Source organism: Leptodactylus fuscus, chromosome 8, assembly GCF_031893055.1.
Source record: "Leptodactylus fuscus isolate aLepFus1 chromosome 8, aLepFus1.hap2, whole genome shotgun sequence".
NCBI classification, from domain to species: Eukaryota; Metazoa; Chordata; class Amphibia; order Anura; family Leptodactylidae; genus Leptodactylus; species Leptodactylus fuscus.
In genome coordinates, this window is record NC_134272.1 from 60051191 (window position 1) to 60123279 (window position 72089).

General features: G+C 42.5%; 3 protein-coding genes across 7 annotated transcripts; 1 reads left to right on the plus strand and 2 right to left on the minus strand.

Annotated features, from left to right (window-relative positions):
* Positions 1-6184: 6184 nt before the first annotated feature.
* LOC142217678 (hemoglobin subunit alpha-5-like) lies at positions 6185-9449 on the minus strand. The gene is made up of 3 exons (XM_075286017.1): positions 9292-9449; positions 8661-8865; positions 6185-6398 (listed from the first exon to the last, which is right to left on the minus strand). The coding sequence occupies exons 1-3, from the start codon at positions 9384-9386 to the stop codon at positions 6270-6272; spliced, it is 429 nt and encodes a 142-aa protein (XP_075142118.1). The 5' UTR covers positions 9387-9449; the 3' UTR covers positions 6185-6269.
* Positions 9450-17463: 8014 nt separating this feature from the next.
* Positions 17464-59659, plus strand: NPRL3 (NPR3 like, GATOR1 complex subunit). Of its 4 annotated transcripts, none has more exons than XM_075286020.1 (15): positions 17464-17609; positions 18676-18805; positions 20046-20123; positions 20518-20587; positions 26183-26312; positions 28907-28981; positions 32509-32662; positions 33962-34043; positions 37294-37431; positions 43023-43179; positions 43629-43735; positions 45346-45475; positions 46739-46928; positions 48801-48993; positions 59424-59659. In XM_075286020.1, the coding sequence occupies exons 2-15, from the start codon at positions 18685-18687 to the stop codon at positions 59587-59589; spliced, it is 1791 nt and encodes a 596-aa protein (XP_075142121.1). In that variant the 5' UTR covers positions 17464-17609; positions 18676-18684; the 3' UTR covers positions 59590-59659. The 4 variants fall into 4 exon arrangements, with proteins under 4 accessions (XP_075142121.1, XP_075142124.1, XP_075142125.1 ...); XM_075286023.1 differs by having other exon boundaries at positions 33965-34043; XM_075286022.1 differs by having other exon boundaries at positions 17472-17490.
* A 3525-nt stretch (positions 59660-63184) lies between these two features.
* On the minus strand, positions 63185-69863 carry MPG (N-methylpurine DNA glycosylase). 2 transcript variants are annotated; one of them, XM_075285045.1, is made up of 4 exons: positions 69736-69863; positions 67041-67230; positions 66284-66488; positions 63185-63729 (listed from the first exon to the last, which is right to left on the minus strand). In XM_075285045.1, exons 2-4 carry the CDS (start codon positions 67227-67229, stop codon positions 63362-63364), a joined length of 762 nt encoding a protein of 253 aa, XP_075141146.1. In that variant the 5' UTR covers position 67230; positions 69736-69863; the 3' UTR covers positions 63185-63361. The 2 variants fall into 2 exon arrangements, with proteins under 2 accessions (XP_075141146.1, XP_075141147.1); XM_075285046.1 differs by lacking the exon at positions 69736-69863 and adding an exon at positions 69636-69727.
* Positions 69864-72089: the final 2226 nt, after the last annotated feature.

Consider the following 72089-nt stretch of genomic DNA (forward strand, 5'->3'; position numbering starts at 1 on the left):
TTATATTTGGGAAAGATGGTGAGTCCTGCATCAGATATGCCACAGTCACCGTATATGAGGTAAACCAAGCGTAAGGAGACCTATTATGGGACTCCACGGGTCTCAGCTGAACTTGAAGCCATCGCTTGAACATGGTACAATGTCTGAGGGTAGGTGGTTGATATAGTAGAATTATGGTCCGATCTGGAGGGCAAGAACTTTTGTGTGATGGAGACCCTGCGGCTGCTCATAGGTTGGTATAGTCAGAAGTCATGGCACACACCAAGGCTGATACGAAAGAAAGTAGAGGTAGCATGTGGGCAGACACTGCCATTAGCCCAGCTGCAGAAGCCTAGGGGACATGTTTTACTGGTAAGACCCAAACCTTTTAGCTCTCTTTTCAGGTTTTATGACACTGATGCACCGAAGATGGTCCAGGAGGAAAGGAGACTTGGAAAGAGGATGTACAAGTCCTGGTGTCCGGTGGTAAGAGAGTATGTACTGAGAACATTGTTCCCACTGATGGCGTAAGCAGATTATTATTAAGTGCACTGTTTAGTAGTAGCCATGTGTGACCTGGTGAGCGGAGGATGGGCAGCTGCAGGATTTAGCATCACTATAGTCAGATATATATGTGAGCCTGCACGGCATGTGCTAGGCCAGTGAGCCAGGCCTGAAGCCCTTGTACCTGTTCCAGAGATTGCAGGTTGAGTATATACAGTGAGACGGTATGAGTACGTGCTTGGGTGTAATTGTCTCCCTTCAGGATGGCTTGGGGCATATCTGGTGAGGAAAAACCATCACAAACAGTCTGTGTACAAAGTCCACTAGTTCTGGGGCAGACGTGTCTACGCGTGTCATTATTGGTTACCTGAATCTATTGTCCATAAGTATGCGGTGTGTTTCACACTAGGTTGAAAAGAGGAAAATTGATATTTAGCCCTGTTTTTGGATTGTATTTTTTATAAACGTTCCAGATGTAATATGTTGTGCTGACTGACTATGTGACGAATCATCAAAGACATATGATTAATGTATATTCTCGAGTTTTTCCCTCCAGATTCTAAGTCAGTGGAAGGAACCTATAAACTAAAACCCAAAGATTGGATGGTGATAAGATGTATGAGATTCAATGGTCATTTCCGGTTCCTGTTGATCGCCAGTACAGCTGTGAGAGTATAAGGAAAACCTTAAACCTTTGCCCACTTGATGATGTTCTTGAAAACAAATGGGACAATAAACTCTTAGAGGATATGGACCTTGAGAAGAGAAAATTTGATGACTGTTGGATCCATCTGAACTTATATTCCTGTTATGTTTCTATAGTTATTATATTCATATTGCTTATAGGTCTGACAATAGTCAATGTATATGCTTTCTATAAGATCTGAAGGGTATTTCCTTACAGTCCAGTAGTGAGAGATAGGGACAGACATCCCACCCTGCATTCCCTTTGTCTGGAGCTGTTTCAAGGGGGGACTATTAAGGTCATGTGTATATACATGCTGGTAACTGTACCTGTTTTACTGCCAATGAAACATCTGGAGTCAAACTAGGCATATTTGGCTCTGACTTCTGCATGAAAAACTCTACCACACCCTCCTCCTCTCTCCAAAACCGACTAGCTATAGATATGATCACAGCAGAAAGAGGTGGAGTCTGCTCCATGATTGGTGAAGAATGTTGTACTCACATTCCAGATAACACTGTGTAGAAATTTCAGGGAAAGAAAAATATAATTTAGGGGGGAATGTGAAGGTAGACCATGTCCATTCTTATTTTTATACATGCGTTATACTGCTTAAGAAATTATATTTTTCTATGTGCAACGTTTATACATTAAGATGGCGCCTGTATCCAGTACCGCACCCAGATGCTGACGCACATGATCGTCATGTGGTTTACAAGAAAGACAGTATCATTTCCTGGGAACTCGAAAGCTAAAAGATGTTGAAATTTAATAGCCAATGACTGATCACCAGTGTATTCGGATACAAGACGTATATGCTTACAGCCTGCCTTTTTCTTATCTTTCTTGCATTCCTGTATAAAAACTGTAACTTCCTCAATAAACCTCAGTTCTTTGTGAATAGGCATCACGCTCATTGCATGGACTGAGATTGAAACTGCATCAATGTCAGTGTTTATCTTTGTCAGCGCGCACATGCATGATTGATTTGGAGCAGGTGACTGACCACTGTAAGTGACCCGTATTCTGGCGGGGGTTCTCCCTCAACACACTAAGAGCTTGTTTACATGGCAGAATCTGATGCTAATTTTGAGGTGGATTCCACCCCAAAATTGGGACAGGTTCCGCCCTCATTCTGCCTTCCATTGTACTCAATAGAAGGCAGAGATCACAGCAGGAAGCGTAAATAATAAGTATCCTTCTCAATCTTATCCCAGATTCTGTGGCTGATTCAGTTGTAGAGTCCACCGCTCCAGACTCCCCATTAATTAGATCCATTCATCCAGGCCTAATCATAGGGGGGAAGTCGCAACGTAATGCCGATGCTACAGCGAGCCAGGGGGCAGAAACTGAAGGGAAATCTGTCGCCTTTTTACATTGCATAGTATGAACATACCCTGAGGGCCCGTTCACACAAAGTAAATGCGCATTTATTTTGGCAAAATACATGTGTAAAAATAAGACTCCCATTGACTTCAATGACATTTTTTTACACGTGTAAAAAAAAAAAACACGTCAAAATACACGTGTAAAATGTCATTGAAGTCAATGGGAGTCTTATTTTTACACATGTATTTTGCCAAAATACACACGCGTTTACTCCATGTGAACGGGCCCTAAGGGTGCTATTACACATCTGCATTTTTACTCACATCAACGCATATGATGTCTATTTTTACACCATTGGAAATGAGTAATGCTGATCAAAACGCCTGTGTGGTCTCAAAAAATGCACGTTTTGTGCAAATAAAAACGCAAATGTGCAATCACACAAGGTTTTACATTTGTTGCACCAAAACTACCTGACTAAGTCTGAGGATCCTCATCTGGACACATGTGAGCAAGTTGGCTCTGTGTGTGGCCCCCTCCCCCCTTGCTGGGGGGGAAGGGCGGGGCAGCAGCGGCCATGTGCTGAGAGACAAAGGAAGCCATGCTGCTGTTGGACTTTGAAGGAGAGCCATATACTACTTTAATGCTAATGGACTTATGGAATTATGAGGACTATGATGTAACTCCTATCTGATCATGGATTTATGGACTTTTTAAATCGGTATGGAAAAACTCACTCTATTGCTATATGCTATGTGGGGGGGTGCTGCGGTGCCCCCACCAGAGACTTTAATGGACTGTATCTCCTGCCTTGTGGGTACCATGCGTTGGCTGCGGAATTGCCGGGTGCCTAAGGACTGTTTCTGTTTCTAATCTTTTAATCTCTGTAACCTGTTTTATCTCACTGCACTGTAACATACCTTCTCTGTAACCGTATAAGCTTGTGACCGCCAGGGTATATCTTTATATGTATTCCTGGTTGACCTAGTATCGACCATCTTTGGTTAATAAAATGTTAAAACTTTAGAAGGCTCTTCTCGTATTATCCTATAAGGCCCGGTCCTCTCTCTGGGTTTGTGGGAGAGGACGGTATAGTTAAAAAGACGATCGCGGGTTCCGCCTGCGGCGAAGGCCGGGTGGGCCAGCGGCTGCGGTCGGGTGGCTGAGGTGCGGGCCGTGTCCTCGCGCCTTGTGGGGCCAGAGGCCGGGGCGGAACGGGGCGATACGTCTGAGGATCCTCAAGAGGTGTATTCTGTTAGCTCCCCATCCCCTTGACCTGAAGGACCTAATATACAGAATACAGAATAGGAGTTTTTCTGCACATGGCAACAGTAGACACTGAAGGGCAACACATAAGGGACACAATGAGGTACTGATGATGGTCTGGGTTGTGAAGAAGAATTGATGATCATGTCCTCGCTCTATCTGAAACTAAATCTCTCTAAGACTGAATTACTACTGTTTCCACCATCTAACAGATCTGTCCCTGATATATCCATTGCAGTCTCAGGCCTTACTATAACTCCTAGGCAGCATGCCCGCTGCCTTGGGGTCATATTTGACACAGACCTTTCCTTCACCCCTCATATTGAATCACTCGCACGTTCATGTCACCTCCACCTCAAAACATCTCCAGAATACGCCCTTTCCTTACCAGAGATACACTAAAGACACTTACTGTCTCTCTGATTCATTCTCGCCTTGACTACTGTAATTCCTTACTAATCGGTCTTCCCCTCACTAAACTCTCCCCTCTACAATCTATTCTGAATGCAGCGGCCAGGCTCATCTATCAGGCTAGACGCTACAGCGATGCCTCCGGTCTGTGCCAGTCGCTACATTGGCTGCCTATTCAATATAGAATAAAATATAAAGTTATCACTCTCATCCACAAGGCTCTCCATAATGCCGCACCTCCCTACATTTCTTCCCTCATCTCTGTCTACCGCCCAACCCGTGCTCTCCGCTCACTCAATGACCTAACACTTCCATCCTCTATTATCAGAACCTCCCACGCTCATATACAAGACTTCTCCCGAGCTGCACCACTTCTCTGGAATGCTCTACCCCGGACAATAAGATTAACTCCCAACTTCTACATTTTCAAACGCAAACTAAAGACGCATCTGTTCAGACAAGCCTATCACAATTCCTAATGCACAAAATTGTCTGAACACTGTATAAGCAATGCCGCCCCTGCTACCTCTTGTGTCACCCCCTCTACCTCATAGATTGTAAGCTCTTTTGAGCAGGGCCCTCAGTCCCATTGTGTGAAATGACGTTCTTTGTTATGTATGTCTGTATCTGAACCCTATAAATTGTACAGCGCTGCGGAATATGTTGGCGCTATATAAATAAAATGTATTATTATTATTATTAATTGATAGGTTCCCTTTATATGAATACATTTTAAGCTATTAATCCTTTCTACACAACCGTATATCCTTCTGCTCAGCGCAGGCATCATCCTGCAGGAGGAGGAATTGCTAGTCAGCGAAGACCATTGCCTTGGTGCCCTTGCACTGATGTGATTGTGAAGGTTGCAGTACCAAGATCGTTGCACTGTAGTGTTTGTGAGTGGGGTCTAAACTTGTCCATAAAAATTATTGTTTGGTGCCAAATGAAAATGTGTTGACTGTGAGGCACATGACAAATGGAGAGCTGTGCTGAGTGAGAGTGCAGAAGTGCTGCTACGTGTCTGTAAGCAAACCCGCAAGTGGTCAGGCCAAATTCTTTGAGTAGGGTAGCCACCTAATGGTTCTGGAGACCCTCAGAGGTACCAGAGTAATTGTAAAAAAGAGGCTGGTGCAACACTGCACAGTAAACCTGAGCAGGCTGTGCTATGTGGAAGGTCTAAGAGAGATCTACTACGACATGACTCCAGCTACAGTCGGCAGCCATTTTATGGACAAACCTGACCTCCTGGATCACTAAGTGGGCCTAATGGGGGGCTACTTTTTCACTTATATTTTTTATTACTATGTACCCTATAATTAAAGTTAGCCTAGCATTAACAGTTACATGGGTAGACATTCCTGACAAGTGATAAACATCTCTGTACACATCTCTCATAAGGTTGTATATATAAAGAAAAAAAAAAAACCCGGTTGTATATAGAGAGAATGAGAAGGCAAAAAAAAAAAACAGTAAAAACTAATCTTCTAGGTGGCTGGATGTCTCTGACAGTCAGTCTCTTGATCCACAGCTGTATAACTTTTATCGTAGCCGTTATTATCAAGTGCCATAACTGCATGACACTCTACCATAATTAAAATATAGTATTGGTGGTCTTTGAGGAGTTAAAATGTGCTCTGTATCATATAGTCAAGGATGCCATGTTTAGCCCTAAAATTTCTTGGGCATTTTAACTTTCAATATTTTTTTTATTGCTGATTTCTCTTGTAATTGGGGATGATACATTGTCCCCAATTACAGGAGGAAAGCAGCCTCCTATGCTGTACTTCAGAGCTGATCTGGGTCCTCCAAGACTGTGGGACAGTGGTCAAGAAGGAAGGGACAGTAACACGCCATCCCTGCCTTCCCTACCAAAGTCATCAATATCACCCTGGATGCTGCCATAACTTTCCGCCTATGACATCCCTATTGGCAATATAAGGAAAGCAGTAATGTTAGACTGTTCGAATGTTAGAATGTTTTGATGTTGGAAAGAAAAGGGCAACAATACAGTTCATCTTTAATAGTAATTCACATTTTTATTGAAACATCAGCCTCATTTTGCATCGATTTATTGGACTGATCCTGATCTTCTTGTTCATCTGTACTTGGAGCACAATGAAGTAGAGACACAAGTCAGGAACTTGTCCCATGCGCAATGGGCAGCTGGAGTGAAGTCTTCTGGGAAATGAATGGCAAAGACAACCTCGATGTTCTGACGAAGATACTATATAAAAAGAAAGCACAGTATCATAATTTAACATTTGTCCAAAATCGGAAGCCTCGGTGTTTTTGCTTAAACAGAAATTAAACATAATGTATATACTTCTATCAGACTTGTTAGCTAACACATACTTTGGTTTCAGTAGAAGGCTATAGATGACAGCTGGTCCTGAGTTACAGTTACAGCATGTATAGATGGCCACAGATACCTGCCTGCATTATTTGTAGAGGTTGTCCTTGTAACATACTTGAGATCAGAATCAGATCTGTGGGGGTTCAACAGTTTATACACTATCCTGACTGCTTATTGACTATATACGTATGCGCAGTCGACTCTGAACCCTGCAAGGATGTACGTATACGTCCTTGCAGTGTTAAACAGCTGCACAATCCATGCAGCTGCAGAAGTGGAGAGCTGTCTGTTACTACAGCTGCAGCTCCTATATGGAAGGCAGAGACGGTTAGCCTCCCTGCTTTCCTTCCAAATCAACTTTACACCTGTAATTGGGGCTAATATATTAGCCCCAATTACAAGAAAAATAAAAAATGCAAAGTTAAAATGCCCCCAAAGGGTCTAGATATTGCCTTTACATATGTGCTGTGGTGTCCTTGGCATTCTTTTGATCCATAACATCCCCCTAAAGCGTCCAGTGATTCTTCTCACGAGCACTGAACATAATAGGTGAGCCTGTACAGAACTTTGTGCAAAAGAGGTGCAAAAAAAACTGTGAAAAACATCCATTTTTCACGGCCGCCTTGCACATGAGGGGCACCCATTTTCACAGATCCCCCATACATTTCAGTGTATGGAAGAATCCGTGAAAATGGCCCGAAACAGGACATGACCTATATTTTGACAGTCCGTGATGATGTATCATCAACATAACGGTCATGTGAATAGCTCCCATTCACAGACATTGAATTATGTTGCCGTGTGACGTCCATTAAAAAAACGCTTGTGACATGGCCAGTATTCACTGTCATATGATTGTAGCCTAAGGGGGCATTCACACGGGGTAACGCGGCGCTGATTCTTACAGGATAACTCACGTAAGAATCAGCACTGCAAAACAGAATCCCATTGACTTCAATGGATTCCGTTTAACGCGTGTAACACATTGAAATCAATGGGTTAAAAAGCCTCCCATTGATTTCAATGTTTTACGTGCGTTAAATGGAACCCCATTGAAGTCAATGGGATTCTGTTCTGCAGCGCTAATTCTTGCGCGAGTTATCCGTACGCCGCGTTACCCCATGTGAATGCCCCTTAACACTTGACACTTATATTAGTAAACACACATAAAGAGGCCAATACTGCATAGTGTGGTTACGGGACTTAACTCATATATACAAAGAAAACAACCATATCCACAAATAAATATAAAAGTATATTTTATTACTATCCAATTAAAAAGTTTTTCACATGGACATACAATAATACATTACATAAATAACATAAAGTAAACGGGCTAAACCGTAAGGTTTATAGGTGCCAGCAAGCCAAAGTGATGTGGGTGAGACAAAGACATAGGTATTTGAAGTCAGTATTTAGCCATGGGCAGGGCAACTAACGGGTTAATTGAATAGTATACATGCATACATATATACCATGATAGAAAAAAGGACAACTAGTCCATTAATATGTAAAGTTACACATGGCATAATAATCAAAGATCACAGAACTCAATTATATCCCAAAGTGCCCACATATGAATAAGAGATATGCCTTAGCTCACCTTAACATCATATAAACTGTCCGACGCGCGTTTCACCCCTGCTACAAGGCTTCGTCCAGGGACTGTAGCAGGGGTGAAACGCGCGTCGGACAGTTTATATGATGTTAAGGTGAGCTAAGGCATATCTCTTATTCATATGTGGGCACTTTGGGATATAATTGAGTTCTGTGATCTTTGATTATTATGCCATGTGTAACTTTACATATTAATGGACTAGTTGTCCTTTTTTCTATCATGGTATATATGTATGCATGTATACTATTCAATTAACCCGTTAGTTGCCCTGCCCATGGCTAAATACTGACTTCAAATACCTATGTCTTTGTCTCACCCACATCACTTTGGCTTGCTGGCACCTATAAACCTTACGGTTTAGCCCGTTTACTTTATGTTATTTATGTAATGTATTATTGTATGTCCATGTGAAAAACTTTTTAATTGGATAGTAATAAAATATACTTTTATATTTATTTGTGGATATGGTTGTTTTCTTTGTATATATGACTTATATTAGTAAGATAATGTCTCACTTTGAAGTTTCCTGGATCCACTCTCAGCTTGAAGGCGTGCAGGTCACTCAACTTGCTCAGACAATGATCTAAATCATCCATATGATGGGTAGCATCACCAATAGCGCTAAGAATCTTGTTTCCCTGTTTCTTCAGATCAGCAGATCCAGATTCCAGATTGAAGTTGTTGAAGTAGGTCTTAGTTGCAGGGCAAGTCTTGAAAAGCCTGTAAAATATGAAAGATAAAAAGTAGTTTTGCTAACATACTTGGCTGGTTAATCACACATATTGTACCATAGACTGACAATGAAATGAGGGCTAGTGAAGTTCAGGCTATATGGTGTCATCTGTAGCAAACCAAAGCATAAAACTACTAAAACATAATAAAAATCTACACCTGCTACATCTATTAAAGACAAATGCGGTGTAATATGACCTGACATAGCAAACAAAATCTAGAAAATAATGCAACTATGACCAGCAAAAATATTAAATGTACACTGATGTGTTGCAGAACCCTTAGTATGTTCAGAAAACTTTATAAATGACTATAATGTTACTATATGTAACTGATATTGTACTGAAGTAGATAGGTATGTATGTTGGCTGTGTATTTACATGGCATTTGTAAAACGACAAAGTCAAAACCCACCTGTCCAAGATCTCAGCTCCAAGGGCTTCAGACTGGCCACAAGCTTTGGCCCAGATATGGGTAATGTGTTCCCTTTCTTTAGCATTCAAAGTCATCTTTTCTGGAGCTCCTGGGTGCACCTAATACAATAAAACTGAATTACTGAATTACTGATATTCTAGTCTCGGGGGGTTTAAATAAGTATGGGCAGGTCCGCCTGTGCCATTATTGGCCACATAAGGTCTCCACCCAATTTATTAACATCTGCTTATCAAATGCTCTTAAAAAGTACGGGGTGTGCGAGCGATCCAGACCACATGACATGATGACATTTCATTTCCAGTTTCTAATGCTAACCTAATCCTATGTATAACTTATATCTTGTGCCATCACTGACTATAATACATGCTAAATGTTTTGTATGTGAAATGTCTATGAATAGTGCTTAAATATATTTAAAGGGTTGTCCAAGTAACTATTATTAATGATCTACTGTATCCTCAGGATAAATCATCAATAAGAGATTAGTGGGGTTCCAACATCAGGGTCCCCTGCCAATGACTTTTTATATGGCATTGCACTTACATCTGTTTTATTGCAACCGTGCAATGAAATTTCAGTCTAGTCCCATGGAAGTGAATGCAAAGAAATTACAATGATATCGCACTGCCGCTGCAATATAATCATTGAAGAGTATATGATGATGCTCGTATGATACAGTTGAGTGTTAAACTTCCATTGATCTTACTTGATGTCCTAAGCTGAGGATAGCTTATCAATAAAAAGTAGATGAACCCCGCCACACGTACATATACCTTAAGCATTGGGAATAGAGAAGGATATACATACTGTATATAAATTGGCCCTGGTAATTGATAATATACCCACACTGTACAGCACCATTGAATAATAAAAAAAAATTGATCCACACTGCAGATTTTTTTTTGAAATGTGTGGATGGGACTAGTCAGAATCTCATCCACTCTGCAGATAATGTAAAAAGCAACGATTATTGTCACAGCGTTTTCACTGTGGCCAAATCGCTATGTTTTCGCAATGTGGGACCCCTGCCTAAAAGCTTACTTGGCTTCCTGAGAAATTGATCTTTCTCTGCATGAGTGTTTGAGACAGACTGCGAGCTAAATATTTTGGCGCTCCTTAAGTGAGGTCTGGTTCACATCTGCGCATGGGTTTACATTTGGGGAGTCCGCTTGGGGACCCCTGAACGTAAATCTAATCCACATAAAAAAGTGGTTCTCTTAGGAAACCTGTGCACCCCATAGACTATAATGGCGTCTGTGCGGTTTCCACTTGGTTTCTGCATGATCCTTGCTGCTGCTCACAGTGCTTTTCTCTCCGCATTTTTCATGTGGAGAGGGAAACGGAATGGCCAGAACACAGAAGTGAATCGAGTCTAGCTGGAAATAAATCCCTATGCAGTTATTATTTTGACATGAGCCTTAGGCCAATTTCACACAGCAATAAAATGGTTATGTTATGGAACTATGTATACATATTATTCTATGAGGTCACACTTTGCCTTCATTTTCATCGAATTACACTTGGAGGGTTCTTGTCATATGTGAATGCAGTCAAATGCACTACACTCTGCAAATTAACATATTCACATGAAGCCTAATACTGAGAGTCCAGGATTTTGCTTTAGTAGATTATGTTGCAAAGACTCCTGGTGAATAATATGTACGCTCTTCTGTGCAGGGGAGAATGGTTTATACTCTTATTTTTTATCTGCCTGGAGGGTGTAATAAAAGTAAGCTAAAGTGCTGTGATTAGACAGTAGGGGGTGCAATTCACTACTGATGGGGCGGACAGTAATAAAAAAAAAAAGCTTGTGCAAACAACACTGACTTGTAGCAAAGTGGTCTCAGAAAAGAAACTTTCTAGGTATCTACATTGTAATGTTTATGACAATGTGTAATTGATACACCTTTATGCTACAATATACTTTTCCATAGTCCAGCACAGATATTGCATCCACATTACCACATTTGCAGGAACGTGTGGTATATCCAACTGTTACATTCTGAATATGCTGTGCTGTGTGATACTGAACTATAGTTATTAGGAGGGTCTTAGCACCCAGACCCCACCAATCAAAACCTTAGAAAACTTCTCCAACCTGCCCGTTCTCTTCTTTAAGGGGACTGATTTTTCCCTGTCTCGGGGCTATAGCAGTAGTGATGGGCAATAGCTCTTAGAACTCACCACACTTCTCCCTTCTGGGGCTCTCAGTGATAGTCTGCTCTGCAGTGAGGACTCAAAGGTCCCTCTGACCACTAGGATTTAACCCACTCTATACAAGAAGGCTAAATCCTAGTGGACTAAATGACCAGGTCGCTCTGCCCACTGGAGATTGCTGGTTTAAACACAAGGACCAGATCTGTCTGTCCACCAAGATATAGTCTATTTCATATCTAGTCTATATAGAATAAGAATGCAAAATCATAGTAGGCTAAAGGATAGGGGACCCTCTGCCAACTAGAAATGGCTAGTTTTGAGCAAAAGGACCTGGTCCCTCTGCCACAACGTATTTAGCTTACTCTACACTGTCTACCAATAAGTATTTGGACACCCATGCAAATGAAGATATCTGTGGTCGTGATGCACGTCACACCTTTCGCCATTGGCATTAGTCGCATGCAAGATGCTGCATACAGCAGAGTTGTCCGATTTTGAGGAAGGGGTAATTGTGGGGTACTACAGTAAAGGCTGATCCTTAAGGACATAGCAAGCGAACTAAATTACCCAAAATAGACAGTGGCCTATGTGATGACGAAGTGGAAAGTGAACGGTGATTGTTGAAATGTGTCCTGAGTTGGCAGAACCCCAAAATCGGTGAAAGAACTTACCTGTCTTCTCCAAGCTGAATGGAATAAAATACCACTAGCCATCATACAAGGACTTGTGGAAAGCATGCCCCGGAGGGTTGGGGCTGTAATGGCCGCTCGTGGAGGCTGTACCAATTATTGGATATGAATAAATGTTTTGTATTTTACCACAGGTGTCCAAATACTTATTGGTAGACAGTGTATATGAGAACGCTAAAATCTAGTGCATTAAAGGACTGGGTCCTTCTGCCCACAAAATATAGCTAGTTTTGAGAAAAAAGACCAGACCCCTCTGCCCGCTATGATTTAGCTTTACTATATAAGGATACTAATCCTAGTGGGCTAAAGACACCCCATATACTCCCATATCTTGTGCTGTTGATATTTATAACTGATTGCTTCCTTTGGGATATCTGAGTAAACTTTCATTAAATGTTGGGAGTACTTGACATAGTTGACAAACGCTGTTCTTGTGCACAAAGCTGTAGATTCTCCAGCAAAGAGAGGAGTGGGTCAGGATGTGCTACCCTTAGAGACTTGAGACCAATCACAGGGGAACACTTATTTCTTATTTATTTATCTTACTTATGTAGTGCAGTGCTTTACATAGGTTGTCTACATTGTCCCATATAGGGCTCACAATCTAATTCCTTATCACTACATCTATGTCGTGTGGGAGGAAACCCACACAAACACAAGGAGAACATACAAACTGCTTGCAGATCTTGTCCTTGGCTGGATTTGAACCCAGGACTCCAGTGCTGCAAGGCCCTAGTACTTTGAGTTCCAACCATTGCTTAGTCCCTTTGTGGAAGGGCCAATCTGTTAGCCAGAGGACTGCTGCAGTGTGATATAGTTTAAGGCCAGCGAGTGATGCGACCCCTGCAGCTACTTCTATTCCCCTACAGTAATGCTCATCACAGTTTACAGTAAATAAACGCAAGGTAAGCAGATAGGCTGTGCTTGAAAGATAGACAAAAAATGAGGGACATTCGTTTTTAATTAATTGATTTTACCTAACCAGGACAGGGATTCATTCCCATAGGTGCCCAGGTCCAAAACAGTCCCCTCCATGCGAGCCTGGTAGTTCAGGCGATATAATTGTAAGATCAGAAGGTATATGGACTCCTAAATACTTAATGGAAGAGGACTCCTACATTGTTAGATTGGAGGGACACATTTTATATAGGTTTACTCTACAGGTGGCCAAAGCAGGTACAGTCCTATGAAAAAGTTTGGGCACCCCTATTAATCTTAATCATTTTTTGTTCTAAATATTTTGGTGTTTGCAACAGGCATTTCAGTTTGATATATCTAATAACTGATGGACACAGTAATATTTCAGGATTGAAATGAGGTTTATTGTACTAACAGAAAATGTGCAATATGCATTAAACCAAAATTTGACCGGTGCAAAAGTATGGGCACCCTTATCATTTTATTGATTTGAATTCCCCTAACTACTTTTTACTGACTTACTGAAGCACAAAATTGGTTTTGTAACCTCAGTGAGCTTTGAACTTCATAGCCAGATGTATCCAATCATAAGAAAAGGTATTTAAGGTGGCCAATTGCAAGTTGATCTCCTATTTGAATCTCCTCTGAAGAGTGGCATCATGGGCTACTCAAAACAACTCTCAAATGATCTGAAAACAAAGATTGTTCAACATAGTTGTTCAGGGGAAGGATACAAAAAGTTGTCTCAGAGATTTAACCTGTCAGTTTCCACTGTGAGGAACATAGTAAGGAAATGGAAGACCACAGGGACAGTTCTTGTTAAGCCCAGAAGTGGCAGGCCAAGAAAAATATCAGAAAGGCAGAGAAGAAGAATGGTGAGAACAGTCAAGGACAATCCACAGACCACCTCCAAAGAGCTGCAGCATCATCTTGCTGCAGATGGTGTCACTGTGCATCGGTCAACTATACAGCGCACTTTGCACAAATAGAAGCTGTATGGGAGAGTGATGAGAAAGAAGCCGTTTCTGCACGTACGCCACAAATAGAGTTGCCTGAGGTATGAAAAAGCACATTTGGACAAGGCAGCTTCATTTTGGAAACAAAAATTGAGTTGTTTGGTTATAAAAAAAGGCGTTATGCATGGCGTCCAAAAAGAAACAGCATTCCAAGAAAAACACATGCTACCCACTGTAAAATTTGGTGGAGGTTCCATCATGCTTTGGGGCTGTGTGGCCAATGCCGGCATCAGGAATCTTGTTAAAGTTGAGGGTCGCATGGATTCCACTCAGTATCAGCAGATTCTTGAGAATAATGTTCAAGAATCAGTGACGAAGTTGAAGTTACGCCGAGGATGGATATTTCAGCAAGACAATGATCCAAAACACCGCTCCAAATCCTCAGGCATTCATGCAGAGGAACAATTACAATGTTCTGGAATGGCCATCCCAGTCCCCAGACCTGAATATCATTGAACATCTGTGGGATGATTGGAAGCGGGCTGTCCATGCTCGGCGACCATCTAACTTAACTGAACTTGAATTGTTTGTCCAAAATACCTTTATCCAGGATCCAGGAACTGATTAAAAGCTACAGGAAGCGACTAGAGGCTGTTATCTTTGCAAAAGGAGGATCTACTAAATATTAATGTCACTTTTCTGTTGAGGTGCCCATACTTTTGCACCGGTCAAATTTTGGTTTAATGCATATTGCACATTTTCTGTTAGTACAATAAACCTCATTTCAATCCTGAAATATTACTGTGTCCATCAGTTATTAGATATATCAAACTGAAATGGCTGTTATAAACACCAAAATATTTAGAACTAAAAATGATTAAGATTAATAGGGGTGCCCAAACTTTTTCATAGGACTGTAAATTCTTTAAGTATGGAGGGAATAAAATTCAGGGATGGGTAACATACATCAGTAAATCATCTGTGTGCAGAAGTTTTGTAATGTTCTAGTTGAAAAACAGTGCACACTTGGTTTTTTTTTACAATGAGCCACAGCGAGGTGCTCCATCATCAATACTTGTAGTCATCCCTGTTGGGTGCTATGTTATACAGGTCCTGATAATAGTTACAAAACACCTTCCCCTCACTGAGCAGCTCAACACGTTTTTTCCGCATCATTTTTCATTGAGTTTTTCCTGCGTTTATCTTTCCCTATTCAATATATAGGGAAAATGCTCCCAATTCCACAACTATGGGCTAGTTTACACGTGGGGCGCCCATGCGGGTTTTGACAGAGGCGACGAGCTGCGTCTCTCTCTGGTCAAAACCCGCCTGCCACGACCATCGAGGTCGTAGCTTTCCCCTCCTATGTCAGCTCAAATGAATGAGCCGACATAGGAGGGTGCTGCCGCTAGGCGGAAGCTGCGGTCCAGCGCGCCGCGCCTTCCGCCTGAAGAAAGGACATGTCGCTTCTTTTCTCCGCTAGCAGCAGCCCGCCGCTAGTGGAAAAAAGAAGCTCGGCGGTCTGCATAGACCACCATTGTAAAAGGGCGGATTTTGAAGCGAAATCCGCTGTCAAAATCCGCCCCTTTGTTCACGTGTGAACGAGCCCTAAAATTATCATGCTGTGATTTTCAAAAATGCAGCTTTTCCATAATGTGTGGATTCACTTTTCTGCTATTGTAAAATACAACATTTTATTTTATTACTTTTCTGAAGCGGTGAAAAACACTGGGTTTCCACAACATGGGGACTTTAAGCTTATTATCTATCCAAATGACCACTCCCCACTGCTCTGACACTTATCACTTAACAGGTATCCCACACTACTGTGACATTCACCTCTTTGGGACCACCAAATACAAGCAGAGTTCAACTTTTGGTTATGTCAGGCAGTTCTAAAGAGATGAATAGATTGGCAGTGCACAGTCTCATGATCCGTGGGGGTCCCAACAGCCCCCAGTGATGATCCCCTATGTAATTAATAAGGAAAACCCTTTTAAATGATCTGCTGCATCCAGAATCCACAGGACATATTCATAGGTTTAGTAAAGTTGATGCCTGGTGGGTATGAGCTGTTTTGGTGGCATAAGGACATACACAATATTAAGCCAGTACTTTTAATATATTTAATCAGTTTGTGTACACACAGTAGCACTTGATATTACTTCCAATACATTGAAATATCTGGAACCCTTAAAGTTTCTAAGAATAGGTTTTTATTGTGACACAGCCCTGCTCTTAGTCTAGGTTCACATCTGCACACAGGTCTCCGTCATTGGAGTCTGCAGGGTGACCTGAACCTACTGAGAGTCAGACAGATAAAAAAAAAGCGGTTACCCGTAGACCCCATAGACTGTAATGAGGTCCAACCCTAGTGGAAAAAAAAATAGCAGTACCCATTGAAATCAATGGGAGGCTTTTTTTTCAGCGTGGAAAATTCCACACCAAATTCCTCACCATTTTCCTCTGTGTGAATGGACCCTATTTCATCACTCTGCACTGTCTTTCTCATAGTCTGTAAACCCCCCTCTAGTTATGTCTGCATCCCCCCCCCTTTTGTTTAAACATAGTCTGCACCCCCGTTTCTTTCCCCTTGTCTACACACATCCTGGACCCCCTTTATTTCTAGTCTGCACCCCCATTTTCTACTCTTTTCCCACACATATCCTGCACCCCTTCCTGCTCACACACCATGCACTCCAAATTCCCCTTTTTGCTCATACACATCTATGCCCCTCCCTTGCTCCTTCACAGTTTGCACCCAATGTCCCTCTCCTGCTCTTACATATCTACACCCCCATGTCCCCCTCCTGCACCCCCATATCCCCCTCTGCACCCCCATGTCCCCCTCCTGCTCATACACATCCTGCACCCCCATATCCCCCTCTGCACCCCCATGTCCCCCTCCTGCTCATACACATCCTGCACCCCCATGTCCCCCTCCTGCTCATACACACCCTGCACCCCTATGACCCCCTCCTGCTCATACACATCCTGCACCCCCATGTCCCCCTCTGCACCCCCATGTCCCCCTCCGGCTTATACACATCCTGCACCCCCATGTCACCCTCCTGCTCATACACATCCTGCACCCCCCATGTCCCCCTCTGCACCCCTATGACCCCCTCCTGCTCATACACATCCTGCACCCCCATGTCCCCCTCCTGCTCATACACATCCTGCACCCCCATATCCCCCTCTGCACCCCCATGTCCCCCTCTGCACCCCCATGTCCCCCTCCTGCTCATACACATCCTGCACCCCCATGTCCCCCTCCTGTTCATACACATCCTGCACCCCCATGTCCCCTCTGCACCCCCATGTCCCCCTCCTCCAGTCTCCTCTCACAGCCGCTTCCTCTTCCTGTGTTGCCACTACTCAGTCCTGTGTAGCTCCGCCCGCTCTAGACTCTGGTCACATGACCATGACGTCATCAGAGGTCCTTTCGGAAGCTGCGGGTGACGGAGTCTGTGTTGTTGTGTAGATCTTCCGTGTGTCTCCGCAGCCCGTAGTTCACCGTGTTCAGCCGGTACAGAGAGTCCATGTAAGCGGGGCTGTATCGGCTGAAGGCTGGAAGGTATGAGAGGCTCCAGTATGGTGTCAGGACGCACTGGTACAATAAAGTGCCCTTTGCCCTACTTCACACTATGTATATGTAGCCTGTGTTTCTCTTCTAGTCCTTTATTAGTGGAGCAGCTGCTGTGCTTGTAATAAACCTGGTCTGTATGGACATTGCCTTGTAGGCAGTAGTAGTCAGGCAGCCAGTGTGGTCACTCACAAGCCCCCTGACCCTCTATAGCTGCATCTATGGGAAATAAAATTAAAAAACACATAAAAAGTTACATCTGGATCTGTAATTCACACTTGCAATGACAATTGTGGTTGCTATTGGAAACAGTCGACAAGCCTGCTGACAGACACTTGCTTTACAGTATAGTGTCTATGACAGGCAGTCAGATGGCCGCTGATGTGTTACAGCAGGCAGTAAAGTGATAAGCCGCCCCTCATGGTGAGGATGTGTGAGACACTTTGGAGGAGATTTACTGACAAGGAAACATCCCCAATATCTTTATTTAGGGGCCTTTTAAAATACAGAAGCCGTGTGATGTCTCCCATATGTCCCGGTACTGATTGTGATAAATCTGTGACCTCCAGGGTTGTGTAAGGAGAGCAACAATCCAAAAACTGTGTATAGCGAGATCCTCTAGAGAAAAACCCAGATAAAATCTCTATCACTGTGTTTGTATCTCTGCTGCCAAGTGTGAACACAGCTTTATCCTTCCTTCTCTTTGGCATACCTTCCCCAAGAGCCCATCACTATGAGCAGACCATCGTCTCCTCCACCATATATGATACAGACAGGCAACCCCCATTAAAGATCACATTTCAGTGCAATTTTGGGTGGTCATCTCTAGATGTTTTCCTTGTATATCTGTGGGTTGAGTTAATCCCTGTTATGACATCACTAAAAAATAAGAAGCGCTCACCCCCTGTTGTGATTGGTGGGAACATTTCTGGAAACATCGCCATGCTGTAGGGCCTTGGTAGTTGTCAGCTGGTGATATAGGTTGTCACAGTTATCTAACCAATTATAACACTGTGAACATTGATACAGTATACTGAATATTTATTTTATTTTTCAGGCTTCAGAGATGATGGGTGAGAACACCAGCCCTATAAGTGTTATCCTGGTGAGTTCTGGAAGCAGGGGGAATAAGCTGCTCTTCCGATACCCTTTCCAGAGAACTCCAGAGGCACAATCCTTACAGACAAGTAAGTAACAAGAGTCTTAAAGGGATGTTTCCATCTTATTGGGTCATGGTGTATTGCTATGATGTGACATCATTTTGTGATTGGTGGGGGTCTACTGCTTGGCCTCAACCAATCCTGAGAATGAAAGGGTATCTGCACTGGAGTAGTGCTGCAATGTCTTTCCTAGCCAACTGGCTATGCAGGGAACTGCATCTGGTCTCATTCAATCAAATACAGCCACCCTGCACTTCCTTGCACAGCCAGTAGCCAAGGCATTGAACTCCTGTCACACAATCAAAGATTGCTAAGTCACCTTGCGACTGTTTCACTTGTGTTAGTGAATGGAGTCGCATTGCGACCACAAGGATGCTGTGACATTGCTTTACTTTCTTGCGGCTGTGGTTACAATGCGACTCCATTCACTAACATGAGTGAAAGAGTTGCAGGGTGACCACGTCAAAATCTGCCTGCAAAAAACTCTGTGTGAACATACCCTTACAGTATAGGTGATCTTTCACCAACACATGCCCAGGGAAAACAATCCAGCTGCTCTCTGGCACTGTTAAACAGTACACATTGTATGTTAAATTTCCATCCTCCATGCTTTGTAGTGTGGCACAAACTAAAGTGCCTAAGTGCAGCTGTATAGTAGGGCAGAGCAATTATGAATTGAATCAAAATCACAATTAATCGGGCATTTTATCTCAATTATGATTAATGATTATTAATTAGGTCATGTCCCTCTTATACCACATCCCTTTAGAGTATGAGTAGGTATTGGACTAACCTTGCAAGACTGAACATGGCTGAACCGAAACTGCTGTTATACCTTGGCGTCTCTTCAGAACCCAGAGTATAATAAGTGGAGTCCAAGGGAAGGTGATAAAACATAAAAAAGTGTGTTACTCACCTCTCCTGGGCTCCAGCACATCTTCCTGCTCTATTTGGGTCTTATGACTGACTTCAGAGGCCATGGAGGCTTGTAATTGGGCCTCAGCAGTCTCATGTGTCAACACCACATATCTGACATTATGTTTGATCACCTCCCCTGGGCCTCGGCATTTGATAGAAGACCCCAGAGTATAATAATGGCAGTTCCTGATTTTGGCCATGTTGATAGTGTTACATATTTTCAGCTGGAGATTGGCTAAAATATCAGCATAACCTGGGGAAAGATTTGCTCTCATAAAACAGTATGTGTGATAACATTTAGTAGACACTGTCAGAAGTAATACGCTGTGTTCTCTTTTTTTATATGCAGAGTTGAGCAGGTCGTGCTTTGATAACATTTTATACTGGTATCCAGATGGATATCATCAACAAGCCCATGTCAACCCAAGTGAGTTTCTTGTAGGCATTCATTTTTTATTTTTTTGGTGTGATAGAGCCCAATATCGCCATTTCCAGCGTGAGATACTGCTGTGAGTAGTGCAGTACACGGTCTTTGAAAAGCTGCGATGCTCTCACCACCCTGGTACAGTTCGTATATAGTATAATGAGCCAGGTGCCACAGTTTTCTATAAAACGATATGTAGTCTGCTGACAGGGAATATGAATACTGCCAGCAGACTGCTCACAGTGATTCTGCTGAGCAAAATATATTACGCAGTTGCGTATTATGTTACTGCAAGTTTCATAAAGATTACTATGATGCACTTTTCAAGAGAAAATTTGTTTCAAACTGCTGTATTTCCCAAAGACTAATTTACTGTTAATTTATATTGTTATTCTAGGTAATCCAAGAAGCTGCTATGCTTTAAATAACACTGGAGACAATACAGAAGACCCTGACGGAGATTCCAAGTATGATAATAATGCTACATTTAGTATATAATGTATATCTAGTGTTGTCTGGGGACTTGAAATTAACTTACCTGGTCTGGGCGTTTGTTGCTTCTGGACCTTGGGGTTCAAGTCTGGTTCTGACCCTGGTCATGTGATCGAAACCAGCCCCTGTCCCCAGGGTCACTCCGCCCCCTCTCTTCTTTCCTGGAGCCTCCATAGTTACCTGTGCTATAGAGGCTGGCTTAGCTCCCATAGTACAGGTAATGAGATGAGGCTCATAAGGCTTGAAAGCAAGACCACAAGCAGTGGCCCTAAATCCATCTGTATCAGTCAGAGAACTCTCTGGTGATGCTGCTCTGTTGATAGTTCTATCAATCATCTCTGCTTAAAGCAACAAGTGTTCTAGAGAGTAGATTTGGTGCACATTTCCCAGCTAACATCTCCCAGATAGTGAACATTAGCTTATTATCACCATCTTGTGGATGCCCCCTTTGCAATGCTGCTTGTTTTAGCACTTAGCACTACACTTAAATGTCGCCAAACCATCGTGTAGCATGTCACTGTGCTTTTTCAGATGTTATCAATCAGTATTTGTAAGCTTGGACCCCTGGCCATAGTGAAATTGTAGGGACCACTGTGGTGAAACCATTGAAGTGGAAGAGCAAGAATTCAGATTACTCTGAGCATGCCCTGAAGACTTTGTGCAGTCTGAGGATCCCTACAACACCTTCAGTTTTGGAACAAGCTCGAGTGTTTGAGCTCATGGACCCCCACCATTCGATGTATTATAAGATGTAGGGTACATTTCTACTTTAATCATTATGCAGAACTGCAAATTGTGGTTTAGTCAGACGGTATTAGAGCATCCCAACAAGTATCAGACTCAGCATCCATTTTGGTTTCATCTCCTATGACATCGGTGGTATAATATACTGCTAGAAAGCTGACTCATAGTTACATAGTTACATATAGTTACATAGTAGATGAGGTTGGATAAAGACATCAGTCCATCAAGTCCAACCTATAACCCTACAATCCCCTATAGTGTTGATCCAGGGGAAGGCAAAAAAAAAAACCATGAGGCTCATGCCAATTGCCCTATTTCAGGGGAAAAAAAATTCCTTCCCGACTCCAAATCTGGCAGTCAGTATAAAAACCCTGGATCAACGCGTCCTTAAAATCTAAAGTCCATAACCTGTAATATTTTTCTCTTCAAAAAAGGCATCCAGGCCCTCTTTGAACTTGTTTATGCTGATGTCTGGGGAAGACTGTAGGAGAGACTAAGAAATATCCAACATTATGGTGGTGATGGTTTTTAGCAACACATGTAGTCAAATGCTTGATAGTAGAATCTGCTGCCTAAAATGCTGCCTGTTGTTGGCTTGATGATGGCAGTATATAATAGTGGTAGGTGCACACTACTGGCCTGTATTGTCATATTGACATGTTTATTTAAGATTCTGTGTATGAATAATAACTTATGGTGAGGCTGTGTCTAATAATGCATTTTTTTGTCTAAACCTGTGCAGATAAGGCGAAGGCTACCCACAGACTTTATAAATATGTAATCCTTAGATTTCGCGACTTCAGCTATGTTCACAACTGCATTAGAGATTCTGCCCAAAATCATGGACGCTGGACTTTATTGCCCTGCAAAATGATGGTTAACATAATGGACAGGCTCCATTATAGTCAATGAGATCTGTTTTTACCACAATATGACAGATCTGTCCATGTGGGGATGTCTGGTTTTCTGGTCTTGCAACCGAACAGAAGTCCCAGTGGATATGTGAACGCTGCCTTAGGCGACATACACATTACTGTGGGCTTTGTCATTGTGTGGGTTGTTTTTTTCATGTCTAGCACATTGAGCCATTCATCTCTATGTCTTTATTATCACAGATGTATATGCAGCATAAGTCCTATACCTCTATGTTTTGCAGCTCACTAAATGAAGTGAATGAGTCTGTTGAGACACAGGTGTCATCCATGTGCCATACATGTCGCTTTACCATGGACTGGGTACATGCAGACAATCATGTACATGTGGCCTTAGTTGTACAACAGTTTCTAGAACTTTATATCTTCTTAATTCCATTAAAAACTAATGTGTATTTTGTTTTGCAGCCGTTGCAAAACACATCTTCATGGGCAAAAATATCAAAGTTGGAAAAGCTTAATTTCCGGTGCTCCTGTATGTAGCATTGATAAAAGTCTGTGTGTAGTCTTAGTCCTCAGGTTACCATACCATGTGCTTCAGTTACATGTCATATAGTACGTATAGTAGTTGTGCAGCGTTTACTGTTATGTTGTGTCTCACGTTTTCCTTGTTGATGGCTCCCGTTCCTATTCCAGAGAGCCATGTCCTCTAACCGATGAGCAGTTGGTTGCGGGGTAAGACTAGATGTTCTAAACAATATGGACTTGTTTAGAATCTGCCTCTTCTATCGAGCCTTTAGCTCTTCCTATTTGTGTCGGTGTATGTATCACATTGTCAATAACTGAATCTGTAATATCCACATTTTTTAATGGTTTTTGTAATTGTCTACTAACACTTTCTTGCACAGATCCCTGCTTTACTGAATTCTGAGCAGTTCTTTATTTCATATTTGTCTGTAAACATGTAAACCAAGCCTGTAAGGGTTATTGATGGGGGTGTAACACTGCAAGGAAACTTGGAAAAAAAACCAAACATCTGGTTTGGAGCCTATAAGTCAGTGGCCACCTGTTTGTCGCCCCCACCTGGTGGCAACTGAGAATTCTATTGTGCATTAGCGTGGCCAGGTAGGTCATGGCATTACCACAACTTGGCACCAGGATCAAAACTATATCCTTGGCATATAATGCTGAAGTGCGTTGTGTTTTGAGTGGTGTACAAGATGATTGTATTGGTAGGCAAAAGCACCGACTCCGACTATTTTGCCACAGCCCAAATCTGACTCCTTCATAAAAGGTCAGGCAGAAGTAGTAGAAATCCCCTAATTCAAGAAAAAAAAAGCCAATGATTCAAATCCCATGAAAGTTAATATATAATAATCTATACATCTAATTATACAACAAGTCAGAGTTAGCAACTTCTTTCCGCATCCACTCAGAGCTGACCCTGACTCCAACCAGCTCCGACTTTACAGACCAGATATTAATTAAAAGGTTTATCCTGTTATGGACGAGAGACTGAAAACTCTAAAACCTACTTGTAAATGGACCTCCCGTGGGCTTATGTGATCTGCGTTCTATTGACTTCTATGGTGCTGTTGGGACTGTAATCTCTGGCAGCTCCTGCAAACTCCATAGAAGTTTATGGAGCGTCAGTCATGTACAATGGCGCTCCATTCAAAAGGAGGCTTTAGGGGGGACTTTAGTTCCCTGTTCTACGGATCACTGAGAAGGTCCTGAGGAGGCTGGACCCCCAGCGGCAGGGAATACATGTCCTTAAGTGTCCCCTTAAAGTACACCTATAGAATGGGGATCCCTTGATGCCTATCCCACCTGCTATTTGCAGATAGAAGCAGATTGGTAAAGGTGCCTGTGCATGTGCAGACCTCTCTCTAAATGGAGACTACCTTGTATCAATTTGGGGAATTGTCTGAAAGCTCCCTTATTGAGATTCAGAAGTGAATGTAAGTATATTGGGGAATTGACCGTATTACCCTATTAATACGTGTCTTTTATCAGGTAATAGGGGACAATGACCGAAGCAGTGACAATTGTTGTACCTTAGTCTGTGCCTTGTATGACAAAGGCCGAATCCAGACTGCCCTAAATGGCTGTTCTCGAAATCAGATCATTGACATTCATAAATTCAGCAATTTTGCCAATTGATTTCTATTGAGGACTTGTAGTATGTGCCATTTATTAATATATAAGTTTGTCCAGAGAGCAGTCCCAATACCATTTAGCAGGTATGCTATAAACTTATATCCTCAGGTTGCTGTTTAGTGTAGGTTTATATAATTGGGCTAATGCTGAGGGCAAGCAAACCGCTGTTCACGTCTTTGCAGTATAGGTAGTGAAATCCCTAAAATAGTAAGGAAAATATTATTGACTGATGTGGGCTATTGTACCATAAATGAAGCATTAGGTTGGGTTCACATCTTCATCTGAGTCTCCTGAGAGACCCAAACAACGGAGAGCCCAGTGCAAGTGGCTACTGAATTGATTTCAAAATGGCTTTGACCACTTCTATATGTAATATCTATAAATATATATCTATAGATATATGTATTATTACAGTTTTAATGAATACAGCAACATATGTGACTTTGTCTCCAGAGATAAGTGGTTAGTACAGGCTACACCCTCTCAGTCCCTCCTAGATATGCGCCTACATTTTTATCTCCCTGAAAGCAGATTCCCATTGCATCTCATGTACTATTGCTGACATCAGACTATACCTCCTTTCACATATACATGATATATAGCTATAAATCCTAGATTATATGGCAAGGTAGTCATTTGATGTCAAAATATTGTCTAATGCTGTATGTATGTGCTGCTGAAACTAGTTCTATTCTCAGTAATAGTCATACATGATGTTACTGAATTCTGTAGTTAATAATGTTGTATCTTTCAGATATACAATAAATCAGCCAGGTAGACATTCCGTATGCCCAATCCTTGGGATGACGGTCATAAAGGCTTCATTCACATTAATCATGATTCTGGAGTTTTACAAGGATTCAATTCCTTAATAAAAGACTGGCAATAAATGGAGATATCTGCACATTTCTAAGATATCACCAAACCATACTGCAGGCTTTACATCCAGGAAGCTGGCGGTTCTTTTCAGGGGTTCGGTGACAAACTTAGAAACATAATCCCCTTCAGTATTAGGCTATGGCAGAAGTTTAGAGGTGTAAAAGATCCTGCCAGATTCCCCTTGAGAATAGTTAGTATAACTTATATTATATAAAATGTTACACGTGTTATAGTGACATGTCAGAAGCTTTGATCCATGGCGGTTTGGTTGGCCAGATCCCTACTGGTTGCTAAAATGAAGGGGAAGAAGTACTGCACCCCTATGGCTTTCCCAGTAGGGGGCACTGGTCCCACAGGGAGGTCAGGACTTCTATCATGGTAGCTAACTACGATGCTGAGAATTTGGGTCCAGGGTCACAGTTCAGTCCAGGAAATATGGAGGAGATCTAGTCCATATCTCAGCCCAAGTGAAAGATGATTAACTCTGTATTCTTGTAACCTCAAGCTATGGCTGTGTCAGATTAACACAGGTCTATAAACAGCTTTTTTCCTTGAATATAGTAATGGCTAATTACGAGATGGCAGAACCTCATACGGACATTCATAGCTACACTTTAACCCTTCATTTATGGAATCCTTTCCGGCAGACGGGTATTTCTTGTGTATTGTGTAAAGTAATTGGCTGTGTGATTAACCAGCACTCTTTATCTTCGGTCTGTGTGAGTCCCGGCAGCGCATGGAAATAATTGGCATGACGTCACTATCTGTCATTTCTTCCACCGTTTGATCACACGTAATCGCTTCACATTCAATATAATGTTATTTCTTCCAATGAACTTTCTCACTTTTCTCACCTCCACACAGATAAGAGCTGTCTCTAACACTTTCCCTTGCTCTTTTATTATCCTTTTAAAGATTTTCAGATGTCATACTTGCGACCATATTGGCAACCAAATCTGATATGTGCGGTAAGAAGTTTGAGCTGAAGATTGACAACGTGCGCTTTGTTGGACACCCGACCCTGCTTCAGCATGCACTGTGTCAGGTAGCGTTCTCATTCACCATATACTTTGCTATACACAGCTGTACCCTGCACAGTCAGGCCTAGCATTTAGGGAAGATGGGCCTGTATATAGATAAATACACCCATGAAACAGGCATCAAGGAGCACAGAAGACATGAGGACATGCCCAAATCTTGTGCACTGTACACTTTTACCTATAGGAATTAGTGATCTATCCCTATGTCAAATACAGAGGAAACGTCCTTTATTGTAACACACTGTTTCCAGAAAACAAGCATGTTGCAGTGAAGGATGCAGTGGTGTGTCCGCTCACATGATCCTCCATCTGCAGCCATAATATGGATGGAAGGGGCATGTGATCAGAAGTTACCTCTGTCCTCATATGGCTTTTCAGCATACAGTTAGGATGTAGACATAGTTGGAAGTATATTAAACTCATATTTCTGTGCATTTATTAATATTTCCCTAAATCGCCTATTCCTTTTAAAGTATAACATGTTCCTCACCCCTTCCCTTCCCTGTCCTGTTATCCTCAAAACTGGGGCTTTTACACTTTATGACAGTCCTAGGTCTGTATAATGTTTCACGATATGTTCTGAAGCTACTTAATAAAAACCTATTGATCCTAAAAGTATAACATGATGCCGTCTTACCTTATCATTCATTATATGGATGTTTTCTCAGTCTCAGTGATGTTAGAATTTTCTGCTGCAGACAACCATTGTTCATTTGGCAAGCCGTTCATGCTGGATTCCTGCTGCAGGGACCCTACACTTCTGCTATTATTCTCAAAACACGTAGCACATAATAATGTTGTATACATATGAGGACCCCCCAATTGGGATGACCTCGCTCCTTGTGAACCGCTAGGTGAGAATAAGTCCCACTCTAGTAAGTTTGGCCGGACTATGTAATACATAGTAATACATAGTCATGTTTACCCTTGGTGCTGGAATTATGTATGGTCAGGCAAAAATCCCAGGCTTTGACGATACAATCTATTTAGGGCATATGAAGTGTTACATTGTACCCATTACATTCAGACGCAACAAATGCAATGCATTGCTTTATCTAATAGAAGGAAAAAGCGGAATATACTGTATATATCTATATATATACTAGCCTCTGCCCACGACTTCGTCTGCGGGTTGTTGGAATGGATGATCTGCCTATATTCAGCAAATTGCTGCCGTTGATGGTTTGAGTGTGTTGTTGGTGTTGAGCTAAGGCCACAAAATACAGCTTTTATGCATCATGTGGCCTCAGACTTTATATTACAGAAATATTTAGGAGTTATGATATCAGACAGCCTCAAAATGATTGCAGGGTGCAACCAAGCAGCGGGAAAGTAGGATACTGCGCTGTATAGCGAGAGGGATGACCAGTAGGTAGACAGAGACGGAGAGCTGTGTCCAGGTCTGCAAAAAGCCATATGGATGTAATAGAATGGGTGCAAAGGCGGTATACAAAAATGGTGGAGGTTATGAAGCATAACACCTAATACCAGGAGAGGCTTAAAGAACTTAGTCTGTATAGTCTTGAGGAAAGAAGGGAAAAGGGGGCAATAACTGGCAATGCTAAATATGTTAGAGGAATAAATAAGGTTCAGGGAAGGAAGATCAGAAACAATATTAAGAAATATTATTTCACTGAAAGAGTTGTTGGGGCTTTTGGGACAAGCTGATGTGGTTGGGAAATCTACAGTAAGTGAATTTAAGCACGCCTGGGATAAACACATGGCTATCCTAAGATAAACTGATAATAGATGGAATATGTGTATATGTATATATATGTAATATATGTATAATATATATATGTATATTTTTCTGCTGTCAGCCTTCTGTTTCTGTGTGGAAAATCTATTCCTACATAGCACTAGCTCTTAAACTCAGAAGACAGACTAGAAAGTGCTCCCCCTACTGTCTAAAGTAGTAAGAGCAGCTCCCAATACAGAACAGACTTGATCTGTGCAGTTTGATATTCAACTTTTCCAGCCTGTTAGTTAATAAGTATAATTATGTTTATGCCCACCTTTATATGTAATTGAACTAAAGCCGTAATTTCCCAACATACATGTACAGCATATCTACAGAAATGGGTTTACAAAAGTAGCTGAGCAGCTGTGGCACCATACAAGTGACTGGAGAGACTATATGGGATATATATTTGGGTCCCAGCAGTTGGATCTACATATGAGACATTTATAGCACCGTACAGTCTGTGGATTTGCCATAGATGACCATGTTGAGAATAGCGCTGTGGCAAATGATCTTACAAGTGAGAAGAAGAGAGACGTGGAAATCAAGATGGTCGACCTTAAATTGTAATAGTCAATGAAAATAATGTCCGAGATCCCTTGACTACACCCCCTGGTGGTAATGAGCTGATAAACAATGAAGGTGTCAGGAGTAGTGATAAGTACAATGTTAATATTAAGTCTTCTTAATTTATTAACTGTTGTTACCATTACACATTATAAAGAAATGTCCTAATACAGAACAAGTATATATAGCGCCTGCGATTATAGCTCTTTCTATACATTACTGCTGATGTACTTATGTAAGTATGGACTCAAATCACTTATTGTAACATTCACATTTCCACTTGTGTTACAGGTGTCAAAAACAGACCCTTCACCAAAAAGAGAAATGCCCACGATGATCCTCTTTAATGTTGTCTTTGCCCTGAGGGTAAGAAATTGAATTTATAGACATTATATATGTAGTAAAAAAGTATAACCAAAATTTATTTAAAGGACATTAATTTCCTTACTGCTTACTATATAGTCCAGGTTGGGGTGTGGATCTAAATTTTGGGGGTTAGTGAGTAGAAATTATTAGGTTTTACAGCGGTGTGGAGGGGACGGGGTTCCGCTACGTGGGGCTTTAGCCTAAGCCTATGTTCACATCAACGTTAGTCACTTTCATTATCCTGCAGAAGAATGACATTGAGGCATTGCTGGACCTTTTATATGGCACCTGGTGGTCTACATTGATTTATAATGGGGTCCTTCAGATTTCTATCGGTGTCATATTGACAGGTCCTTCACCGTTATGTGTACATAGCCTAAAGATGAATGTAGTTTCTATAATAAAGATTATATCACTGTGGCAGTCAGCCATTTACTGCATAAATAGTGATTATTGTATGATACTGTATACAGTACATATATGATATAGTAACTGCTGTATGTGTTTTGTGCAGTATACAGACGTATACCCTGGGTGCTTTGGGCTTCAGTGCAAAAAACTTACATGGGCTTGTACCCTAATCCACCTGATCTCATATGTACCTTACATGCACTTATAGATTGTGCGGGGTCTTTTTAAAGCTATGTCATTTTGTAATATACTTGTAACACTTCACAAGCTGTCTGCTTGCACTTCTTGAATAAGATCCTTCATTGTTCTGTGTTCACACGGCCCTTTTTTTTCCAATTAATACCTGCATTGTGCAGAATATTCGGGATCACTTCTGATGCTTGGATGTTATTTCTGTGGGTACATCTGTTTGGTAAGATATAATGAAGGCATTAAGGCGTGCCATCCTGCACTTGCAGATTCACTTTGCCTTTTTTAATCTATACTGTTCCTCTGGTAAACACTATTAGTCAGCAGTATCACCCTATGGTGATACCGCAGGATTAGGACTGTACATATCTTATCTCTATACCTCCTCCCTGCAGTCATCTCTCCCCGAATCAGCCCCTACAGAATCGTGACACATCAGAAATGCAGCCTTCAAGGAATGCCAAGTCATGTGCGAACACTTCTAATCCACATCATGAGAGATCCTTACTGTTTACCCCGGTCTATGGCCATTACAGTCACATCCCAATTAATAATAATAGTAATGGGATTATCAATGTCTTCTACAGAAGTCCCTGCCAGGCCAGTAATCCCATTATACTATGTGCGTGCTATTCTTATTATGTTTATATGTGTACTGCCAGAAGCAGACTGGGACTTAAGACGGCAAAGGCTAAAGCCACCAAACTCTTATGGTTAGGCCTATGGGACCTTCACCATTGTAGAGAACTGGGAATGGGGTCACAGTCAAATGACTGATTCTGCTGTTTCCATATCTCAACGGGGAAACCTTTGCAGTTGGCGACCTAACTCTCAGGCTTGTATGGCAGATCCAGTTAATATACCATAAAAGAAATGCCCTTTAAATTGCCGTTGGTAAGTACGGGAGCACTGAGAAGTACATGAGGTATCCTATAACTGCTTCTATAATGGCTCCTTCTGCCTAAGCAGAGTCCATAAGAATTAAGGGTCTATGTATTCAGTGCAATGCTGAGATGCTTGGGGCGTTTTTCACGCTTAGCACTTCAATAAATGTTACGTATGAACTAGAAAAGTAATTTTGCAGCCCATGTAAAAAAAAAAAGGTATAAAGTGCAACATATGTTTGTTGTTTTTAAATTTGTGCATCTATATGGAATAGCACAAACTTCTGCAGTATTAGGCTGGTCTTACAAGACCATAATATAAGTCTGCAAATGGTCCGCAATTGAGGGTTTTCAATTGCGGACACATTATACTCAATGCGGCCTCTTACACCACCGGATATTTTATCCGTGGTGTGGCCTGTCCGCAACCGTGGTCCGCAATTCATAGGACATGTCCGTAATGGCCGTGAATTGCGGCACTGCACGGACTCTCTCGTAGAACTCTATGGGCGAGTGCGGCAGGACACGGACATCTGTGGAGCCTAGAACTTGTGGACTGTACATTCAATACGGTCGTGTAAGACCAGCCTTATATGTGGCAAACAATGCAAATCTCACAGGATTTCACTCAAACTGAGAATGTTTTAGTCTTTGTCTTGTGAATCGAGATTTATGGATGCATTTATGGTATACATCGGAAGCTTCATCAGAGTGTATGGCATACTGCAATATTGTATATTGTACAGCGCTGTGGAATATGTTGGCGCTATATAAATAAAATTTATTATTAAATTTATTATTATTATATTATATTACTGCAAGAAATAATATGGTGAAACTCACTAAATGATGGTTTTACTGCGTTCATGAAGTATCGATCATACAGTGGCGTAAAAAGTTAGAATATTAAAGGGGCGGCTGTAGCTCTATTTGTGCTGTTATGGTGGGGGGTGTTTTATGGTCATTTTTTCGTTGATATGAGTCTAGTCTGCAATGACAAGTCACAGCCACAATAGTGGCAGCAATGGTGGGTTTTTTTATAAAACAGTACAAGGAAACGTTACCTAGCACTCTAATTCTGTTATGTGGTTTTTATGGCACTGTTAACACCTCATGCGCACTTACCTAAAAGTGAGCTTATAAAACCATTCTAGGTCACATTTGTGTATTTGGCCATTTCATGGGACACAGAATTACACCTGCAGGAACTTTTAATATTTCTCTTGAAACCTGTTTAGTCTTTGTTTTTTCTATTGTAAAATAATTTTTTTTTACTGTAGATTGTGAGCCCCATATAAAGATCACAATGTACATTTTTTTTCCTATCAGTAAGTCTTTGTAGTATGGGAGGAAATCCACGCAAACACAGGGAGAACATACAAACTCTTTGCACATGTTGTTCCTGGCAGGATTCGAACCCAGGACTCCAGCACTGCAAGGCTGCAGTGCTAACGACTGAGCCACCGTGTTGCCCCGTAAAATAGAAATTTTTTAAATAAAAATCAGATTTAAAAAAAGCCTTTGTACATATGATGGTATAATATATTAAAGAGTAATATAACATATCACATAGTTATCCCTTGGACTACTGACCTGGTATTAGTTTATGAGTGTTGTGAATATTTTTCTATAATGGGTATACATCACACACTAGACACACGTAATCCGCCAATACTAATACAGATGTGGACTGTACTGGCTTCATCTAAACTTGGAGAACCCTTTTACTCCACACTGAAAGTGACTGTACAAGCCAGTAAGACTTATCGTAGGTCTCTCAAGTCTTCTGCTATAAATTACTGTTCAGGTATGCACAAAGTAAAGCTGTGTGTGAACAAGCATCAGTAGATTATCCACCCCCTAAGTAGTGGGAGCCATCAGGAGAGACATGGTTGGGACAGGCCCACCACATTCTTACACTAGGATAAGCTGTATCATAATGGTTTGCTGTCCACGTCTCAGCCACGTTTGGTAGTGTCCTGTATACGGCCATTGTCACACATTACTACTGGTGATGGTTTCCTCTTCCCCTGTGTTTTCTAGGCAAATGCAGACCCTTCTGTGATAAACTGTTTGCACAATCTGTCCAGAAGAATCGCCATTGTACTACAGCACGAGGAGCGGCGTTGTCAGTATCTAACCAGAGAAGCCAAGCTCATCCTGGCAATACAGGACGAAGTGTCTGCAATGTCTGAAAGTGAGTAGAAGTAAGATTTTGTTACAAGAGGAAGACTTTTTGTATACCAAGTGTTTCTTATTCTCATCCTTCCCATACGTTTATGCCTCTTAGTGAGTCAGTGAATGGAAACGTTCATTGCTTAAATGTATGGCTGAACCTACAGTATATTCCCTCCAGACTTAGCGCTGCTCACGCCTTAAAGGCAATCGCTTGAAAGGGAGTGGAGTAGCAGTAATGTCACACAGTCACTATACAGTGTATGGCGTCCTCTGCTTCCAGCTCCCTACACCATATGAACATCTGATCAGTGTGGGAGCTGAGTGTCCTTAGGACAAGCCATAGTCTGAGGCCAAACACTGGAAAAGCTGTGGTTTTTGTTGCAGATTTTTAATTTTTATTTTTTTTAAATGTAAAGCCAATAGCGGCTTCAAACTAAATGGGATATATAAAGGAAATTCTTGTATGTCCCCCTTTTGCTAAATCCACTCCTGGATTTGGCTCGGAAAAAAAAACAACAACCAAAAGACACAGTTTTTCCACAATATGGGCAGAGTTGTATCTGGGCTTTCTGCCACCCAGGGCCCAAGTATATAAATGGATAAAAGTGAGTTGGTGCATAGCTACACCCCTGCATGGGGCCTCAGCCTCAATAACTCACATAGGTACTGCTTGGTGCACTAAGCAGATTCTAAATTTATACTACATCTATATCCTATAGAAATTGCTGCCAGACAGGGTAGTTTTTTTTTTTTTTTTTTTTTTTTTTTTTGGGGGGGGGGGGGGTTGAGTGCCACTGCAGTGTTTACATGTCGCAGTGCTAAGTTCAATGAGGCACCATAAGGAAAAGACAGAATCTTTATTTTTTTAACAACCAACCTATTGCAAAGTTATATGTAAGAGGTATAAATGAGAACAGGCTAGACCATGGAGAACTGCTGTAATATTTCTATCAGTGAAATTCTGTTTTATTGTTAACATCACCACCTAGTGGCCAAAATGTATAACTGCATATAAGGTAAATATTAATGGAATAATTGGGGGTGATAACTAATAGTAATTTTGCATCTGCTATTCAGAATAATAAAATGTAGGGGAGACCACAAGTAACCCCAGCACCTCTGTCATCCATTACATGAAGGAGCTGCCACTGGTGCTACTATATTGCTATTACACTACTATAGCGCCACCAAGTGCTTTTTTGGAATACTGTGGCTTCGTCAAAGCTTAAAATTTAGGGTCAATGTAGTAATGATTTTACTGTGATTATTGCAACTGTTTTTCTTATATATTTATATATATGCATTTGCGTTTTTACAGCAGATGAGGGTCCACAGTCACCATTCCACCATATTTTACCAAAGAGTAAACTAGCAAGAGACTTGAAGGAAGCGTATGACAGGTATATTATGTCCATGTATCATGTGTATTACTTCTGGAGCAAGCAGTGTGTTGTCAGTGATATACTTTACCAAATTGTTTTGTGAATAATGTTTTTGCTTCTTTTTTTTATTGGGGGCAATACCTCATCTTATTCTTGTTTCCTCTGACAAATAATGTTAAAATGGTATTTGTCAGTCAACAGCACCTCCTAGTGGCAAGTGTAGATAGCTCATGGTTTATTTAGAATATAAAAGTTTAGATAAGGTTAGATATATAGATTATATTGACTCTTTGGGTCACAGTGGCAGTAAGTATTAAAATTCTAGGCTAAATTGTGAATTTTTGTGTATTGACATAGAGTTATTTAAAGTTTTATTGTTATAGTAACATCACCACCTAGTGGCCAATTGAAACACCAACATACATAATTGAAGCATAAAATGTCACCCCAGCCTGTAGGGCTGCTACCAAGTTATAGAGGCAGATAAAAGTGGGAGTCAGGGGCCTTATAACACGGGAAACAACAGCATGGTATAATAGACAGATAGTAACAAAACAGATTGTTTTAATATTACTCTGTGCAAACAGATGATCATCCATTTGCATTTCTTTTAATCCATTTTTTAAACAGATGCTAGAAATTTGATGTAACTAGCTTCTAAAAGAGTTGTCAGGACCTGTGCAACCAGAGTTAAAGCGTAACTAAACTTTCAGACAACTTTTGATTTTCTGGCCATATTTGTGTCCCCGTCGTCCATACACAGTAACCTTCAGTAAGAGGCAGAAACAGCTCTCAATACAGAGTGAACCAATGCAGGATTTCACAGAAAAGAGCTTCAATGTGTTAATAAAGTACATTACCAAATGTATTAATGACACAAATACTGGCAGGAAATCAAATGTTGTCTGAAACTTTAGTTCCATTTTAAATAAAATCAGCACAATCTTGGGTGCAAAAGGCCAAAAGTTGCTGCTTCTTGTTGGACTGTTGTATGTGATTATTGTTATTTTATGGTTAAAGGGAGTCTGTCAGCAGCAAACTGGTTGAGGTGATTCACTGTTTCCAAATATGTCTCTGTTATTCAGCATTGGGGCCTCATTTTTATATAAATTGTGGCTTATATAGTGGCCATATGAACCCATATGTCCTGGGTGTGGACAGCTGTGACCAAAGCCCAAGCAAGCTAAGGCACATCCCCAAAGCACTTTTTCTTTCATTAGGATATAAATAAATTGTCACAGAATGGGGCCCCAATGCTGAATAGCAGAGGCATACTTGGAAAATGTATACTCACCTCTATAAGGTACTGGCATTACATTTATAACAAATTTATTGTGGACAGATTCCTTACCCCAACCATGACTAGTTGTTCCCAGGTTATATACATTCAGCATACACATTTGTGATGTTTTTAGGCATGCCCCAATTTCCCGCTCATCTGTCTCCCTGTAGTGGGATTACTAGGCCATGCTCACAGATGAAGGGATTATATGCTGTGCTGCCGTCAGTGCATGTGAATGGACATTTCTTTCCTTCATATTCCCGTAGTGTGGTTTGATGAATGAGCCACATATTGTACCAGCTGCGCCATGTCTGTTCTTGGTGCTGATTCCATATTTAGCGGCTGTGGATTAACACCACTGAAGTTCACTAGAGCAGATTTTGGCGGCATGTATCAGTTTTTGATCAGCTACAGAAATCCTTAGCTTCTGTCGTAGTTTTCAGTCGGCAGCAGAATCCTGAGGATGTTCACAGAGTGTATACCCAGAGTATAATGGTCCAGGTGTATGTCTAAAGACGGCCATTGTAGCACTTGATCATTTAATGGGCATTTAGTTTTGGGAGCAGAGACAAACAATATTGGCCTGTAGCACCATCTAGTGACCAGTGCCTGCAATGACACATCTTATGTCCAGTTTATTTGATTATATTGTTGTGTCTTGTTACCTAGTGGTGGCATGAATATAACTTTGCCAGTGTGTGGTACAGCTGCTTGACCTGTAAATTATATGTATGGTAAGAATAATGGTCATATGCCAGGATCATCTATTAAATTGTATTAAGTGGCATAACTATAGAAGGTGCAAAGTTTTCAGTCATACCTGGAAAGGCCGAGTCCACAAGGCTCCTGTCAGAAATACCAATATTTATTTTCTGTACTGTTAATATTATATTTATTATTGTTCTGTACTGTGACTTAAAGGGATTCCTTTATTGGGAAAACTCATTTTTAACCACGCATATATTTGTATAGCCTTTAGAAAGGCTATTCCAGACATACCTTTTATTTATTAATCCTCTCAGACGCTTTTATTGATATGCTAATTAGCCAGCAAACTCCAGAAGTTCAGTGAGTGTGGACTGCTGTGTGTACATAGGGGGAGGTGAGAGCAGGGAGGCTGAGAAGTCAGCAGCAGCAGACAGTGCTCACTGAACCTCCAGAGGTATGTCTGGAATTGCATTTCTAAAGGCTATGCAAATATATGCTTAGTTAAAATGAGTTTTCCCAATGATAGAATCCTTATAACAGGTTCACCATATTTATTGCCTGTTTTCTTTGACATCACTGCATTAAGTGTCCTTGTACAGTCTCATCGATGTGCCCATTACCTCTATACTGTGACATCACTGTGCCCATTACCTCTATACTGTGACATCACTGTGTCTGTTTCCTCTATGCTGTGACATCACTCTGTCCTTTTCCACTGTATTGTGACATCACTCTGTCCTTTTCCACTGTATTGTGACATCTCTGTGATCTTTTACCATTATATCCTGTATTGTGACATCACTGACATCTTTTACCACTTTATCCTGTATTGTGCCATCACTGTGGTCTTTTTTCTCTTTATCCTGTAATGTGACATCACTATGGCCTTTTACCACATGCTTTCAATGTATTACGCACGTATCACATTGAAAGCATAGGGAAAAAAGCCTCCCATTGATTTCAATGGGGAGCGCACGTATGCCGGCTCCCATTCATGTCAATGGGAGCTGCTTTATACGCGCTCATTCTGAACGTGTTTTTACGATCAGAATGAGCGGAGCGTTACATCGTGTGAAGGCTCCCTTATCCTGTATTGTGACGTCACTGTGGTCTTTTTTCTCTTTATCCTGTATTGTGACATATTACGCTGCTCTTGTTTCTGTGTTGCAATGATACATTTCAGATATGGTTCACAGCAGTTATAGCATCAGTGCTTGTCATGGTACTTGAATATATAGTATGTGCATAAAATATGTCATTTGTCTTGTTCTCTTCCAGCCTCTGTACTACAGGTGTGGTACGTCTTCATATAAACAACTGGCTAGAAGTAAGCTTTTGCTTACCACATAAAATTCATTGTGTTGGAGCAAATTTTATTCCTCCGGAGGCAATAGAAAGAAGTTTGAAGTCTATCAGGTGAGATGTGACATGATGTGTTCTGGTGGAGATCACATATAAAAGACTGCAGGGCACCAAAATACTGACACTTGGGATTTATTGAGACCAGTATTTTGTGTGTAGCTGGCATGCATATAAGGTATTTATGCCAGAATGATAGAAAATTTGGCCAATGACTCATTCCCCATTTAGAAAAGTGGCAGGGGCTGTATGAAAACGCCACAATTTTTTGTTGCAGTTGAAGTTTTCAAGGGAGTCTGTCAGCAGAGTGAAGCATATTAAACCAGCAGCACATTCAGATAGTTCAGACTCACCTGAATGTAACGTCTCTTCCAGCATGAAAATGCATGCCTCCGCTTCTGAGATATTAATTTATTTTAGATTCATTTATTTCACAATATGCAAATGAGCAGCCCGGAGCACTGTGGGCGGTTCTGTTGCTCCACACTGCTGTAATACGCCAGGGCCAGGTGAGATTTCGGCATAGCTTCCTGGTCCTGTCACTCAAGGAAGGAAGGAGGGAATATTAGATATATATTCTGTCACTAGGAAACATCATGTAAGATCAGCCCTTGTGCATTGACTATACTGTATTCTATATGTGATGTGCCATATATGGAGCCCCAAATAGTTCCTGGCTCTGCAACATCCACTACTAAGTCTACATTTAGTTCTAGTGGCAGGGATCCACAAACCACAACATCAAAAAAACCCAAGCACCACAGTATGTTAATTTTCAATTTTTTTTTTATTAGAATTAAGCAGCATTGTAATAAAACATCACTGGCCCTTTAATAAATTACAGAATGCTCACAGTGACTCACAGGACAGGATCGGTGGACATCACAGAACTTGCTCAGGTCATTCACACCAGTCCACCATTGTCCTGAAGTGAGAGCTGCTGCACCCCAATGATCCAGAGGAAGGCAAAACAAACCCCCAAGGGAGTTATACCTAAGAGGGGCCAAAAATTTCCTTTGTGATCCCATATGTGGTGATCACATATCTCCCTGGATCACATCTATTCTGCTGTATATTGTCTTATGCATATATGAAATTATACACTCGGTAGAGCTGACTGTAATAAGTAAGGAAAGAAATGTACATATCCTGCTCCTAAGAGCTTACAATCTAATGTACAATATACACTCTGCTCCTATGAGCTTACAATCTAATGTATGATAGACTCAGTGCTCCTAAGAGCTTACAATCTAATGTACAATAGACATTCTGCTCCTAAGAGTTTACAGTCTAATATACAATAGTCACTCTACTCCTAAGAGCTTACAATCTAATATACAATAGACACTCCTTATATGCTCCTTATAGCTTATAATTTTATCAGAAGAATAAGATATTCAGTTCCTTAAACTACTCATATAACTTAGATAACTGTCCGAACACAAGCTAGGCCAACAACTATTCCTCCTGCCTTGTTATACACATGCACATTCAGCAGGATGTGTATGTGGTTTTCATAGGGAGAGGGCAATACATCACCAATTCTTTCCTTCAACACCTGCCATTGTAGAAATGATCAGCTACTACCACACAGTCATGGCAAAGGATTTGAGACTGACACACATTTTCACGGAGTTTGCTACTTGAGCGTTTTTAGATCTTTTAGTCAGATCTTTGTATGATATACTGAAGTACAATTATAAGGAATTCATAAGATTTTAAGGTTTTATTGAGAAATAGATAAATATTCGGCAAAGGCTCAATATCTACAAATCTTCCTCTCTACAATTCTGCTGAGTATCAGCTTCTGTGCCAAGTCCTGACTGATGACAACCCATTCTTGTCTAATAAGTCCTTGGAATTTATCACAATCTGTGGAATTTATCACAATCTGTGGAATTTATCACAAACAGATCTTGTGAGAAGCTCCAAGCACTGAATGAGATTAAGATGCTGTCAAAAAGGGAAGGGATGCCAATAATAATAAGAAAAGCATAGCTATGGATTGCCCTCAGTCAAGATTTGGCCCAGAAGCTGATATCCAGCATGACGGGAATCATTTAAAAAGTCTTGAATAATAAGGGTCAACACTGGAAATATTCAGTCTATGTACAAACTTGATGCATTAGTGAAATCTTATGAAATGCTTAGAATTGTACTTCGGTATATCAAAGAAACATTTCACTACAAGATCTGAAAACAACAAAACATTAAGAAATCGGCACGACATACAAAAGAGGTCGCTGACTCTTTAAAGGGGTATGATGGTGTTCAGCTCAGTGGTGAACCTAGCCTCTCTGCTGCCTGAGGCGGACCATCAAAAGAGCCCCCCCCCCCCACCCCAGTAGCATACAGGCCCAAAGCCTGTGCTAGTAGCAACAGCCTGTTATCATACAGGCCCAAAGCCTGTGCTAGTAGTAACAGCCTGTTATCATACAGGCTCAAAGCCTGTGCTAGCAGTAACAGGCTATTACTACTAGCACAGGCCTTGGGCCTCGGTGGTACTGCTAGCGCAGGCTTTGGGCCTATATGGTAATATACCTGACCATGTGACGTCTGGGACATTACCATATAGGCCCGAAGCCTGCTAGGATTAACATCAGAACCCGGAGAGGTAAGTAACACTGTTTATTATGTTCCCTCACCTCCCCTGGGGCTCCGATTATTATACTTGGGGGTCTGAAAAGACGCCTGAGTATAATAATAGCGACAGTGGGATCGCGGCCTGGGCCCTGGCCTGAACACTGCTGCCCTCTGCGGCCTATAGTAGAAGGGGAAGCAGGGGGTGGCTATGAGCAGGCCCGGGCAGGTAGGTAAATAGGCCGTAACCTGTTGGGGATAGTCCAACAGGTAGCGGCCAATTATACAACAAAAAAATTCTGATACTTACCGACCTCGCCACTGCTTCCGCTGCTGCCGCTTCCTCTTCATCCAGCGATAAGACGTCTGTATCTCAGCATAGGCGGCGTGATGACACCGCTGACACAGAGGTCTAAACCAGCGCAGGAGAGGCCACTTGGGTTATTTTTAGAGCGGCCTTTTCCTGTGAAGAAAAAAAAAATTGCCACGGCTACCGACCCCTGCAGAGTGCCGCCTGGCGTCGCTGTCTCACCGTGCCTCATATACAGATGCGGTGCTGGTTCAGCTTAACGTCCCCTACAATGTGCTGTGGTTGGCTTGATAATGAGCTTCCTGGTGACCTGGAGACTTCCTTTAACCAGGGGCGGTTCCAGGGCCGGGCGAGCCGGGCAACCGCCCGGGGCCCCGCGCTTAGCGGGGCCCCGCGGCACGGCCGGGACCTAACAAAATGGTCCCGGTCGGCATGTCCCAACTCCAACTGAGCTCAGCGTTAAAGCAGGAGCTGACAGCTCCTGCTTTAAACGCCTATGTATTTCAGCTCATCGGCGGTAGACGCCGATGAGCTGAATGCATAGGCTTTTAAAGCCGGAGCTGTCACAGCTCATCTCCTGCTTTAACGCTGAGCTCCGGCATTTGTAGCCGCGATGTGATGACGTCATCACATCGCGGCTACAATATGTGTATGAGGGAGAGAGCTGCGAGGGAACGAGGAATGGTGAGTGTGTGTGTGTGTGTGTGTGTGTGTGTGTGTGAACGTGAGAACGGCATGACACTGGGGCAGATGGAGGTGGGAGAACGGCATGGCACTGGGGCAGATAGAGGGGGAGAGAACAGCATGACACTGGGGCAGATGGAGGGGGGAGAACGGCATGACACTGGGGCAGATGGAGGGGGAGAACGGCATGACACTGGGGCAGATGGAGGGGGAGAACGGCATGACACTGGGGCAGATGGAGGGGGAGAACGGCATGACACTGGGGCAGATGAAGGGGGAGAACGGCATGACACTGGGGCAGATTGAGGGGGGAGAATGGCATGACACTGGGGCAGATGGAGGGGGAGAACGGCATGACACTGGGGCAGATGAAGGGGGAGAACAGCATGACACTGGGGCAGATGGAGGGGGGAGAATGGCATGACACTGGGGCAGATGGAGGGGGAGAACGGCATGACACTGGGGCAGATGAAGGGGGAGAACAGCATGACACTGGGGCAGATGGAGGGGGGAGAATGGCATGACACTGGGGCAGATGGAGGGGGGAGAATGGCATGACACTGGGGCAGATAGAGGGGGAGAGAACAGCATGACACTGGGGCAGATGGAGGGGGGAGAATGGCATGACACTGGGGCAGATGAAGGGGGGAAGAACAGAATGACACTAGGGCAGATGGAGGGGGGAGAATGGCATGGCACTGGGGCAGATGAAGGGGGGAAGAACAGCATGACACTGGGGCAGATGGAGGGGGGAGAATGGCATGACACTGGGGCAGATGGAGGGGGGAGAATGGCATGACACTGGGGCAGATGGAGGGGGGAGAATGGCATGACACTGGGGCAGATAGAGGGGGAGAGAACAGCATGACACTGGGGCAGATGGAGGGGGGAGAATGGCATGACACTGGGGCAGATGAAGGGGGAAAGAACAGAATGACACTAGGGCAGATGGAGGGGGGAGAATGGCATGGCACTGGGGCAGATGAAGGGGGGAAGAACAGCATGACACTGGGGCAGATAGAGGGGGAGAGAACAGCATGACACTGGGGCAGATGGAGGGGGGAGAACGGCATGACACTGGGGCAGATGGAGGGGGGAGAACGGCATGACACTGGGGTAGATGGAGGGGGGAGAACGGCATGACACTGGGGCAGATGGAGGGGGGGAGAACAGCATGACACTGGGGCAGATGGAGGGGGGGAGAACAGCATGACACTGGGGCAGATGAAGGGGGGGAGAACAGCATGACACTGGGGCAGATGGAGGGGGAGAACGGCATGACACTAGGGCAGATGAAGGGGGAATGGCATGACATTGGGGCAGATGAAGGGGGGGAGAACGGCATGACACTGGGGCAGATGAAGGGGGGAGAACGGCATGACACTGGGGCAGAGACGGGGGGGAAATGAAACTGGGCAGATAAAGGGGGAGAATGGCATGAAACTGGGGACAGAGATAGAGGGGGGGGACATGAAACTAGGGGTAGATGAAGGGTGTATATGAAAATGGGGGGGAGATATAATTTACGGGTAACTGTAGGAGGATTATACTGTGTGGAATTACATGAAAATTGAATGAGAATGGGTGGAGTCAACATAAAAGTGGGCGGGTTTTAAAACTGCGCGCGCCGCACGTTTTATTCCCTCTTTCTAGTCTTCAACAGTTGGGAAGTACAGGTTAGAAGTGCGAGACCCCCAGTAAGTAGGGCCCCGCCAAAGTCAATTGCCCAGGGCCCCGCAAACCCTGGATCCGCCACTGCCTTTAACATGACTTAGGAATACTGTAAGGCCTCATGCACACTTGCACGTGCACTCACACATGAGGCCTCAGGAATTCTGTTAATTCATCAATTTGACCCTTGTCAGTGTTCAGTTAGGGACAAGATGGCAAACGTACCATAATACATATAATAATTGTATTTATATAGCGCCAACATGTCCCACAGCGCTTTACAAATCAGAGGGGACATGATATTTGACAGTACAATGTGACAAAAAAATGTCAACATATCAAACAATAAGAGTGAATCCCCTTCTTGCGAGAGCTTACAATCTATGTACCTTACTCCTTTTAGGCCGTATCATGCTCTTCTACTCCTGAAGGACGAGAAAAGTTTGCTGAACGAACTTCCCCTGGATTGCTCTCCAGCTTTAGTGAGAATTATTAAATCTGCAAGTGCAGTAAAGAACCTGCAACAACTCGCTCAGGATGCCGACCTCGCTTTATTACAGGTGCTGCTGTCCTCCTTATATTCTGCTATACGGTACTAGGCCACTTCTCTATAGGCATTGTGCACCCTGGAGCCAAGTTCATCAGGAGAAACCTGCCCAAAATTTCTATGCCAAAAAGCTCTAGTCCATACAAGTGAATGGGATTGTTTATGTAGCATGTGCGCGTAAAGTGCTCGCATACATTTCTGTTACACATCTGCCGCATATGAACATAACCTTAGGTGGGTTTGTTTTTCTGCAAAGCCAGTAAAAGCTACTAGGAAGTGTGATTATAATGGTCACACGGCTCCCTCCAGAGGTCACAGAGAGTACTTCAAGTTGTAGGCAAAGAATCAAGGAAGAGACTGTTACATCTCTGTATAAATGTGGCCCATTGTGACGCATATAGTTATCAGCAGCTTAACCCACCTCATCTAATGATTTGTTTCTCCGTGTTCCTCTTTTTTTAGGTATTCCAACTTGCTGCACATTTGGTATACTGGGGGAAAGCCATCATCATTTACCCACTGTGTGAAAACAATGTCTACATGTTATCTCCCAATGCAAATGTTGGGCTGTAAGTATACTGTAGTCTTTGTTATCTGGTGGAAATTTGCACATTTTTATGATATTAAAATATAGACCGATCAGATAACCTAGTTAATAATTATGGTTTGTGGAGGAGGTGCAGTAAAAAAAAACAATTCAGTGTTTGTTAGGGCGGGTTCACATCTGCTCCCCGATCTCCGCTTTTAGTTTTCCATCTTCTGACAGGAGATGGAAACCCGTCATACAGCGTTCGCCTGTGAGCGCTTTGTGGTATCCGCGGCAAAACCTTTTTTTTTTTTTTTAACCAAACACAAAGTCCTGCATGTCCAACTTTGTGTCCAGTTGAAAAAATATGGTTTCATCGCGGAGACCACAAAACGCTTACGGGCTCACACGTTGCAAACCCATTCAAATGAATGGGTTTGAAAAGTGCCTGACGATTTCCGTCTCCTCTCCAGTTTCTCGGGCAGAAGACGGAAACCTAAAAGCGGAGACCGGCGAAGATGTGAACCCGCCCTAAGCAACACCTGGAGGGCCCTGTACACAACAAGACAGTCATATGGTCCTGCCAAAATTGACTTTTTTCTTATGCGTATGAAAGCCTTATTTGTGTCTTTTCTTGTTTTTCTCCTATGGTCCCATCTGCCATCAATTTACTGTTAGTAGTCTCTATAAAGAAGAAACTTAGGACTGGCCGTACTCATAAGAAAACAGTTTGCTATCCCTAAGCATATGCCATATGTTTTGAGAGGCGAGAAAGGTGGCTTATCTCCCCAAGAGCAAAAAGAATAAGAATGCTGAAACCCAACACGCCGGACCCACTCGCCAGCTGTTGGGGTGGAGTCCGGAGAGGCCCAAACACATTAGATGGTTGTCAGATTTGGCCAACACCCGTCTAGCTACATAACAACATACATCCAACTCAGGAAAGGCACAGATCTAGCCTCTATTGTAACACTGTGCCATACTTTAAATACCTGATTTAGGTCTGAAATACCTGTACACTTACCCTAAAGCTTTATTTCTGCAAGGTAAACAAAAACTTGTATGTGCAGCAAGAATATATTGTATATATAGTACTGTTCAAATGTTTTAGGCAGGCGTGGAAACATGCTGTAAAGTAAGAATGCAGTAAGAAATGAGGGAATGAAAAAAAGAAAAATCTAAATCTTTGCCTTCCATCAATTCTCAGTATACTTGCACACAGTTTGTAAAGGAATTCAGTAGGTTGTTCCAAACATATTGGAGAACTAAGCACAGATCTTGTGTGGCTGTCGGCTTGCTCCAATCCTTCTCTCTCTTCATGTAATCCCAGACAAACTGCATGATGTTGAGATCAGGACACTATAGGGGCCATATCATCACTTCCAGGACTCCTCCTCCAAAGGGCGGTGACACCAAATATTAATAGGATTTAGATTTCTCATTTCTTTATTCACAAAAATATTAACATTTCTATTTGTACTTTGCAGAGTTTTTCCCCCACACAGGCCTAAAACATTTGCACTGCCCTGTATATAATCTATATCTTGCTAATATCATGCAGACGACAAGTTAAAGTATGGGATACACTGTTAGTGTTGTCAGATTAAGGAATATATAACTATTGTATCACTCAGCCTTCATTATGTCTTCCAGTTACTCATCTCTGGCAGAGCAGTTTTCACATCAGTTTCCTGCACACGACCTCCCCTCGGTTCTGTCTAAATTCTCACTACCTGTTTCTTTATCAGAGTTTAAAAACCCATTATCACCACCAGGACAAGAGGTAAGGGGAAATAAAATGTCCAAAAGCACCCGCACTTTTACACTAATATATATTGTAGATAGATAGATAGATAGATAGATAGATAGATAGATAGATAGATAGACAGACAGACAGACAGACAGACAGACAGATAGATAGATAGATAGATAGATAAATAGATATGGGATAGATAGATAGATAGATAGATAGATAGATAGATAGATAGATAGGAGATAGATAGATAGATAGATAGATAGATAGATAGATAGATAGATAGATAGATATTACAAGTGTTTGATTTGGGTTGCAGCTCGGTATTCAGAAATCCTTTACATTCTGTTCGGCCACAGGCATTAGTACATAGTCCTTGTACTTACTCAAGTCTTCACCCTCGAAACCTTTATATTAAGCACAGTGATTCTTTGTTTGTTCTTGCACTTTGAAGATACACCCACAACATGGGGTCACTGCTCTTGGCTAGACTGCAGGAGTGGGGTGTAAGGACATACAGCAGTCTTTATGTTTTCTTCCTTTAAGAACACCTCTGCATTATATATAAAGGTCTTTCAAGTGAAAACAAGAGAGAAGTGTATCTGTGTATGGTCTTATTGTCATTCCTCCAGGGCAGCTCTGACTGTCTGCAGTAGACAACAAGAAAAGTTTTTCTGATAACTGATGCTCTACATTGGTTATAAGGGTCAGCACGGCTATATTACCTAAACTCATCCTTTATGTATTCTTGTAAATAGTTTCTGGAACACAAGAATTGTTATGACATTACATTACCACCTATTATTCGATAATATAATATTAATGTAAGAATTATGTATTGTACATTGTCTCTGCTCCCGTACGCTTCTCATACCACCTGCTGGGCTTATTCTAGATTTTCTTGGCTCCCATGCTCTTTTAGTAGTTTAAGAGAATGATTCCGTTATTAACATAATAGCAATTATGTACAGAAATTGTAGGGTATACTTTGTACCAGGCTTTAAAAGGGCTGTTATCATGGGGAAAAGTTGTGGCCGGCATTAGTCTCCATCCACAGATATATCATCATGCAAGCAGTGTGAATCTGGGCGGCTGCTCAGTAAAGAGGTGATTTTATTTTTAGTGCACATTGTGGTTTGGGACCGGGTAAAGGGCCACATTGGCAAGAGAAGATATCTAATCATCTTACATAAAAACTGTTCTTACAAGAAATGTCAGTCTTGCTGAATGTAAGAATTTTGCCCCTTGCATTGTTTTATTAATCCATCCTGACTTCCATGTTGGACTTTGCAGCCTCACCTCATTCAGATGGTGATTTGGATGCTTCAGCGTCGACTTCTAATCCAGATCCACACCTTTGTCTGCCTCCTGGTTCCACCCAAAGAAGATGCCGCTTTGTCAAAAGATGAAGATACGCCTTTTGCTGCCAGAGTTGGCGGACGAAGTTTAAGCACACCAAATGCTCTAAGCTTTGGATCACCAAGTAATGTATATTATTATTATTATTATTATTATTATTATTATTATTATTATTATTATTATTGTTAAATTTAGGTGTAGGTTTGGCTGTATAGCGACAGCACATCTGATGTACTATAAATATCAACCAGTGATTGCCTATTAGAACCACAAGAACCTGCTGCTGGTCACATATAGAATAGTGTATCAGTGTATACATGATGCAGGTTTCACCACCCAGTGGAACATAAAGGGAGAGGCCGTAGCACCACAGAATAGGATGTCGCACTCCTTCACTGCAGTATTGCAGCCATCGGTGAGCAGAACTAAAGCGCAGCAATGGTCCCCTTCATTGCATTACCCAACACGATTACATCTATTCTTATACTGCTGTGTCAGGTACCGCACTGAAGGGGTTACAACAATCATGGCTACCTCTTCAATCCCCTGATCATACCGGACACCTATAGCATATCTACAGTGTCTATGATGAGAATATCCCTTTCAGCTATGGATCCCGCTTATTGTACAGATGGATGTGCATAGTTAAACATTTCTTTATCCATATTTTGTTGTGAGATCTCAAACCTGCAACCACATCCTACCGAGATACACAGATGGGACAAAGCCCGGGTCCATCAAGTTATACCTCTCCCTATCAGTTATACAACATTAATACCTATATAGTTATTACCTTTAGTACCATATACAAGCCTGTAGAATTTTTAAAGCGCAGTCTGTCCACAGTAAATTGGTTATAAACCTAATCTCAGTACCATGTAGAAGCGATTCTATAGTTTCCAAGTATACTTCTGTTATTCATGTGTATCCGCAAAATTTGCTGGGGCTGTGCTTTAGCTTGTCCAGATTTTAGATTCCCAGGCAAAGCAGTTTTTCCCCTTATTTGCATATAAACTAAATGGTGATTTACATAAAAATGGGACTTCTAAGCTGAGTAATAGAGACCTGTTTGGAAACTGTAGAATCCCCACTATGAGGTACTGGGATTAGGTTTCTAACCAGTTTACAGATGACAGACTCCCTTTACATGCTGAGGGCAGGTTCACATTTGCACCCGGTCTCCACTTTAGCCAATCTGGACGGTTTACGTCTTCTGCCCAGCGAAACTGGACAGGAGACAGAAACCTGGCGGTCAGTTTTCAAACCCATTCAATTGAATGGGTTTGCAAAGGTGACCTCCCATATGCATATTCTGCCTCTCCGCAGGAAAACCTTTTTTTTTTAGCCGGACACAAAATTGGACATGCAGGACTTTGAGTCCGGTTAAAAAAACTGTTTTCTCCACGGATAGGCAGCAGATGTTCACGGGTGGTCACCTTTACAAACCCATTCAAGTGAATGGGTTCGAAAACTGACCGCCGGGTTTCTGTCTCCTGTCCAGTTTCGCGGGGAAGAAGAAGGAAACCGTCCGGATTGGCTAAACTAGAGACCGGGCGCAGATGTGAACCCGCCATGATACAGTACTGGCCGTTACCACCTTCTTTGGTACATTTCACAACATGAGCAATCTAACTGTGAAGAACTCTTTCCTACATAGATGTCTAAATCACCTTTAATCCACATGTAACACATTTTCCCTGGTTCTTTGTACAGTCCTTAAAATGAAGTAATTTTATTCTAGTTTTTTGTACCACATACATAATTATACATGTACATTAAGGCGTCTTGGTTTTCTAACTTGTCATTATAACAAAGGCCTTTAAACCTTCTTCAGTCTTCTCCTATTGTTATTAGAATTCAGAGCCTAAAACTCAATCCTTGATCTGACAAGGTGCATGGAGCAAAATGTACGCTCAATAAAAAATATTAATTAATAAAAAGCACATTACAATGTCTTGTCACTATGAATTAATGTCCGTTCACTATTCCTCAACAGCCAGTAGTGATGATATGACACTGACCAGTCCGAGCATGGATAACTCCAGTGCTGAGCTGCTGCCGGGGGGAGACTCTCCTGTGAATAAAAGAGCAACAGAGAATCTTCTTGCAAGTCTGACTCAGAATGAGAGAGAAGCCATTCTTAATGTTCCTGCAGCTCAAAATCAAGAGGATCTCAAAATGTTTGCAAGGTAAGCATTGTATATAGGCGGTAATGAGTCCTATACCAGTGACGGAATGGCCTGGCAGTCATGAAATCTGCTCTACTGAGTGTCCACTAACTATAACATACATATAAGAAAAGTCAGTGCAGGAATTTAGAGACTGGTTATGGCTAATTTTTAACGGTATATTAACCAGCTGATCCACTTGCTGGGGCCTTTGTTCAAAGAAAATCCTGCAAAAGACTTTGTACCTCCGAGCTCCTGTTTAGTAGGGCAGACACTGTACCTGCCATCCTGACAACCATTACGCATCGTGTAAGTGGAAATTGTAAGTTAACTTTGTAAGTCTAGCACTAACAGTACATAAATAATACCACATATTACTACGCGTGTCCTCACGACTTCTACCACTGGACAGAAGCTGATCCTTTTATCAAGCACTGGATTATTGTTCCAGATACATTTCAGAAGGAAAATACATAGAGACTATGTCAGGCCGCAGATAACATCTCTATTAAAACAACAATCCTGTGTATGTTCTGGGAACTCGACAGGCTGCGATGTTCTGTCTAGCATCAATGTGTGACAGTGCATTGTGCCGCTGGTGGGTGTTGTCTGTCTCCTTAATGGAAAGTAAATGTACTGGCCGCAGGAAAAAATGATAATGAAAACAGGTCTGTCAGATAAAACGTACTGTAAAAAACAGAGCCTGCTAAGTGGAATGTATTTTCCATTGCAGCTGGTGGACAGTCTCTGTCTTGTATATAGTCGGCCGCTATGATGCTAAGTTGCTGCTCACACAGAGTGATGTCATAAAAGCTCCACTAATGTTTGAATGTTTGATTCTACTGAATCGCCAGGCACATTTATTAAAGGGGGATATATAAATTCATTGTCTTTTCTAATTATTGGAGTTTTTCAGAACTGCAAGGAGTTACTTATATTTTCCCTGGATTTCTAGCACAGAGAATAACCTGTTGTAACCTAGCATGGCAGGCCCCCCTGCTATAGATTACTATATTACTAGCATGTCTCTATTGAAATGGGATCCATATCAGTACTAGCCCTTTTTGGATTAAAAAAAAAGTCACAAGTTGAGGGTTTGAGATGGATTTTTTGCAGGAATTCACCACCCTTTGACAGATCTGAGGCAGATCTTGAAGTGTCAGCCTCCATTTTTTTTCTGTGGCTTCTAATAAAATCCACATTTGATTTGAAAGTGCAAATCTTGTGACTTTAGCAAGTGTGTAAGGCTACACAGAATGGGTGCTGAGCTGCTAAAGACCACTCTGTACAGCATACTGGTTGTTAAAGGGAGTCTATCACTTCCTCTAATCATATTCATCTGCTAACATCACATTATAGAGCACACTACTGTGATATATATCAAAGGTTTGTTGTTTATGTCACTTTTGTAGATTTGGAGGAAAACAGCTTTGAAGTCATATGCATATGAGGTATTTGGTGCACTGGAGGCGGGGCTTAAGCCCTGGGAGCACTGCTCTTGTTGCTCAGATAGGATGGGTGGTCAAAACTATTTCTGAACGATGCATATTTATTTACAGAGGGAAACATAGGAATAGAATTTTAAGTGGGAGGGTGGGTGGTATTGTTATTGGTACATACAAGTATATACAAATACTAATAACCTTCTTCCCCCCTCCCTCCTAGAATTCTATTCCTGAGTGTCCCTTTGTACATAAATATGCAGCCTTCAGAAATTGTCTTTAAATATACCTGAGGAAGAAGCCGAGAGCTTTCGAAAGCTTGTAATCTGTCATCATTATTAGTTAGCCATTTAAAAGGTATCAACTACTGAGGACTCTCAAGTTTTTTTGTTTTTTTTTAATATTTCATAGCCACTGGCTAACACGGTACAAAAACAAACATTTTCCTTATACATGGGGTGAAACTGGCAGGAGATGGTAGGGTCTGAGTAACACTATAATGTGCTCTTTAAGGTGGTGGTAGCAGATGAATATAACTATATCCCTTTAAATTTGGCTACGTGATTTTGTAAGTAAAGCTCTCATTAAACAACTGGTGCTGGACCTGACACACAACAGACATCAACAGTACTTGACACACCTTATTGACTTATAGATAGGGTCTATGGTGCGCCACCATTTTGGACATCACAAATGACAGAATATGTGACAGAGGTTCCTAATATAAACACAACTTAACAATGTAGTTTATCTGCGAAAACACATTGCCGCAACCCGGTGGAGGAGACCAGAGGATGGGAGTAATAGTGACACTGGCTGTGCCACCTGCTAGGCCGCGCACACTCCGCATGCAGCCCAATCCCACTCCAGGGCCAGACACAGTCGAGGGGGCAAAGAGACCTAGTAGGTACCTGGACACTAGGTCCGAATGAGTTACTTCTGTAAAGGTCCTCCATTGCTCCTACTGGCACGGCTAGCAGATGTCTCTCAGAGATGCACCAAATAATTTCCCTGTCTCAGGGACTGTCTCTGGATGAGCCTGGGGCAAGAAGAAGCCCCCCTAGAGGCTCTACTGGTGACCGTTAAAGTCCTGTCTGGGTTCTCCCTCTGCACAGCATGCACTGTGCAGGATGGCTGCTCACACTAGACTTAGATGATAACGGTCACTGGGTACGCTAGAGACCTTTTACAACCCCGCACAGTGGCCTGTGATTGGTCAGAGCTGAACCAAGGCACTAGATTAAAACTGAAAGGGGGAAAAATAAACAGGGAAAGCTGCATAACACTGATATTACACATAAAACATGTAAGATGGGACATACCAACACAACCTTCAGGTACAATGGACAAACATAGAAAGAGCAGCTTACTCCAGGATGCTGCAACATAGCTCTTAATAATGAACTGAAACAGGGCCAAGATGCAGGTGACCTGCCCACAACACACTCATATCTACACTGCTGTACCTTAGCATTTATAGCATGTAGGTAGTTCCTCCCACCTCCATAGCAGATGTGTCTATTCGAGGTGGACCCGGAGCCAGTGTCATAGATTACCCTGATCTAAACCCATGAGTTGCTTTACTTACAGACATGTTAGTAAGACTTCAGCATGAGGGTTATTATTTTTTTTACCAGAAGCCTTTACATGTCAGTGAACAGCACAGTGCTAACAATATTAATCTACTAATCAGTACTAGCAGGTTTATAGGGGAAATAAACCCAAACTGTCTGGATATTTTTAGCTGGAGGATATAACTGTGCACTGTCAGTTGTGTTACACATCTGTTATATCCCAGGGCTATGGAAAATCCCATAAACTAAAATCCTCAATTTGTTTATTATTTAAACAAGCGTATTCCCCAGAGGACGAGATCTGGCAGATGATTCGAAATGAAAAGCAAAGCAGATATTACTTTTCCCACAACAATGTTTCCACCCAGCAATTATGGAAGTACAATGGTTTGGCTGCTAGAAGTGCTGTAGTAAGCGCAGGAAGAGAGTTTACAGCTGCAGAAGACATGGGGAGGGTCATACATCAAAAACTAGCGCAAAAGTGAGCAGGATTATTGCCAGGGGCAGTCAGTGAGGTCTGATGGGTCACCATAAGCAGTGCCAAAAGTGTTACAATTACACTAAAGTCACACAAGGTTCACAACTAGGATTGAGCGATCGGGATTGGAAAAGATCGGATTCCGATCGGCGATCGAGTAAATCTCACAATCACGATCGGAATTTCGATCCCGATTTTTTTAGGTGGGATTGAGGTTGGTGATTATTTCCCATAATGCTTTGCCACAGGCCAAGCATTGTGGGAAAAGCTAACAATGTTAGCTAGGTCCCATAGGAATGAATGGATACAGCCGGCACATAGCCTGTGCCGGCGTCCGACCGCTTAACCCCCTGTGTGCCGGCTGCATAGATTCATTCTAATGGGAGACTAGCTAACATCTCTAGTAGCTAAGGCTTGGTTCACATATGCTGATTTGTTCCGTCTGTAAGGGTCTGCATGAGGACCCCTACGGATGGAACACAAGCGCAACTGCAAGTGCTGTGCAGTTAAAGCGCCCGGGCCCCATAGGCTATAGTGGGGTCTGTGTGCTTGAACTGCACAGCGCTTGCAGTTACGCTTGTGTTCCGTCTGTAGGGTTCTCATGCGGACCCTTACGGACGGAACACATCAGCATATGTGAACCGGGCATAACACTTACCTGCACAGAAGCGCTGCTGCTGGTCCGGTCCCCCTGTTCTCGCTCCTCTTCTCGCCTCGCTGCCCCCGCCTCCCAGGTTAGTGTTACAGACCTAGGAAGAAGGCGGGGCTTGTGGCTTAGGAGAGTATGGGCAGGTATTGGGAGAAGAGCACTCACGTCTCCCCGCCCACACTCTCCTAAGCCACAAGTTCCACCTTCTTCCTAGGTCTGTAACACTAACCTGGGAGGCGGGGGCAGCGAGGCAAGAAGACGAGCAAGAACAGTGGGGACCGGACCAGCGGCAGCGCTTCTGTGCAGGTAAGTGGACAGCAGGGGGAACTTAAGTAGCTGGGGGATTTTTTAATCACTACACAGCGTGGAGTCTAACAATTAAAACGTTCAATTTTTAGACTCCATGCTGTGTAGTAAATAGGATTGTTTTTAAAATCCGATCTTTGATTATTAAAAAAATCCTATTGACTTGCATTGGGATCGGGTTCGAATGGAAAATGATCGGAAATAGTATTTTAAAAACGATCCTGAAATCTCAAGATCGACCCCATTCACAACGTATCTACATTTTGTGTGCAGTATAATCTGTTGGGCCTGTACTTGGCCATTTTTTGGCTGTAAGGACCCTCAGGAACATACACGTGTAAATCTTCATGTGGTCCCATTCCTTGAGTTCTTGCTAGAATGCTTGGTGATGGCCGCTGCTACAAAGAGATTTCCACTCCACATTTCTAGGCTCGTGTCAGGATACTAGTAAAGCCAAGCGACGTCTGTCAGGGTATTCCACAAAACAAGTGCAAAAACTGTGTGTGCTAACAGAAAACATACATGCTTTCTTATAAAGCCATTAGTAATCCATCTAATAAATAGGGATACCGATTAGGCTAGGTGCACACTAGTGTTCGGGTACTCCGTCCCAAATGTCAATTTCAGTATTAAATCTGCGGAAACCCAGCAGAGTCCAAAGACTATAATGGGGTCTGATGTTTTTTTGCCGATTTTATACTGAAATCGCCATCTGGGATGTAATGCCTGAACCATTGTGTGACCCTACCCTAAGCGGTTTCCCCGGGTAAAGTGCATAGGGTTTCCGTCTTTTGGGTGCCCAAGCGGACCTTAGGGATGGAAACCCGAATGCTAGTGTGAACCTGGAGTTATAAGAGTAGTTGGACTGAACTGTGGACTGAACTGTGAATCCTCTGATTGGCTCCTGACATGTAGAGAATACTATACGTAGAATGAAGGGAACACATGACTGAATAACTGCCCTGAGATGGAACTGAGAAAAGGAACAGCTACTACTCATGAGTGTCCATCACTGGCAAAAGACTGGTAAACTATTCCGGCAATGCAGAATCTCCGATGCACCACTGACAACAATGTAAGGGCAGGTTCACACCTGCGCCTGGTCTCCGCTTTCGGGTTTCCGTCTTCTGCCAAGAGAAACTGGACAGGAGAAGGAAACCCGGCAGTCAGTTTTCAAACCCATTCTCTTGATTGGGTTTACAAAGTGACCGCCCGTGAGCGTCTTCTGCCTCTTCGCAGCGAAACCGGTTTTTTTAACCGGACACAAAAGTCCTGCGTGTCCGGTTAGTGCTAGTGAATAGGATTGTTTTTAAAATCCCAATGTTTTTTTTAACTGGACACAAAGTCAGACAGGTTGTTTTGCTCCCAAGAAAGAAATCACCAACTTGAACCCTGTCGTCTGAAGCCAGCATATCAACCTACATATCATTGAAAGGTTACGGTCACCCGAATTATATGAGGTTTTCCCTTCCTGAATCGTTGCCTCCGTTGTTGAGATAACACTTTTTTGTCAATATACTGTAGAAATGAGCTCTTTGGAGCAACAAGGGTGTTGCCAATGCCCCCCAAAGGTAAGTGACAATGCCTTGTTCCAAAGAAGTCATTTGTGTGTTTATAAAAAAAAACAGCAATATCTCAGCAAAGGAAGCACAAAATTCACAAGGGGAAAATTCTGTTTAATTCAGGAGACCCTAACTTGTGAGTCTTGTTGGTATGCCAGGTTCTGGAGACAGACTTCCTTTAAAGGGGTTATTCAGCTTCCAAAAATTATCTGCAAACAAATCCACAGCAGTGCTAAATCTTCACTTTTTCCCTGTGCACCCTTTCCTTGACTTTATTGTACTTGCTGCTCCTGGTATCACTGTTATTTACAAGCAGTGAATATGTGGACAAACTACATTTCCCATGATTCATCTGCCTGCTCCCTCTTTGCATTATCTGCTCATAGCAGTTGGGGGTGAAACATCACAGCATCATGTGACCTCAGATGTGGGAGTGATTTATTACCTGTGATTTAATTGTAGGGGGAGTGGAGAATGAGAGAGTGAGAGCAGGCAGATGCATCATGGGAAATGTAGTTTGTCAATAGATTCACTGCATGTAAATAACAGTTATACAAGGAGCGCAAGCAAATGCTGCGTAAGGAAACATTAAGTATTTATCACAGCTGTGGATGTATTTGCTGATATTTTTGGTAAAAGGAAAATGTTTGTTTTGGTACCGTGTTAGCCAGTGGTTATAAAATATAAAAAAACAAAAAAAACTTTGCAAGTCTTCAGTAGGTGATACCTTTTTTAATGGCTAACTCATAATGATGACAGAATATGACGTTTCGAAGCTTTCCTCTGAGCTTCTTCTTCAGATATAACTAAAAAACACTCTGTAGAGGCTGCATATTTATAACTGGACACAGGGCTAGAATTACAGGAGGGAGGGGGGGAAGAGGCTAGTTACTATATACTTATAACAACAAACAATCAATTGCCAGATCCCCCAGTTCTTATCTTAATGGCTGTCTTAATGATGTGTATAAAAAGACATAAACCCACGTGAGATGTTCATCCCATTGTCCAACGTCTGGAATAGGGTCATGGCCTTGTACTCATAAATCAGTCGCTGTTTCCTTGATTTAAAGTTCCCTTTTAAGATCAAGATTTTCATGTCATTGATGATGCTGTGGTGTTCCTGGCAAAAATGATTTGGCACGGGAAGATCAGTTCTCTGTTGTTTGATTGTATGGTGATGTGAATTAATTCTCATTCTGAGTTTCTGTCCAGTCTCTCCAACATACAGATTTTCAGTGGAACATTTGGTGCAAATGATCAAATACACCACATTAGGTGTGTTACAGGTGAACGTACCTGGGATTTTATATTCCCTGTTAGAGTTTGGTATCTCTATCTTGTCAGTGGTCAGTATGTGCGGGCAGGTCTTGCACCTCTTCTGTCCACATGGGAATGTTCCTTTGTTAGTTGGAGGTGACAGTGAGCTGCTAATAATCATATTCCTGAGGTTTGGTGGCTGTCTGTAGCATAGGAGAGGGGGGTCAGAAAATATGGATTTTAGACGGTTGTCTTTTTGCAGTAGTGGATGTACCGTATTTTTCGGACTATAAGACGCACCGGACCATAAGACGCACTAAGGTTTTAGAGGAGGAAAATAGGGAAAAAAAAAATTAAGGAAAAAAAATTGGTAAAATATTTAATAACCTAATAATATAATATTTCACCAATGTAAATAAAACCGGGGGCTTTCGGACACAGGGATACCAAATGTGTATGTGTTTCACAGTAATGTTTTTGTTTTATATGTATTGTAGGGATATGGGGTGATTTGAACATATCTATCTATCTATCTATCTATCTATCTATCTATCTATCTATCTATCTATCTAATCTATCCTATCTATCTATCTATCTATCTATCTCCTATCTATCTGTCTATCTGTCTGTCTATCTGTCTGTCTATCTGTCTGTCTATCTATTCTATCTAATCTCATCCATGGATGGAAAGAGACACCCTGCAGTGAAGCTATGTAAGAAGAGAAAAAGGGGCGGGCCAGACGGGTGAAGGAGGTGTGGTTTTCTAAGCAAACTTGAAAACACACCTCTTTCACCTGTCTGGCTCGTCCCTCCTTCACTGCCTCTCAGATCTTGCTCTTGCAATGAAGACACACAGGCAGGGGAGTAGGGGCGGGCCAGACGGGGTGAAGGAGGCGTGGTTTCAAGCTTGCCGAGAAAACCACGCCTCCTCCTCCCGTTTGGCCCGCCCCTCCTTCCCTGTCTGTGTGGTTTCATTGCCGGAGCCAGATCTGAGAGGCAGTGAAGGAGGGGCGAGCCAGACGGGTGAAAGAGGCGTGGTTTTCTCGGCAAGCTTGAAACCACGCTTCCTTCACCTGTCTGGCCCGCCCTTACTTCCCTGCCTCTCATATCTCGCTCCTGCAAACACGCGACACAGACAGGGAAGGAGGGGCAGAGCAGGCAGGCACCGTGCTGCTCTCCGTGCTGCTCCTCATAGACAGGACACAGACGCTGCACACGCTGCATTCGGACTATAAGACGCACACACATTTTCCTCCCATATTGGGAGGAAAAAAAGTGCGTCTTATAGTCCGAAAAATACGGTAATTTGCGTGTGATTCCTCTCAGCATCTCCAGGTGGGGGTTGTATGTGACAACCAGGGGTACCCGAGTGTTCTCCTGTTTGGTATTGTATTTTAATAACTCCGATCTTGGTATCCTGGTGGCTCTGGTGATTTGGTTATCAACTGTTCTTGGATGGTAACCCTGCCTCAAGAATGTGTTTTTGAGGCCTCCAAGGTGTTCGTCTCTATCTGCAGGGTTTGAACATATGCGATGGTATCTGATGGCCTGGCTGTATACAATGGAGTTCTTTATGTGTTTAGGATGAAAACTATCCCATCTTAGGTACGTAGGGCGGTCAATTGGTTTCCGATACAGCGATGTCTCAATTTTGTTGTCCTGTATCTTGATGACTGCATCCAGGAAGTTTATTTCGGAGAAGGAGTGATTGAGCGTCAGGTTGATGGTGGGATGGAACTGGTTGAACTGTTCATGGAAGGTTTTCAGCTGTTCCTCAGACCCGATCCAAATGATTAGGATATCATCAATGAAGCGATAGTAGGCCCGAGGCCTAATGGTGCAGGTGGAGAGGAAGTCACTCTCCAGCTTGGCCATTAAGAGATTAGCGTACTGTGGCGCCATTTTGCTCCCCATTGCGGTGCCGGTCCGTTGTAAATAGATGCAGTCACCAAAGGAGAAGTAATTGTGAGTGAGGATGAATTTTGTCAGTTTCACCACCGATTCAGCGTTCATACCTCGCTTTTCCAGGAAAAACTGGCAGGCATTTATACCGTCCTGGTGTGGAATGTTGGAGTACAGGGATTCTACATCCATGGTGGCCAGGATGGTTCCATCTGGAAGGGGACCTATAGTGGATAGTTTGTTTAATAGGTCTGTAGTATCCTGTAGGTAGCTGGCTGTATCCTTCACTAGGGGTTTCAGAGTGCCCTCCACCCATCCAGAGATTTGTTCAGTGAGAGTCCCAACACATGAGATGATCGGTCTCCCTGGGTTCCCAGGTTTGTGCAGTTTTGGAAGCATATAAAAAGTCCCTGTCCTAGGGCTTGCTGGTATGAGGCTGCTTAGGCTTATTGCTCCATCAGATTTCCACTGAAAATCTGTATGTTGGAGAGACTGGTCAGAAACTCAGAATGAGAATTAATTCACATCGCCATACAATCAAACAACAGAGAACTGATCTTCCCGTGCCAAATCATTTTTGCCAGGAACACCACAGCATCATCAATGACATGAAAATCTTGATCTTAAAAGGGAACTTTAAATCAAGGAAACAGCGACTGATTTATGAGTACAAGGCCATGACCCTATTCCAGACGTTGGACAATGGGATGAACATCTCACGTGGGTTTATGTCTTTTTATACACATCATTAAGACAGCCATTAAGATAAGAACTGGGGGATCTGGCAATTGATTGTTTGTTGTTATAAGTATATAGTAACTAGCCTCTTCCCCCCCTCCCTCCTGTAATTCTAGCCCTGTGTCCAGTTATAAATATGCAGCCTCTACAGAGTGTTTTTTAGTTATATCTGAAGAAGAAGCTCAGAGGAAAGCTTCGAAACGTCATATTCTGTCATCATTATGAGTTAGCCATTAAAAAAGGTATCACCTACTGAAGACTTGCAAAGTTTTTTTTTGTTTTTTATATCTGATATTTTTGGAAGCTGGATTTTAAGCTGCCCATATACATTTGATGACTGTTGGCTGAACCTGTTGATCATCGGATGTGTATGGTCGCCCCCTGATCCTCTCTGATTACAAATGTTGAGGGTGATAAGGACCAGGCTGTTGGATTTCGACTACCTCGTCCTTTAGTTCTCATGGAGATAAGCTATTGCCAGAGGGTTATGGGGCCTGGTAATAATTTAGCATTTTCATACCTCACTCTCTTTTTTCTTAGACTTTTGCACTATTTCCGAGGTCGACACCATCTTGAAGAGATCATGTACAATGAGAACATGCGACGGTCACAGCTATTAATGCTGTTTGATAAATTCCGGAGCGTACTAGTAGTGACCAACCACGAAGACCCGGTTATATCTGTCTTTCAGTCTGTCTTACCTTAATGGACGTGCCAAATACTGCTGATGTTTTACTTTGTACATATTTTATTTATTAAAGCACTGGTATAAAATATCTGCATATTGTCTGTGGCTGAGTGTTATACTTTAGATTATTATTATACATTGACCTGTATGTAATTAGGAGATATATCCTGTTGCCACATCCACGGTACAGTTATCACGCTATATAGCTCTCCGTACAATGCAATATAGTAAGGAATATGAATGCACAAAACTATTTTACTGCTCTTTCATACAACATTCATGCTCACAGATTAATGGGGTTGCCCAGGAATTTCTTTTTTATGGTCTATTGGAGGCCCCAACACCCGCCAGCTGTAAGAGCTGCTTCAATACCTGTACTATACACAACACTGAGCCAGGCAGCCCTGTATAGTGACCTGGCACTGATCCTGCAGCTCTGCGCTCATGGAGATCAGTGCAGGCACCCTGCCACTATCCAGGGACAACCAATAACTGCTTCACCTGTTGCCACCCCACCTATAAGAAATGTTGGACCTATGCTAAAATTCCATTGAGGATAAGTTCACACTGGGTTTTTTGGTCAGGATTTTGAGGCTGTATCCGCCTCAAAATCCTGACTAAAAAGATGGCTCCCATTGAAATCAATGGGAGCCGGTCAGTTCTTTTTTCCGGAAGCCGTTTGTTCCAGCTCCCGGAAAAAGCGAGATGCTCATTCTTTCAGGCGGATGTCGTGAGGACACTCCATCCCAACTGGGCCCATTCATTTGGGCCTAATCCAGAGCGGAGTGCGCGACTGACCGGCATCCAGACGCAGCTACCCGTATTTTGGACCGGAACCTGAGGCGCTAGAGAGCGCAGTAGCATGCCAGTTACTTTCATCACTATTTCTTGCAAACGGTAATTGGTAACAAAAAATTCAGCTGGTTGTGTAGTGATGGGCTCCGGTCACATTTGTTAATGGCGCCACCTTTACAGACATTACTGGCAACCACCATGTGTCACTCAGTCAAATTCTCCGTGTGGCCTCAGCATTGTATTATTAATATTTGGAGTTGTGGATGTAACCAGTCTGAATTCTTGTTAAGGATATTTTGTGTAGAAACTGCGATACAGATTACAGCCCCGTTATTCACATCATTCATACATCTAAGGTATAGTTGTAAAGAGATCGAATCTACTTGACTTCCTGGTCCCATTGGGTGGTCGGGCCGACTGGATATATCAAAGCATTCTATACCCACGTGTAAAACATATGTAAATTTCTGTCACTTGACGTCAGTGGTGGAAAACCGCTGTAATGGGTTGGGCGGAGGAGTGAAGTCTTGGAGCAGACGGAGTATGAACAATAAGTATACAGCACAAGTAATATGGAATTAATGAATTATGTGCAAGGCATCCAAAAACAGTGAAAAATGAGAGGTCTGGGAAGAATTCCTACAACAACATGGCCTATTACTGCCAGGATGCTTTCTTATGTTGTGAACAAGAACACCACTTCACGCATTTGTTTATGTCCTGATGTCAATCCCAACATGGATGCCGGCCAGCTTCGCCCTACTGTCCATTACATATATAGTACAATTTGAACTAAATCCTATGTCTTCCATCTACCTAGTAATGTGTATGGTGAATAAACACAACAGCTGCACAGTAAAGCCACCCTGGTGCCAAAAATGCATCTGTGTCATGTATCCCCCTCCCAGATTCCCTGCCAGTGTGTTCATTTCAGAACATGTGGGTGTGGATCAGTGACATCATACTAAGGAAATCAATAGGAGTTGGGAGAAAATAGCAGGTTTATTGTGTCCTCAGAATTTTTTTTTTTTTTTTTTAAGTCTACATTTTAGGAGAAATTGAAACGAAAACTGCAAAGACGGCAGCAGTTATCCGAATGCCAAGAATAGTTCAGAAAATGAGTTGTGTTCTCTGTCATTCAATATCCCACACCCTTTACAGTAATCTGTGGACAGGCTGAAAGGGGAGAACATGAAATTAGGGTGTGGTAAGAAAATATGTCTCAAATAGACCAGTATTAGGGGTGTGACCCTTATAGGTGCCAAGAGATTTCAAGATTTTCAGTAGGAAATTGTGGAAGATCTCTGGCAATGGGTAAGATTTCTTAGTGTTTGATGTTACTAGTCAGACTCAAGGCTGACACTGAAGCAAAGATGGAACGGAAATATATTGGGAAATATGTAATAAACCATAATACAATAAAACATAATTAGACTACAGGTATTCATCACCTATAGAGCTCCTGCACACATATACGGTCATGGGTCTGCATTACATACAATTAGGCACCCCATATACCACTGTATAATGAAGCATCATTCAGTTTGTTATAGTACGGGCCCTATATGGATATGTAATGTAGCCTTGTGCTTCCACATGGATATATAAGTTCCACGACCCAGGTACAGCTGCAAACCCAGAACTTTCTATAGTACACACTAAGAAATATATTTGATCACTTCCATAATTGTACAATCCTAAATACCGAGTCCATGCCAGCCAGTGCAGTTATTGTGTATACAATGGATGAATCCATTTCCTATTTATTAAATTCACCAAAAATAAATCTTAGACCCAGGAACAGAATGCAGGTTTTTTGTGCAACTTCAATTAGACAAAATTATTGTTCCATGTTTTTGCAGCTATTCATATGTCAGGATAATATGTTTGTATTTCACGTACATGGTGTCTGTTATCTGCGTTGTTGTCTCTAGTCAATGAACCCTGAAATAATACAGAGTATTATTTGATCCGTACCCACCATACTGGTCCCCGCCTGCTGCTCTCTACTACCAGATCTCCCCCCCTCTCGTACACAGGAAATGGCAGCTCAGCCAATCAGGTCGTCAGCGGGAACCACTTCAGTCAGTGATTGGCTGGGAAGTAGAGATCAGCAGGGAACCTGAGAAATGTGAGAGCGGGAGTGGAGACTGGAAGTTTGTTATCTTCATTTCATTTTTGAAATCCATTCTGCCTTTGTTATTAACAATTTTTTTTTTTTATCTGCTGGACAACCCCTTTAAGGAAACATGAACACTGAACTATGAGGATTTACATGTTATGTAGGAGCTCGCAAAGCTGTGGGAGTGAGAGGAGGACAAGGGGAAGTCAGAGGTGAGTGGATTACAGCGATGTTCTGCTTTGTTTTGTTAACAAAGTAATACATGAAGAAGTTGTCCAGGTGTATGGATGGATAGATAGATAGATAGATAGATAGATAGATAGATAGATAGATAGATAGATAGATAGATAGATAGACACAACTGGACTCCCATTTCATGACTTCCAGTGTCCCTTCTAGTCTCTAAACCTGGTCCCTCTCGACCCTCAGAACATCATTGGCTGCAGCAGTGACCTATCTCAGGCTGTGACTGACTGAGCACCAAAGTGTTGAGACCAGTGTAAACCCGGCAAACCTGCAACACGGCAGAGGCAGAATCACTTCTATTGTTTTTTTGCCATTCTGACCCCTTTTTAAATCATTCACCGGCCAGATATTCCCTTTATTTTGTGGCCTACTTGGTGGGTAGATTTTAACACACCGGACGATCTGTGTCTATATATCTCTAAGAGATAGATATACTACAGCCTCTAGTATGTATATATGTACTTTGTTTATAAAATGAATTCATATCTGGGAACTATACAGCATAAAACACGTCACATACAGTACCAGAACTTGTGCGCCACTGGTCCCTACTTGCAGCTAATATTCTGCAGCTCTATGTCTTGCTATGTCCTCTGGCTTTCTGTATATTACACATTATTACATATATCATTTTTGTACAGTAGTCTCTGCAGTTTTGTCCCGCACACTGACAAACTTGTTGTCCTTAATATAAAACCGCAGAGGTTTCCGAGTCCATTCCCCAGCGTTGCTAATCCCTATCCGTGCACAGCATACAATGTCCTCGTCCGGTATTTCTGGCCCGGCTTCTAGCCATGTGCTCTGGTCATTTACAAGGTCTTGTCGGTCAAAATTCTTTTCAATAGCAAATGCCTGGCAAAGTTTTGAGGGTCCGTTACAAAGTTCTTTATCTTTTAGTGGCTTCTGTAAGTTTCTTTTCACATTTCTGAACTTTCTCATTGTGTCCAGACCTTCAATTGGCTCTAGAGAGCGCAGAAGGACGGCGGCTCCATCTCCTGCAGATACGAGAATTAGTACAAAATGACAACTTCATTAAGATGATTCAGCTTAATGTCACTGACATGGCTTTTACTTGAACTCCACAAAATACGATTACATTATTAAAGTCATATGAGGTATAGACAAGGGGAGCAAAGTGAACTAGCAATGAACTCCCTGCAAGAAAAAGGATTAGGTTTAGCTTGTACGACAACTAGTAACTATTGAGACACTGTGTATAAAGACTGTACATAGTATTTTCATGCTACACATCTAGCAAACCTTAAATTGACACATGACACTTTAACTTGACTGTTTCAAAGGCTTCACTTGTAGTTTATCACGCTGCAGCAACTTATTAGATTCTAGTTAAAGATTGTTACATTTGTGCACTAAAGAAATGTTTCCAGCTATTAGTTGCCTATGTAAGTAGTTGGTCTCCTAGCCAAGTTGAATTCAGCACACTGTCGGCTTTCCAGCGATATATAAAACCGAATGTGCCCCAACTAATAAAAGGTCCTCTTTAAAGGGATTCTACCATTAAAACCTCTTTTTTTTGTGGATAAGACGTCGGAATAGCATTTAGAAAGGCTATTCGTCTCTCACCTTTAGATGTGATCTCTGCCGCGCCTTTCCTTAGAAATACCGACTTTTACCGGTATGCAAATTAGTTCTCTGGCAGCGATGTGGGCGGGCCCCAGCGCTGAAAATACAATGGGGGTGTCCCCACTGCTACTTGAGAACACGATCCTGTGACGCCTCTATCATCGGCTGGATCCTCCCCTTCTTTGTCATCTTCCTCCTGCGTCACCTCCAACGCCTGCGCAGTTGTCTCTGCCAGTGAGAGACACTAGTAGAGCTGAGAGCGAATGCCGGCCGGTGGCCATTTTTGGGAGGCCGCTCCTGCATTGAACTTCTAGAGCAAGAGCGGCCTCCCTAAAATGGCTACCAGCCGGCATGCGCACTCGGCTCTACTAGTGTCTCACTGGCAGAGACAACTGCGCAGGCATCGGAGGTGACGCAGGAGGAAGACGACAGAGAAGGGGAGGATCCAGACGAAGGTAGAGGAGTCGCAGGATCGTATTCTCGATCAGCAGTGGGGACGCCCCCATCGCATTTTCAGCGCTTGGGCCCGCCCCAATCGCTGCCAGAGAACTAATTTACATACCGTAAAAAATGGTATTTCTAAGGAACGGTGCGGCGGAGATCCCATCTAAAGGTAAGAGACGAATAGCCTTTCTAAAGGCTATTCCTACGTCGTATCCACAAAAAAAGAGGTTTTAATGGTAGAATCCCTTTAAAGGACGCACATGACCACAGGACATCCAGCAGCGACTGCAAGGAGCAGACACTGGAGCGCTGTATGATTTTTATTTTTTACGTTTCACCTTCTTTGCCCTCCTCTATGACTTGTAAAATTCCTGGACACACAATTGCTCAACTTCCTGAGGACACATCGGGGACGAGAGGTGGAATTGACAAGCACTACATCTAACGCTTGACAATATATAAGTGAAGAGTTCCAAGTCGAACCTCCCAAACAACTGCAGTTTCCATATACTATGTGTATCCATATCTACAGGGCTGTGGAGTTGGTAGGTCAAACTACCAACTATGACTCCTAATTTTCCAGGGACCAACTCCTTCATAAATGACAGCCATGGCCAAGCAGAGGCAGTGAAGATCCTTTAGATCATTAAAAAGCCAGTGGTTGACTCCATGTGACAGTAAATATGCAACAAGTTGTGTATTTAATTATACAATTATAGTATAATATAATTAAAAATAATCCTTCTATTTTGAAGTATTTATATTGAAGCTGGAGTCTGTAACTTTTTCCCGACTTCACAGCCCTGCATACATGTGGTCACGAGCAACAGTCTTGTCACCTCTCCTGACATGTCTTTTTAATAATATAACAATTCTGGGTCATTTTTGAATATTTTTTTTTTATAATTCTCCAGTGTGAGTTCTCTGTTAACCAATTCTCCATTTCTCATCCTCTTGCAAACATAACCAGTAGAGAGGCGGTAACTGAGGTTCCCTTCACTCACAGTCAAGTTTTCAGGGTTTGAGCTGAGCTAGGCTTTAATGGGAAAAGAAATAACATCAAGTCATAATTCTAATTTTCTATTACATTTACTCTTTCACTTAGGAATATAAAAAGTCTTAGATCTGTGTTGGGTATTCTGTTCGGGGAGTCTGCTTGGGGTCCCCCTGAATGGAATACCGAATGCATTAAAAAGGGGTGAGCAATGAAAGCACAGAGACACCATAGACTATAATGGGGTCCGTGTGTTTTCCACGAGTCATGCGGATAGAAAACTACTTCATGAACTATTTTCCTCTTTGCATGATTTGTGCAGAAAACACACGGACCCCATTATAGTCTATGGTGTCTGTGTGCTTTCATTGCTCACCGCTTTTTAATGCGTTCGGTACTCAGTTCAAGGGTGTCCCCAAGCAGACTCCCCGAACGGAATACCGAACGCAAATGTGAACCAGGCCTTAGATGACCACGTTCTTAGGCAATACCAGAAATTACTCAAGGTGAAAAGGCCATCAACTCACCCTGGCTGGAAACATTCATACAGAAATACATGCCATAGATCTGATAGACGTATATGGTCCCGGGCTTCATGTACATTGCTACATTTCTTTCTGTCCTTTTTCCTCCTCTTGAATGTGAAGCTTCATCTTCCCCTCCTAAGTAAGATTCTGTTTCTACAATCCGCCCACGAAGCTCCGTCCCATCTGGGAGCCTGCGTACTAAAATCTGAGAGACAAGCCGTACAATTAATATTCTGTGTACAGATAGGGAAATGGGAAAAATAAAAGGATCAATGTAGATTTCTGACCACCTAGGAGGGAACACAAGATGTCACATACTGCCATACTACAGTATTGGAAAACATAAAGATGTAGGAAATTTTAACGTGGATCTGATAGCTTACTGCAGAAAGAAAACTTTAAGGGAAATTGTCAGGTCGATACAGGACACTAAACCACCCACAGGCCCTTTAGTGTTCCAAATCGACCTACAGCAATGACATCCGTGCCTGCATAAAAAAAAAACACAAAGCTTCACTCATTGGTGTCATCTCTGGCTCTCTCGACACCAGTTCAATAAAGCCAGGATATACGCCCTAGGTTCACTGCGCATGCGCCCGAGATCCAGCACATGTGCACCAAAGTCGAGGCATATCCTCCATCTTCATTAAAGAGGAGCTGGGTAAGTATAAAGGTGGAGCATAATACGTAACTTAAGATAAGATAAGATAATCCTTTAATAGACCCACCTTGGGGAAGTGTACATGTGAAGTATTACCTGTCCCAAAAAAGATTTTGCTAGGTCAATGCAGGACTTATTGTAGAAGTCAGATAAATGGCGCTGTCGTTGGCCCTGGAAGTATTTGCTGGAGACTAAATCATTTTCCTTGTGAATTCCAGATATCTTCTTCTCATCCGTCTCCTTCTCATTGCCCTCTGCTTGTACACGTCTTCTTTTTGTAGGCATTCTGAGAACATTAAAAGTAGATTAGGATTTACTTCTAAACATTTTGTGATTTATAAGGTCAGCGTTACAATGAGCAATGTAATAAGTAAGGCTTCATCCATGTGTGTACATTAGTCCATAATATGGTACTCAAGATAAACCCATATTGTGCATCGGAGAGTTCCTACTGAGGGTCCATTTAAGGGATCAAGTTCCTGTTTTTTAATGAAATCTGCATGCTTTAACTACACATGACTACAGGAAAATGGGTTCAAATAAAGGAAAGAAACAAAACATAAAGGGGTACGCCAGTCAATTTTTTAACCCCTCGGGAGGCTTAAACAATATTCACCTGCACATTTGGCCAGTGATCCAGCAGAGAGTCTCCATGTGAGTCCCCGCTCATGATTACTGTCTGTGCATGAGCTTGTCAGCCAATCCATGGCTAAACGCTGGGGCTCCGTTTGAACAGAACGTTATGGCTCAGCCACGGACTGAATGACCCGAGCGCTCCTGTACAGGTCAAAGGTCAGGAAAACCCGCGTCCCAAATGGAGCCTCTCTGCTTGATCTCCAGCTGAACAGACAGGTATGTACGTACTGTTTATTAATTCACCAATCCACAATGTGTAAGTCCCCGCTGCTCTCTGGTCTCTCTTGAAAATGCAGTTCAGCCAATAATGGCAGAGACCGGTCACCTCCAAGCTCCCGTCTTCCCCTGTTGCAGCAATGACACAGTACGAGACCACTGCAGCTATTCACTGGCTTCATTGTTAGGCTTTATGTACACAACAGTGACATTATTTATGGATCTACTGTTCAATAAAAACTAAAGCTAATGTCAGTTTTTAACAGCCGCTTTGCATCCCTTCTGAATCTGTTCTATTCCATTTTGGAATGGCGAGAGTCATTCATTTTGCATCAGTTTGACTCAACATACATACACTGTTTTGTCATTACAAGTATGTAACTACGTCTAGATACCTTTGATGTGACTTCCATTGGACAGCTTGGCCTTAGTTTTTTTTAGTTTTTTTTTATAGATATATGATATTCATGTAGCTGTGCATGTTGGAGTCTACTATTATATCCTCTTGCTGCACACGTCCTTCTGTGATACACCTATGTAACTGCAACATTCAGTGGTTAGCCCTGTTGCCTTGCAGCGGTGGGGTCCTAGCTTGTACAACATTTACAAGCAGTTTGTATGTTCTCCCCATGTTTGCATTGGTTTCTTCCAGGTACTCCAAAGGCATACTGCTAGGGAATTCAGGCCTGGTTCACATCTGCGTTGGTAATCCGTTCGGGAACGTTCCAAATAGAATACCAAATGCGCTGGCAAGCGGTGTACAGTAAAAGCACATGGACCCAAAGACTATAATGGGGTCGCAGTGTCCGCACGGAACATGCGAACAAAAAAATCCTTCGTGATCTACTTTCATGTCCGCATGAATCGTGCAGACAGCAAGTAGAAAGCACACGGACCCCATTATAGTCATTGCACACCGCCTGCCAGTGCGTTCAATAGTCAATTCGGGGGGTTCCAATGCAGACTCCCCGAATGGATTACCAAACGCAGATGTGAATGAGGCATCAGACTGTGATCCCTATATGGGACAGCATTGACAATGTCGGTAAAGTGCTGCGGAACATGGATGGTTTTATCTTATTTTGCGTGTAATACTCAGTTGTTGGAGATTTTTTTTCTCTTTTGGTATGTATTCACTATTTGAGTGATTTGTGTAATTTTGAGATTTCATTCCGGGGCTTATTTATCTATACATTTCTTACTTATATCCATATATATATGTGGCTCTTTAACCATTGTTATCTCTATTGGTATTTATTATTCAATTGGAATATAAACAAGAGGAAGATGTTAATACAAAGTGTTTTGGGTGTAACACTGCCAGTTATCCCTATGCACTTCACTGCAAAGGCATGTAATAATGCACAGCTCTTATAAAATCAATAGGTGACCAATATAAGTGATGTACGCTGCTGCCACACACCTCAGGAGCTGTGCCTGGGCGCTACTGGAGGAACTGATCTGTGCAGGGTGTGGGGGTCGTAACCCATAGGTCAAATATTTATAGCCTATCCTAAGGATAGACCATAATAAAATATGTCCTGGACAACCCCTTTAAATCCACACTCACACACCCGCAACAGAGGGTCTGGTTGTGTTTGGGGAGGCGGGACATAAACAGCCCTATTCTCCACACTGTACAGTTGGTGAGGTCAATGGAGTCTGCGATTTTATGTTCACAAATGTGAACCTGCTCTAAACAATGTGCATGAGCCCTTCTAGTGCACAGCCTGCAGTGAGTTATACAGGTGCAGCAACGATCAGCCATACTAAATACACAGGGGCAGGCAGAGGCTGCAGTCATTCACCAGCACATCGATCACACCAATACTAACGCACCCCTGTGAAAGAAGAGCGCGGGCCAGCGCACAGTAGCGCCCCCCTTTGGACAGTGTAACAATCAAGCATGTTCTCCCTTTGACTACCTGACCCGTATTACCTTGTGCACGCGCACTGGATCCCGGAAGAAGAAGATGGGACGCGACCATTCGCAAAGGCGGGTGGTAGCAGTCTACAAGTGCAGTATATGCGCGTCTCCCTCAAATTTCTAAAATGGATTCGCCCACAGTGTAGCGGTGACTGCTATGTAGCGCTGGTAGAGCAGGCGCTGTGCTGTGTACTGTGCGCTGTGAGCTGCTCGCATGGCCTCTCACAGTGCACTGTACCTGCTCTCTATGTCTATGCTGTGTGCCAGCTGATCTTATTCAGTGTATACTACGTTTGGTCGCCATGTGTAGTGTCAGTCTAGTTATTACTCAATGTGTTTTATGAGGTGAATAAAAATAAATAAAAACACATTTTGGCTCCAAACTTCCTTCATATAACCAGAGATCCCCATGTGGTCCTGCAACCCCTTCCCTAATGTCAGTGAATGGAGCCACGCTGTGACCCCAAGGGTGCTGTGACTGCAATGTGTAGCCACGGACAGGTCATGTATTGTTTCTATAGGTGTAATTGATACGCTGCGGTTTACGCACTGGTTTTTGAAATTGTAGCATTTCTGCTACAGATATTTTTCTGCATATATGGAGATGGCATTTATCCCATCCAGTCTGCACTATAAGGCTCTGTTCCCACGGAGTAACGCGCCGCGCATTCAGACACGTATACACGTGTCAGAGTTTGAGCGCTCAAAACAGATCCCATTCTCTTCAATGTGTCGGCTTACGGCGCTACACATTGAAATCAATGGGAGGCTTTTTAACCCATTGATTTCAATGTGTAGCGCGCATGAGCCAGCACACATTGAAGTAAATGGGATCTGTTTTGAGCACTCACACTCTGACACGTGTATACGTGTCTGAATTTGCGGCGCGTTACTCCATGGGAACGGAGCCCAAAATGATGCAGTAAAATCACGTTGCTTACACTACGTGGGGCTACAGCCCAAGGCTAAGGCCCCTCCTGATGTCCCTCAGCAAAAAAGTGCTGCGGGAAAAAACACAACAGCAATGCATCTTGGTTTTTCTCGTAGTGCTTTGCACAGAAAGTTCGCAGAGGTTTCCTATGTGGACTTTCTGCTTCAATTATATGTATAGGGAAACCGCCGTTTCTGTAGGTATAATTGACATGATGTGATTTCCAAAACAGCTACGGTTTTGGAAATCTCAGCGTGTCCGCTGTGCATATTTTACCACAAAGTGGAGCAGGGATTTGCTAGAATCCCATCCACTTTGTTGTAACTCTAAAATATCGTATTTTTCCAGGCCTATAGGCGTTTTCCCCTCAACACAACCCGGACACAGATAAAAGTTAAACCCTTCAAGGGTAAGTTCACACAGGGTTTTTTGGGCTGGATTTTGACGCGGAATCCGCATCAGAATCTGGCTCCCAAAAAACGCTTCCCATTGACTCCAATGGGAGCCGTTCACTTCTTTTTCCCGCTAGTCATTTTGTGCCACTTGCGGAAAAAAGAAGCGACCTGCCCTTTCTTGCCGCAGATTCCGCGGCACGACACCTACCTCCTGACTAGGCCCATTCAATTGGACCTGCACTGGCATACAGTCTTGGCTAGCCTTTTTTTTCGACCAGATTCTGAGACGGCCTCCGCGTCAAAATCCGGTCCAAAACACCCTGGGTGTACTTACCCTAAGTCTACTGCCTATGATTAGACATCAAATTAAAGTAGAAGATGACCATTCTGAAGGTGTCACTGAGGCCTATGATTGACGGCAGTAGTCACATGACTAACAGGACATCACTGAAGTCCTCCGGGGGCTTATAAACAGAAGCCAGAGCTGGAAATGGTGGAATGGGGAGAGGTGAGGAATGTATTTTTGTTTTATTGCCCCTATCTGTAACCCACATGTTTTCATAACTAGCTGGAGAAACTTGTTTTGGCTGGGTTCACACCAGTGCAGGAACTTAGTTCAGGGATTCCATTCCTATTTCCGCAGCACTTTTCTCTTTGCATTTTTCACCCTTTTCGGGCAGAAACCAACAGAAAACCTGGCGGACCCCATTATAGTCTATGGAGTCCGCGGGTTACTGCGTTTAACTGCTTTTTTAAGTCCGCACAGCTATAACAATGCCTTTCTTATTGTACACCACTGCTCTGTTGTAGAGAAATTCTGGCTTTTACTCTGCAGTCTGGTCTTCTGTCAGTGCCCCCAACAGTTTGACTGATACCTCTTCCTCCACTGCTGTTAGTGTATGGTGCTTACAGGTGCAGTACACAATGCACAGTACGTTCAACATTGCACTTTCCGAGGACAATACAATTGAACAACAAGGAGCGAGTGGGGTCATTCAAACTGCAGGGGTGGAGCTGGCCGACAGTAGGGAACGTAATCT

Coding starts and splice junctions, on each gene's coding strand:
- LOC142217678 (XM_075286017.1), bottom strand. CDS start 9,386: ATGACTTTGAATGCTAAAGAAAGGGAACACATTACCCATATCTGGGCC. Junction 8,866..9,291: donor GGAGCTGAGATCTTGGACAG/GTGGGTTTTGAC, acceptor CATATTTTACAG/GCTTTTCAAGACTTGCCCTG. Junction 6,399..8,660: donor TGGATCCAGGAAACTTCAAA/GTGAGACATTAT, acceptor CTTTTTATATAG/TATCTTCGTCAGAACATCGA.
- NPRL3 (XM_075286020.1), top strand. CDS start 18,685: ATGATGGGTGAGAACACCAGCCCTATAAGTGTTATCCTGGTGAGTTCT. Junction 20,124..20,517: donor ACAAGCCCATGTCAACCCAA/GTGAGTTTCTTG, acceptor TTGTTATTCTAG/GTAATCCAAGAAGCTGCTAT. Junction 43,736..45,345: donor CCCAATGCAAATGTTGGGCT/GTAAGTATACTG, acceptor TATGTCTTCCAG/TTACTCATCTCTGGCAGAGC.
- MPG (XM_075285045.1), bottom strand. CDS start 67,229: ATGCCTACAAAAAGAAGACGTGTACAAGCAGAGGGCAATGAGAAGGAG. Junction 66,489..67,040: donor CAAAATCTTTTTTGGGACAG/GTAATACTTCAC, acceptor CTTGTCTCTCAG/ATTTTAGTACGCAGGCTCCC. Junction 63,730..66,283: donor TATGAATGTTTCCAGCCAGG/GTGAGTTGATGG, acceptor TCGTATCTGCAG/GAGATGGAGCCGCCGTCCTT.